Source organism: Camellia sinensis, chromosome 6 (genome assembly GCF_055761805.1).
Source record: "Camellia sinensis isolate YWXY chromosome 6, ASM5576180v1, whole genome shotgun sequence".
Lineage (NCBI taxonomy): Eukaryota > Viridiplantae > Streptophyta > Magnoliopsida > Ericales > Theaceae > Camellia > Camellia sinensis.
This window is the reverse complement of record NC_138966.1, coordinates 205,525,729-205,597,817: the sequence shown is the minus strand read 5'-3', so window position 1 is coordinate 205,597,817 and position 72,089 is coordinate 205,525,729. Positions and strand designations below refer to the sequence as shown.

The 72,089-nt window shown below is 37.3% G+C and overlaps 3 protein-coding genes across 21 annotated transcripts; all 3 read right to left on the bottom strand.

The window, feature by feature from the left end:
* Positions 1–33,242: 33,242 nt before the first annotated feature.
* LOC114287452 (DExH-box ATP-dependent RNA helicase DExH7, chloroplastic) lies at positions 33,243–51,336 on the bottom strand. 17 transcript variants are annotated; one of them, XR_014333832.1, is made up of 15 exons: positions 47,061–47,875; positions 46,784–46,883; positions 46,408–46,468; positions 46,196–46,295; positions 46,037–46,123; positions 45,764–45,940; positions 45,249–45,354; positions 44,929–45,113; positions 44,271–44,309; positions 37,932–38,085; positions 37,452–37,849; positions 36,745–36,963; positions 35,204–35,431; positions 33,802–33,984; positions 33,243–33,719 (listed from the first exon to the last, which is right to left on the bottom strand). XR_014333832.1 is itself a non-coding variant. In XM_082875903.1 (13 exons), the coding sequence occupies exons 6-13, from the start codon at positions 45,770–45,772 to the stop codon at positions 34,388–34,390; spliced, it is 1,245 nt and encodes a 414-aa protein (XP_082732029.1). In that variant the 5' UTR covers positions 45,773–45,940; positions 46,037–46,123; positions 46,196–46,295; positions 46,408–46,468; positions 46,784–46,883; positions 49,077–49,114; the 3' UTR covers positions 34,309–34,387. The 17 variants fall into 17 exon arrangements, 8 of the variants coding, with proteins under 8 accessions (XP_082732029.1, XP_082732032.1, XP_082732028.1 ...); XR_014333834.1 differs by having other exon boundaries at positions 46,408–46,471; positions 47,061–47,662; XR_014333828.1 differs by lacking the exon at positions 35,204–35,431 and having other exon boundaries at positions 47,061–48,124.
* LOC145793166 (uncharacterized) lies at positions 38,466–41,359 on the bottom strand. The gene is made up of 3 exons (XM_082875914.1): positions 39,418–41,359; positions 39,202–39,320; positions 38,466–39,109 (listed from the first exon to the last, which is right to left on the bottom strand). Exons 1-3 carry the CDS (start codon positions 40,160–40,162, stop codon positions 38,930–38,932), a joined length of 1,044 nt encoding a protein of 347 aa, XP_082732040.1. The 5' UTR covers positions 40,163–41,359; the 3' UTR covers positions 38,466–38,929.
* Positions 51,337–51,793: 457 nt separating the features above from the next.
* Positions 51,794–58,157, bottom strand: LOC145789267 (uncharacterized). Of its 3 annotated transcripts, XM_082875913.1 has the most exons (5): positions 57,994–58,133; positions 57,672–57,704; positions 53,646–54,844; positions 52,525–53,564; positions 51,794–52,401 (listed from the first exon to the last, which is right to left on the bottom strand). In XM_082875913.1, the coding sequence occupies exons 3-5, from the start codon at positions 53,925–53,927 to the stop codon at positions 51,963–51,965; spliced, it is 1,761 nt and encodes a 586-aa protein (XP_082732039.1). In that variant the 5' UTR covers positions 53,928–54,844; positions 57,672–57,704; positions 57,994–58,133; the 3' UTR covers positions 51,794–51,962. The 3 variants fall into 3 exon arrangements, with proteins under 3 accessions (XP_082732039.1, XP_082732037.1, XP_082732038.1); XM_082875911.1 differs by lacking the exon at positions 57,672–57,704 and having other exon boundaries at positions 57,705–58,157; XM_082875912.1 differs by lacking the exon at positions 57,994–58,133 and having other exon boundaries at positions 57,672–57,806.
* Positions 58,158–72,089: the final 13,932 nt, after the last annotated feature.

The window sequence follows — 72,089 nt, the reverse complement described above, 5'->3', positions numbered from 1 at the left end:
CTCTCTTTGCACCTTACATTTTCTACTTTACATCTGTGCTTTCTACTTTGTACTTTCGGCATCTGTTCATACATTGTGCTTTCTGCTTTACACTTTCTGTATCTATTCATACATTGTTGATCACATATCTCTGTATTTTCTCCACAGTTGTGGGTTTATGCTTATTTTCCGACTCTGGCCCCAGAGCCTATAGAGGAGCTCCCATTAGCAGTCCCTTACTCAAGGAGGTATGACGGCCGGCTTAAGCGCAGGACCCGCGATACCTTCACGTTCTTTCGCCAGTACTTTGACACAGTGGCTGCTCATGAAGTAACCCGAAACACAGTCATTTTTGCTTTACAACTGTTCTGATTCACATTTTAACAACTAATAGTAACTAACAATCTATTCACTCTCCGTTTACAGATCATGTGGCAACCTTGGGCCATGATGCCAGTCGGGATTCGGGGCCAATATGTAGGGGCCTGGGCCACTTCCCGTTTTCGTATTTTGCTTGAGGGCCCCGTCTATCGGGCCTGGTTTTTGAGTGAGCGGTTCGTGTGCCAGACTGTGGGCCTAGCTGACCCGATCATTCCGATGGTTCCGCCAGAGTCCATGAGATCACCAGACAGCCTATCCATTGATGATATCACTCAGTTTATGTGGGGCTTGGATGCTGACTGCTTTAGAGTAGAGGGCGACTATGCGGCCTTCATTCAGACACATCTTATGCCACCTCTGACCGATGCTCGTGGAGGCGAGGAGGCGCCTAGACTGACTAGGGCGACTAGGGCCCGTGCTTCCCGGGCGAGGCAGAGGACTGGTTGGCCAAAGCTTCCTACTACACTGACATGCTGGCAACATACTGGGGATGCCTACCAGGTCGTGATTGAGCCTGCCGCAACTGGGTACAAGTTAGTCGGAGTTCAAGGCCCGACTCAAGTATGGACCACATTTCGCGCTTTGCAACCTGCATTTCATTTCAGATATGTTTATTGCAAACACTGATCATCTAAATGCATTTGCAGGCATCGATAGAGTACACGGGGAGGGCTCTTGAGCTGATAGCCTCCTTGATAGATATGGTACAGAGGAGGGAGATGCTGCTCGGTCTCTACGGCATCACGGTAATTTCTTCAGTTTGCACTTCATGCTATCATCTTTCCACTGATACATTGGCATTTCAACTATAGTCTGTTCCAAACTATACTGATACACTGTATTCACACACCACATTCACACACTGTATCTGACTTCTACATTCACATATTGCATACTAGAGGTAAACCCGTGCTATGCACGAGACTGATTTATAGTATATAAATTTTTTAATAATGCATTAAGTTCTAAATTTTGTGATAAAATTATAATCATAATGAATAAAGATCATCTTCTCAAATTTCATAAGTAAAGGCAATAATTTAAAAAGCAGAGATGCACAAAATGTTATTATAATTCAATTGATCTATTTTTCTTGAAATAATAAACTTGATTTCTAACTAATGAAATAATACTAACAATAAATAAGATGTTTCTCAATAACCCTAATGTCTAAAACATATATACGCTAAAAAGAATTACTAATAAACTGAATGCCATAAATCTATCTATCTATATTTGTTATGGGTTTATATATATTTTTAATTTATATATATATGGTTATAAATATTTGTGGGTTTGTAGTTTTTTTATCACTTTATGCCAAATATATTTTTTATTTTTAAAAATTTTAAAATTGAAAATTTCTATTCAATGCTTGAAGCTCTTGTAAAAAAATAAAAATTCAAATGAAAAAAATCAAAATTTTAAATTAGATTTGTTTAGATAGACTTTAAAAAAAATAGAATTTGAAATTAGATATTGAGAGATAAAATAAAGATTTTAACTGAACATATAGGATCAAATTTGTTAATTACGAAAGATTTTAAAAGAAGCGAGATAGATCAAATTTGTTAACTTTATCTATTTGTATATCAATTTTTTTTTTTTTTTTACGTTTATTTAAAAAAAAATAGAAATTAGGAAAATTAGTAAAAGGGACTTGAGAGAATACCAGTAGGAAAGAAAGTGATTAAGAGTTAGTATTAAAGGTTTGGAGGCCTTTCATGTTTCATACTACATTCTTATAATATATAAGAAGATAAAAGAAAAAGAAGGGTGTAACGCCCTCAAAATAATAACATTAAACCCAACAAATAAGACGAGCGTTGATAGATAAACTAACCACCTTCTATCATTCATTAGAATTCCATTACATAAGTATTACATGTTAATCTCATAACAAAATGCCCTACGGGCTTACAGCTTTCCAAGTTAACACTTGGTTACAACAAAGAGTTCTAACTCGTTTACACATTAAGCCCTTGGCTTGCAATTACATGTAATACATCAAAAGTACAACAACAAAACTATGTCCGCCACTAGCCTCCCAGCTATGTCCTTGGAGGTGGCATGCTTCCTGCACCTGAAAATGATATTCCCATATAGGGTGAGCCACAGCCCAGTAGAAATACACTAAACCAACCATGGACAATGACTAAAACATTAGCAATTGATAGTTGGTCAACACTGATACAATCACATAAATTACATATTTATGTCAATGACTTACAAGTCCCAATTACTTTTCATTTTCCCCTTTTCAACAGATAAGCATGCTAGCTCTATCATCATTTCCACAGACATGTATAAAAACTATATCTCACATTCAGATAAGCATAAAAGCTATATCCACATTCTCAACAGATATGTATATCAACAATATCCACAGATAAGCATACAAGCTGTATCCACACTCTACAACAGATATGTATATCAACAATATCCACAGATAAGCATACAAGCTGTATCCACACTCTACAACAGATATGTATATCAACAATATCCACAGATAAGCATACAAGCTGTATCCACACTCTACAACAGATATGTATATCAACAATATCCACAGATAAGCATACAAGCTGTATCCACACTCTACAACAGATATGTATATCAACAATATCCACAGATAAGCATACAAGCTGTATCCACACTTCACTTCACAAAGATAAGCATATGAGCTCTATCTTCACTTCTCTAGACAAGCATATGAGCTCTGTCTACGGAGTACATCCCCTATCTCCTCCAAATACCTATCCGGTTTAGAGGTCCATCCCCTATCTTCCCCTAAACCGCGGAGTACATCCCCTATCTCCTCCTCTACACATAACGTATATAAACACATTGGTTCTATATACAATCACACAATACAAACAATTAATGTATTCTAGCAACTGTCAAGTTCCATAACACATTCCATTGATTAGTTTCAGTTTGCCTAATCAACATACATTGTCTACAACAATCACGACTATCCTCCACCGATAGCCCCAAGCAGTTATTTCTAAAACAGAAAATAAATGCACAAATGGATATTCAATCAACATTTCATTTCCTCATTTCTCATCAATTAATTATCCCAATTAATTAAACAATGTAATTAGGCCATTTTCCATAATTACCATTTCAACCCTTAGGTCCCATTTTCATCAATGATTCAACAATCATTCCATTTTTCTATGCCAAACATGCATCTAGGTTTATTATGAATAAAACCCCAACTTTTGTAAAATTACACAAAAGCCCCAAACTTTCACAAATTTACCAAACCAAGCCCAACATCTCAAAATACCAAAATTTAAAGACAAAACCCATAGAGAGGAGTAGGTTATCCCTACCTCAAATTCGGAGCTCCAAGGGAGAAGAAGACAAAACTCAACGTGCTCTTAAACCCGAGATTTTCAGATTAAAATGAAGCCCTCGACGATCAACAACTTTTTTGTAAAGGCCAAAGGTGAGTAAATCACTCCTACTAGATCAAAACCTAGAGAGAAGGTAGTATCTAGAGTGAGAGGCTCAACAATGGTGTTTTTGGAAAAGTAAGAGAGAGAAGAGAAAGCAAAAAGTGATTTGAAAAGTCACAATTTCGGGACTTAAACCCAGTCTTCCGCTCGAGCTTAAAACACCCCGCTCGAGCGGCCACTCACAGACTTCCGCTCGAGCGGCCAACCTCCCGCTCGAGCTCAGAATGCACTCGCCCAGCACTTTTGCAGAACCAGGCCCCCGCTCGAGCTCCCAACCCTACGCTCGAGCTCACAACACTGCACAACAAGATACTGGATGGACGTAATCTACGCTCGAGCGCCAACACCTCCGCTCGAGCGTACAGGCCAAAAATCTGGGCAACTAGTTTTGGTTTCTAAACTCAACCAACTTGAAACAAATCTGCCCAACACATCTTGTAACTCAAATACAAAGTAAGAAAGGATGTAAACAAGATAATAAACAACTACCAACATCCACGGACACATGTCCGGATCACTATACAACAAGGGTAAACCCGGGATCGCTATAACCTCCCCCCCTTAAAGAATTTCGTCCCCGAAATTAAGCACAAGTTTTTCAAAAACAAGTTTTTTTTTTTTTTTTTTTAATCAATGTTACACTTGAACATTCAACAATTCGACCCATTACCGGTCATCCCATCCCTTTAACAAGAGACATAACACAATATGAAAACCACATATGTATTATCAACATGCATCAACATTATGCACTATCTTTCCAATGTCAACAATATATTCAACACATATAGTATCACATTCAACTTCCGTATGAGGCAAGTTCCAAAACATACTTCCAATAACCAAAACATTTTCAATGTTTCACAACTTAAGACATATATAAAAGCTCTTAAGTTCAGCAAAATGTAAAATTTAGATACAAGATTACATATCAACAAACAAGTCCGGATATTTCTCACGGACTTCCAACTCACGTTCCCAAGTGGCTTCCTCCACTCCGTGATGTTTCCACAAGACTTTCACCAAAGGAATGGTCTTGCCACGCAGGACCTGATCCCGCCTATCCAAGACCCGAACCGGTCTCTCCTCATACGAGGCATCCTCATCTACCTCTAAATTAGTCCAATCCAACACATGTGATGGATCTGGTTCATACTTCCGAAGCATACTCACATGAAACACATCATGCACTCCGGACAACTGCGGCGGCAAGGCTAACCGATAAGCAACCTCACCTATCCTCTCAAGGATCTCAAAAGGACCAATAAACCGAGGGGACAACTTCCCACTCTTCCCAAACCTCATCAGGCCTCGTCTAGGTGATATCTTCAGAAAGACATGATCACCTACCTCAAACGCCAAAGGCCTCCTCCTACGGTCGGCATAACTCTTTTGTCGACTCTGGGCTGTAACAAGCCTCCTACGGATAAGCTCAACTTCCTCCGTCGTCTCCCTAACCAACTCCGGACCCAACAAAGGTGCATCACCCACCTCGGCCCAACAAACTGGAGACCTACACGGTCGGCCATACAAGGCCTCAAACGGTGCCATACCGATGCTAGACTGAAAACTGTTGTTGTAGGCAAACTCTACCAAGGGTAAGTGCCTCTCCCACGTCCCACTGAAGTCCAGGACACAACCCCGAAGCATATCCTCGAGGATCTGAATAGTACGCTCGGACTGCCCGTCAGTCTGAGGATGATAAGCCGTACTAAAGGTCAACTTAGTGCCCAAGGCACTCTGCAAACTCTGCCACAACCTGGCAGTAAAACGAGGATCTCTATCTGAGACGATCGTCACTGGGACCCCGTGCAATCTCACTACGTCCCGAATATACAAATCGGCAAGATGATCCACCGAATCTCTCACGCGCATAGGAATGAAGTGCGCTGACTTAGTCAACCGGTCTACAACCACCCAAATAGCATCACTACCCCGTTGAGTCCTCGGAAGACCTACAACGAAGTCCATAGTGACATGCTCCCACTTCCACTCGGCAATAGGCAAGGGTTGCAACAAACCCGCTGGCCTCTGATGCTCGGCCTTCACTTGCTGGCAAGTAAGGCATTTCGATACGAAAACAGCCACATCTCTCTTCATACCCCGCCACCAAAACTGGCGACCCAAATCCTGATACATCTTAGTACCTCCCGGATGCACCGCAAGGCGCGAATGGTGAAACTCTCGAAGTACTTCCTCTCGGCAAGCCTCCGGTACAAACAAACGGTCTCGGTATCTCACACTCAGGTCGGGATACACCGTCAAACCCTTCTCGACTTTCCCACTAGAGATCTTCTCTCGGAGGGATTCTACCTCAAGGTCACCTCTCTGTGCCTCAAACACTCTAATCATAAGTGTAGGCTGCACAACAACAGAAAACAAGGCCGCAGCCTCGACAGATTCGCCCAGTAGCAAATCAAACTCGCCAAGTGCTCCCAACATCACCCATTCCCGGATGGCTATACAAGCTACATCACTAATGGTCTTCCTACTAAGGGCATCGGCCACAACATTGGCCTTTCCCGGATGATAATGTAACTCAAAATCATAATCCTCGATGAACTCCATCCATCTTCTCTGCCTCAGATTCAAGTCTCTCTGTGTAAACAGATACTTCAAACTCTTGTGATCCGAGAATACCTCGAACCTCTCACCATAAAGGTAGTGCCTCCAGATTTTCAAGGCAAAGATCACAGCTGCTAACTCTAGGTCATGTGTGGGGTAATTCTTCTCGTGTATTTTCAACTGACGTGAGCCATAAGCTACCACTTTCCCCTCTTGCATCAACACACAACCCAAACCCTCTCGTGAGGCATCACAATAAACCGCATAACCCAACCCTCTCTCCGGAATAATCAACACCGGAGCGGTGGTCAATCTAATTTTCAACTCTTGGAATGACTTTTCACAAGTCTCACTCCACACAAACTTGACTCCCTTCCGAGTCAGTCTAGTCAACGGTGACGCTAACCTGGAGAAATCTTTCACAAACCGACGGTAATACCCAGCTAATCCCAGAAAACTGCGGATCTCAAACACACTCTTAGGCTGTGCCCAATCTTGCACTGCCTCAACCTTGGATGTATCAACAGACACCCCTTCCCCGGATACCACATGGCCTAAGAACTTGACTTCCCCCAGCCAGAACTCACACTTCCCAAACTTGGCATACAACCTATGGGCTCTAAGTAACTCAAGCACCACTCTCAAGTGTGCCTCGTGCTCCTCCTCAGAAGGCGAATAGACAAGGATGTCATCCACAAAGACAACCACAAATCGATCTAAAAACTCCCGGAAAATCCGGTTCATCAAGTCCATAAAGACTGCCGGTGCATTGGTAAGCCCAAATGGCATCACCAAAAACTCATAATGGCCATACCGCGTACGGAATGCCGTCTTCGGAATATCTTCCTCCCTGACCCTCAACTGATGGTAACCCGATCTCAAGTCTATCTTAGAGAAACAACGGGAACCCTTCAACTGGTCAAACAAATCATCTATTCGGGGCATAGGGTACTTATTTTTAACCGTAGCCCGATTCAACTTCCGGTAGTCTATACACAATCTCAAGGCACCATCTTTCTTTTTAACAAAGAGGGCCGGTGCTCCCCACGGTGAAACACTAGGGCGAACAAAGCCCTTATCTAGCAATTCCTGGAGCTGAACTTTCAACTCAACCAACTCTGCTGGAGCAAAACGGTAAGGTGCCATAGAAATCGGCGCCGTACCAGGCACTAAATCAATAGAGAACTCTATCTCTCGGTGAGGTGGCAAACTAACAAGATCTTCGGGAAAGACATCCGAATACTCACAAACCACCCTCGGCAATACATGCTGGGTCTCACCACTCTCACCACTCTCAAAGCTAGCAAGTAGACTACTAAGCTCACTTCGCCCTCGCGAATCATACCCCGGTGGCAAAACACTACCAACCCGGTCTCCCAAGAAATGGAACCACTCCCCGCTCAAGGTACATAATGTAACCCTCTGGCGGTAGCAATCAATAACAGCCCGGTATGACGATAACCAGTCCATACCCAAAATAACATCAAAACCCCTCATGGGCATGACAACAAACGGAAAAGGAAGCCTATAGTCGGCGACCTCTATATCACATCCTCTAACACCCTGTTTCAGAATCAACTCACCACCCAAAGGCGATACCACACAAATGGGAGATGCTAACTGTGCTAACTCCAATTCCAAAACAGATGCAAATGCAGCAGATACAAAAGAATGAGATGCACCCGTGTCTATCAACACATTAGCAACTGAGTTGCAAAACAGAAAAGTACCTCTCACTACTGATGGAGCCGGTACTAAATCCTGCGCGGTAACAGCATACACGCGCCCCGTAGGCCCCTGGTCTACCTGCTCACCTCTCGGAGCAAAAGACTGCTGCACAGACTGGGATGACGAAGCTCCCGGATTGGCCCTCGAGGCCTGCACAGACTGAGCTGGCTGAAAACCCTGCGTCTGCCTAGAACCAGACGCTCCCGAAGTGGCACTCAACTGTGGGCAAAACCTCTTCATGTGCCCAGGTTGTCCACACTGAAAACAAGTCAAGAGCTGCCCCCTGCCCAAACTCTGACTCGGCGGTCTAGCTGAAAAAGAAGCAGCTTTCTGACCCCCACCCTTCTGCGGGCAAACAGAAACCTTGTGACCCAGCTGGCCACACTTGTAACAAGTGAATTCTCCCTGACTGCCTCTCCCCGAGCCTACACTAGGCACTGGAAAGGTCGATCTAGAGACTGCACCCTGAGACTGCTGAGAGTTAGAACCCCTCTGCCTCCTGCCATCACTCTGACTATCCTGGCTCCTCTTGGAGCCTCTCTGACCCTCATCCTCCTCCTGCATCATAAGCTCCATATGAGCTGCAGCATCCACTAGGTGTCTATACTCTCGAATGTAAGACCCACCAATTCTCCACTTGAGGCCCCGCCTCAACTTCCGCTCAAACTCATAACAACGGCGTTCCTCAGACGCCACCAGTTCAGGTGCAAACCTGGACAGACTGGTAAAAGTAGCCTCAAACTCGGCCACTGACAAGCCCTGCTGATTAAGCCGGCTAAACTGATCCCTCAGCTTCTCCCTAGCTGCTGCTGATAAAAACCTCTCCTGAAAAGCATTCACAAACGCCTCCCAAGTACCACCAACACGAGCTTTCTCGTACTTCCACCATTGACCCGCATCTCCCTTCAGTTGGAAGGATGCCAAGGTCACTTTCAGTGCTCCGTCCTCGATGCCAAGCATCTCAAACGTCTTCGTTGTCTGTTCGAGCCATTCATCTGCCTTAAGCGGCTCTTTAGGATCCCCGATAAACTCGTCCGGATTACACCGAAAGAACTCCCTCTTCAAGAAGGAAGGCCCTGTCTCAGCTGCCTGATTCCCAGCTCTAAGAATACCCAAAGCTCCTGCTATCTCTCTGGCCAAGGCACCCATAGCCTGCTGACCTACTGGCTCAGCCACATTGGCCTGCCCAACTCCCTCCTGCACGGCCGGAATCTCACCCTGTAACGGTACTTCCTGCCTCGCAGGTCTACCACGCCTAGCACCTCTTCCTCGTCCTGACATCCTAATAAAGGCAACACAGAACGTTAGCACATTCATAGGTGTGCCGAAACTAATCACTCACGTCCTAATGCATGGACAACTGTAATTCACTCCACATAAGCACATAAACACATAAGCACTTACGAACTTCATTTCCGGATAATGATAGTCCCGAGACGTTACTAGAGTTCCGGTTAGAAACAGCATTGATCAAGTGCTTTTCCAACAAGACTCCCAGAAACTCAAGGATCCAATCAATATCCCAGAAATTAAATCCCATACCCACATAGTCACATAAGCATGTTATCAAATAAACACATATCATATGGTACTACATCTACGTCTCTATCAAGCGAGACAAACCCATTGTGATCCTAATCACTTCCCACGTACCCAAAGTATTCGAACCCGGTACGCTCTGATACCAAGTTGTAACGCCCTCAAAATAATAACATTAAACCCAACAAATAAGACGAGCGTTGATAGATAAACTAACCACCTTCTATCATTCATTAGAATTCCATTACATAAGTATTACATGTTAATCTCATAACAAAATGCCCTACGGGCTTACAGCTTTCCAAGTTAACACTTGGTTACAACAAAGAGTTCTAACTCGTTTACACATTAAGCCCTTGGCTTGCAATTACATGTAATACATCAAAAGTACAACAACAAAACTATGTCCGCCACTAGCCTCCCAGCTATGTCCTTGGAGGTGGCATGCTTCCTGCACCTGAAAATGATATTCCCATATAGGGTGAGCCACAGCCCAGTAGAAATACACTAAACCAACCATGGACAATGACTAAAACATTAGCAATTGATAGTTGGTCAACACTGATACAATCACATAAATTACATATTTATGTCAACGACTTACAAGTCCCAATTACTTTTCATTTTCCCTTTTTCAACAGATAAGCATGCTAGCTCTATCATCATTTCCACAGACATGTATAAAAACTATATCTCACATTCAGATAAGCATAAAAGCTATATCCACATTCTCAACAGATATGTATATCAACAATATCCACAGATAAGCATACAAGCTGTATCCACACTCTACAACAGATATGTATATCAACAATATCCACAGATAAGCATACAAGCTGTATCCACACTCTACAACAGATATGTATATCAACAATATCCACAGATAAGCATACAAGCTGTATCCACACTCTACAACAGATATGTATATCAACAATATCCACAGATAAGCATACAAGCTGTATCCACACTTCACTTCACAAAGATAAGCATATGAGCTCTATCTTCACTTCTCTAGACAAGCATATGAGCTCTGTCTACGGAGTACATCCCCTATCTCCTCCAAATACCTATCCGGTTTAGAGGTCCATCCCCTATCTTCCCCTAAACCGCGGAGTACATCCCCTATCTCCTCCTCTACACATAACGTATATAAACACATTGGTTCTATATACAATCACACAATACAAACAATTAATGTATTCTAGCAACTGTCAAGTTCCATAACACATTCCATTGATTAGTTTCAGTTTGCCTAATCAACATACATTGTCTACAACAATCACGACTATCCTCCACCGATAGCCCCAAGCAGTTATTTCTAAAACAGAAAATAAATGCACAAATGGATATTCAATCAACATTTCATTTCCTCATTTCTCATCAATTAATTATCCCAATTAATTAAACAATGTAATTAGGCCATTTTCCATAATTACCATTTCAACCCTTAGGTCCCATTTTCATCAATGATTCAACAATCATTCCATTTTTCTATGCCAAACATGCATCTAGGTTTATTATGAATAAAACCCCAACTTTTGTAAAATTACACAAAAGCCCCAAACTTTCACAAATTTACCAAACCAAGCCCAACATCTCAAAATACCAAAATTTAAAGACAAAACCCATAGAGAGGAGTAGGTTATCCCTACCTCAAATTCGGAGCTCCAAGGGAGAAGAAGACAAAACTCAACGTGCTCTAAAACCCGAGATTTTCAGATTAAAATGAAGCCCTCGACGATCAACAACTTTTTTGTAAAGGCCAAAGGTGAGTAAATCACTCCTACTAGATCAAAACCTAGAGAGAAGGTAGTATCTAGAGTGAGAGGCTCAACAATGGTGTTTTTGGAAAAGTAAGAGAGAGAAGAGAAAGCAAAAAGTGATTTGAAAAGTCACAATTTCGGGACTTAAACCCAGTCTTCCGCTCGAGCTTAAAACACCCCGCTCGAGCGGCCACTCACAGACTTCCGCTCGAGCGGCCAACCTCCCGCTCGAGCTCAGAATGCACTCGCCCAGCACTTTTGCAGAACCAGGCCCCCGCTCGAGCTCCCAACCCTACGCTCGAGCTCACAACACTGCACAACAAGATACTGGATGGACGTAATCTACGCTCGAGCGCCAACACCTCCGCTCGAGCGTACAGGCCAAAAATCTGGGCAACTAGTTTTGGTTTCTAAACTCAACCAACTTGAAACAAATCTGCCCAACACATCTTGTAACTCAAATACAAAGTAAGAAAGGATGTAAACAAGATAATAAACAACTACCAACATCCACGGACACATGTCCGGATCACTATACAACAAGGGTAAACCCGGGATCGCTATAAAGGGATTGAACATCTTATAAATATTTTATTTTTATTTTTTCATATGTACCAAAATCACACATTAATATAAGTAATTTTGTCTTTCTTATTTGGTCCTTAGTTTTTTTTTCTATTATTATTATTATTATTATTATTATTATTATTATTATTATTATTATTTATTATCTAAGATTAATGTTTTAACCATTTGTCACACATGACCTCAAGCTAAAACTTTAGCAAGAAAGGAAAAACAATGGTGTGCTCATATCTATTGGACTAAGAAAAAAATTGTGCCAAAAAAATTGAAATACAATTAACAACAGTGAGCACTCAAATGGAAAAACTCTCCATCTCATATACACCATTTTTATGATTCAATATTCTAGTTATACACACACACAAAAAAAAACAAAAACAAAAACAAAAATGGAAAGAAAGAAAAGGGTAACAAAAACAGAAGTGTCCTCTTTACATAGGAGTCTTTGATAAGTTTCTTATTGACATATTATTTTAAGACTCGTTGGCCATATGTACTTCCAAACTAAAATTTCTTCCTCATAGTAAAACTTTCTAATTCCTCTATAAAAGCCATATATTTGATCGTTCCAGTAATTCTCGATTATCCTTCTCATTTATTGTTGTTTGTTTGAACTTCAACACTATTGTAACTTGTAAAATACTAAATTTTCTCAAATATAAGAAAAAGAAAAACATATACAAAAAAAGAATTTTTTTTTTTTTTTTTTTGACAGATTGCTTTATTGATATGGAATACAAACACACAAAAATTCTATGTAAAGTAATTGTTTTGTCTATATAATAAGTGAAACATATAACTCAAAAACTTGGAAAGGGGCTTAAAAAATAAATAAAAATAAAGCAATGGCAACTCTGTTGTATCATATATACCAATCTCTAACTTTCTTACGGAATGGCTATCTAGGCAGTACCAATCTAACTTTCTTATGAAATGACCATGGAGGTGATGGTGACAAATAAGGGCAAGTTTTTGGGAGAGAGATATAGTCATATTTTTTTTTTTTTATAAGAAGCAGTGTAAGATTGAAACAAAAATGTAACTATATATAAGGAGGGAAGAGAGACATGTGAGAAAGGAAGTCATGTGAAAGGAGGTTACTTTAATTTAGATAAAGGAAAGAGCTGATAAGAGAGTTTTAAAATTTTTAATTTATCTAAAGTGATAAATATATATTTTTTCTTATATATTTCATGTGGATTTTTGTCTCTCCTCTATTTTGGCTAGAAAAAACAGGGTGAGAGAGGAAGAAGTGCCACCTCATTTTTTTAATCTCTCAAAATTATGAGAAATTAGGATTAAATAAATTATAGTCTGTGAGCTTCCACTACATTTGCTTATATAGATAGTATAGATTCTGCTTGCATCTGATACACTGTAACTGATATGTTGCCAACTGTCTTTTTAGATCCCAGCTATACCGAGTGCACCGGCAGCAGCAGCAGCACCAGCAGTACCAGCACCAGCACCAGCACCAGCAGTACCTCCTTCAGCAGCAGGGAGGAGAGGCACAGATAGGAGTGCCCGAGCCCAGAGCAGTCCTCCAGAGCCCATCTTGCATGATGATGATACTGAAAATGAGTGATCCAAAAAATCCCAAGTGTTTCCAATAACTATCCTTAAATGTTTTGTTAGTAAGGAAAAAATTTCAAATATAATGAACAAAAATCTAAGGTGAGTTAAATTTTGATACGTTGAAACATAAAAAATGGCTCATAATGCTCATAGAATTGTTTTACTGTACGATTAATTTAGAAAGTGTCTCCCTAGTGTCCAAAAAGTATCTAGTTTTAAAAAAACTGAAACATTTGGCTGAGAGTCAGTGTCTAACACGGACATGCCACATTCTTAAAAATATATGTGCTTCTTAGGTGGTGATGCAAACTACAAAATTCTCAAATGATACAATAATAGTTGGAATAAATGATCTTATCGACATCATGTGCAACCTCTATTTGTTGTGATGTCAAAAAAACACATGCTATTAGAAATTTAAGCATACATGAGATTTGAATACATAGAAGCATTGCTTGTGATTTGTAGTCGTGGAAGCCCAGTTTTCATCATTTTTTTTCTCCTTTCTCAGCAATCAAACAGATCATCCAATATGTTGTTGGTTGCTACAATATCATAAAATGAATTAGATATAAGATAAGAATACACTTTCTCTATGGAGCTTCTTGAAACTGACCATTGAAATCTAGGCAAATTAAAAATATTCACTGGAATTGTCTTATTTTGTCCAGTCCACCACAAAATACTTGAGCTTAATACCCAATATGATTGATGTCTCCACCTAAATCGATAGGGGGAGAATTGTTGGGATATATCTCCTTAGTGGAGTATGAGACCCAATTGGTTTGTTAAACGAATTTTAATTTGGTTTGGTTTGGGTATAATATATTTTATGTATTATATCTAACTTTTGGAAGCCCAATGAATATTTTATATTCAATTTGGTAGTAGCTAGGGTTTGATAAAAAAAGCCCACAAGATTCAACAATATATATATGTATATATATATTTGATATTGTTTTGTTTTTCAAAAAGAAGAACATAGCGGCTATTTCTGTGTATGTGTGCTAGGTGATCATCATTGTGGACAAGCATGGTGCTGAGGTTTTGATTCGGTGGAATAGCTTTTTTGGATAAAAACTTCAGTTCAAAAAGTGTTAGTTTTGGTTCGTTATTTTGGGTCTTCTTCAACTCTGTTTCGAACACAATTTTGTTCATCTATCTGGTGAGAACTTTTGTAACGTCCTCAAAATAATAACATTAAACCCATCAAATAAGACATATTAAAATAACCACATTCTTTTATACATCAGAGTTTCATACAAAGGTATTACATGTTAACAACAAAAGCAAAATGCCTTACAGGCTTACAGCTTTCCAAGTTAACACTTGGTTACAACAAAAGAGTTCTAACTCGTTTACACATAAAGCCCTTGGCTTGAAATTACATGTAATACATCAAAAAGATAACGACAAAAGTATGTCCGCCTCTAGCCTCCCAAGCTATGTCCTTGGAGGTGGCATGCTACTTGTACCTGAAAATGATATTCTCATATAGGGTGAGCCACAGCCCAGTAGAAATACACTAAACCAACCATGAACAATGACTAAAAGATTAGCAATTGATAGATGGCCAACACTGATACATTCACATAAATCACATATTTATGTCATACGACTTATGAGTCCAAGTTACCTTTCATTTTCCCTTTTTCAACAGATAGGCATATGAGCTCTACCCATATTCTCAACAGATATGTATAACAACAATATCCACATTCTACAACAGATATGTATAACAACAATATCCACAGATAAGCATATAAGCTATATCCACACTTCACAAAGATAAGCATATGTGCTCTATCTTCACTTCTCTAGACAAGCATATGAGCTGTATCTACGGAGTTCATCCCCTATCTTCTCCCAACACTATCCGGTTTAGAGGTACATCCCCTATCTTCCCCTAAACCGCGGAGTACATCCCCCATCTCCTCCTCTACACATAACGTATACAAACACAATGGTTCTATATACAATCACTCAATACATACAGTTAAAGTATTCTATCAATCGTCAAATCCATGACACATTCCATTGATTAGTTTTCGTTTGCCTAATCATCATGCATTGTCTACAACAATCACGACTATCCTCCACCAATAGCCCAAAGCAGTTATTTCTATACAGAAAATAAATGCACAATGGATATTCAATCAACATTTCATTTCCTCATTCCTCACAATTAATTATCCCAATTAATTAAACAATGTAATTAGGTCAATTCCCATAATTAACATTTCAACCCTTAGGTCTCATTTTCATCAATGATTTAACATTTATTCCATTTCTCTATGCCAAACATGCATCTAGGTTTATTATGAATAAAACCACAACTTTTGTAAAATTGCACAAAAGCCCCAAAATTTTACCAAATTACCAAACCAACCCCAACATCTCAAAATACTAAAATTTAAAGACAAAATCCATAGAGAGGAGTAGGATATCCCTACCTCGAAGTTTAAGCCAAAAAGGAGATGAAGACTCAAAGATCAACGTGCTCCAAATCCAAACTTTTTCAGATTAAAACAAAGCTCTCAACGCCCTCTATCTTTTTAACAAAGGCCCTAGGCTAGATTCACACTCTAGGGAGATCAATTCTTAGAGAGAGTGTAAGTTTAGAGAGAGAGTGTCTCGGATCAAGGGTTTGAAAGAAAAATAAAGTGAAAAAGTGATGTTCAAAAACGCTACTGTCCGCTGATATAAAACACGCTCGCTCGAGCGAAAACTTGGTCGCTCGAGCGACCAGACACAGAAAAATCTCGCTCGAGCCAAGAAGCTCTCGCTCGAGCCAAAAACTCAAAAGTGCGCTCGAGCGAAAGAATGCTCGCTCGAACCAACAACTCAAACCCTCAGGTCTGCAACCAGAAGCACGCTCGAGCGACAGACCTCTTGCTCGAGCGAAGAACAAACCAGACCGCTCGAGCCAAGAAAAGCTCGCTCGAGCCAAGAAATGCAACTCTCAGGTCCAGAACCAGACGCAATCGCTCGCTCGAGCGAAGCCACTCTGGCTCGATCCACCAGACACAAACTCAAATCTCGCTCGAGCGACCAACTCCTCGCTCGAGCGAAGGTCCAAAAATCTGGGCAGCAACACTAGGCTCCCAAACACAACCAACCTGAAACAAACCTGCCCAACACATCCTATAACTCAGTATACAAAGTAAAAAGGATGCAAACAAGATAATAAACAACTACCAACATCTACGGACACATGTCAGGATCACTGTACAACAAGAGTAAACCCGGGATCGCTATATCTTTCCTCTTATTTATTTGGAATTCACCTAAGGGTGGTTTGTGAGACCATTCGTGTCTCGTTTGGAAACTTTTTGATTGATAGTGGAGTCGGATTTTGATCACGTAGACATACCTCTCATTAAGGGAACCACGTAAAATTCTTGTGTTGCTATTGATTTAATTTTTCCGCATTAGTTTTTATTCTCATTAATTAATTTACTTGTGGGAAATCATTGATTTTCCCTGACATTAGTTGCATATCCTGGTTCGCTTTAGCAATAGTATGACTCACTAACATTGTTAAACTCGAGTGCATAAAACAAGTCTTATCTCCTTCATTAGTTTCAGAAAAATCTCTTCTAGTTATAATGCATTTCTTCTATGTTTGTTTGGGTTGTGGTGTGGTACTTCTTTAGTATTTTGCTTCCCTTTTATTATTTGATTTTAGAAAACAATTGGACAGAGAACCTCTTCCGCATGAACATTCATTATTTTTTATGAATTTTCTTTCAGTTGCATTTTAAATATGATATGTGATCTTTCCTTGTTCTCTTTGGGTCATTTTAAGAATCTCATATGTTATTTCACTTGACTCACCATTAAACAAAAAATTTCTGATGTCAGAGGAATTTGAGTGAGTAGAGAAGAAAAAAAGAAAAGAAAAAAGAACTGATAGAATTTATGGAATACACTTCAAATTGTCTTCGCTTCTCATTTCTTCTTAACTTAATGAAGCAACATGAACAGATTTATCTTGGGCACTGTAATAACCCGACCCTCGTCTATGATTCTGGTATACTTTCAGTTCCCTTATTCTGTATATTTATATGCTTATTGTGAAATTCCATGTGGAATTACGGTTAAGTAAGTAAATCCCATGTTTAAAGATGTCTATCTGATGAACAAGAAAAGTATCTGTTACATGTAGAATGTTTGAAGCAGAAATTGGAAGCCTTAACGGCTTAATTATCTAAAATTGATTATATATCTGTGATCAACATAATTTTTAAGTAATATTAAGCATGTTTACGAAATTTCAATTTTGGAATGATTAAACGATTAAATTTTGTCTTATATGTCATTATTTGTAAATATATACACCCAAATCTCTTGAGCTTTGATAAAAAACGTGAGGCATCTTTTGGAGAGAATAAGGGTTGAAAAGAAAAGAAAAGGAGAACAAAGACAAGGTTCAACAAGGAAGGAAATTGAGGTTAAATTAGGAGATCAAGCTTAAGGTATGTTAAATTTAGTATATATGAGAATTATCCTTTCAATTGTGAAGAAGAGTTGTTTATGATTTATGTTTGATGATCTAGGGTTGTAATGGACAATTGTTCATGATTTATGTTTGATTGAAGAGGGTGTTCTCATCATTTGGTTGTTTTACAACCTAATTTAAGTGTGCTATGGAAATTATACTTCAATCATTGGTTTTATGCCAACCCTATGAACTTATGTTTATGTCATGTGTTATGTTTTATGAACATGAGGAATTTGAATCCAAGGATGGAATTTTGAAAGGTTGTGATTTGATTAAGCTTCTAAGCATGTTATCTTGTGATACTCAAGTTTGAAGTCATGTATTGGTAATGTTAGATTAAGGTATTGCATAAGTTTAATCTTGGTTTGCATGATGTTTTAATAAACTTGAGGAACTTGAATTAAAGATAAACTTTAGAAGGTTTGTAACTTGTATAAGCTTCAACCCATGTGTATTTTATGATGTTCAAGTTATAAATTGTATTATAGTGAAGTTAGGTTCATGTATTGCCTTAAATTCATCTTGGGTTGCATGAGAAATGAAGTGGCGAGGCTTGATTTTGAGTTGAAACCGAGCTGCCCCAAAACAGGGCCACGGGTGCTCGAGTGGAGGCCACGGGCGCTCGAGTGGAGGAAGAAGAAAAATCTGCAATAGCATACTATCTACGGGCTGAAAACATGGTCTGCTTAGTTTCACGTGCTTGACTCGCTGGTATTTTTAGAATATTTTTCTAATGATTTAAGAGGATTGTAACTTCATGCAAAGTGTAATGATTCAGGAAATGATTTAAGAAAGGAAAGGTAACTCATGTGCAAGTTTTGTGTGTGTGCAGGACACACTTCGGGAGGAAATAACACGTCATCTCAACACTGTCAGTAGTAGTACAGTAGTCGTATGGTCAATTATCGATAAGGATTCTTATTGTTAACATTTTGTTCCCTCCAAGTAATGATGTTATCAATATATTAATTGGAACTAAAGGCATTAATGCGTAGTACATTTTATTTACTGTTGCCAAAGAATACTAATGTTCTTTGCAAGATGTAGTGATTCGTGACGAACCAAGGGAACGTATAAGCACTATGGAACCATGGTATTCACGTGTCTCCAATTTCATTTAATCTAATGAAAATGTGCTTACTTTTCGTTACTATTTATCAAGAATGTCCTGTTAAATTTACGTTAATTATGTCAACTCATGGGAATGATGTAACGGTTACCATTAGGACTCTGTTAATTACAAGGCAAGACAACTATGTCAACATATATGAACGATTAAACAAAGGTGTATGCTACTGGTTAATAGAACACGTGAATTAAGTCATTTACCCAAAAGAATTTATGTTCATTCTTGAAAAACAGATTCTGAGTAAATATATGAGTAGCTATGTGTATCATATGAATTTGAAATTATTTTGCTGTGTTGCTTATAAATTGGAAGTCATTCAGAATCCACGACATAAGTGCAAAGTTTAGCATTATTGTGTGACCCTCATGAGAATGTGAACTAGTCTCTCATTGTTAAGCGTACGATAATGACATGATACAACAAGAAATTCTCTAGTTATGCTATGTTACGTTTGAATTAATGAACGATTGTCCATATATGTAAGGTATTCATGATATCCTTAGCACATGGCCCTTACCCGGGGGTAATAATACCGTGGTTCAAGTATGTTACAAGTTCAAGTATGTTTCAGGTATGTTACAAGTTCAAGTATGTTTCAGGTATGTTTCAAGTATATGTTACAAGTTTAAGTATGCTACAAGGTCAAACATGTTTCAAGGGCCTTAGTGCCATATGTTTCAAGGGCCTCGTGCCACATGTTTCATGTCACGCCCCAAACCCGCCCCTATAAGTTTGGGCATGACCACTTCAGAAACGGACACTTAACCTGTTTTATATCTATATATATGGGGCCTGAACGGAAGCACTAAATATTAAAATTTGACACTGAAAACAAACTCCATCGAGCTACTACTATCATGCCAGGATCACAAACTTTTAACAAACAAATAAAATCTAAAACATACACCTGAACATCGGTTATATACATACATATGTACAGACCCAGCCCTATTATTGGGCATATACAAAAACATGAGAGCTATATACATCACTCTTAGATAGACATTCAAAAAGCAAGCCAACATCTTATCAGCTTAACAAAATCAATGACTGTGTATAGTGCCTGGACACACGAAGGTTGACAAAAGAAGGCAGCGTCATGGCTAGGACTGACCATCTGATTGGTGACCTACAGAAACAGACATAACAGAGAGTGAGCCGGACTCAGTGAATAGTAATACATAAATAAAACGATGCTTAACTTGAAACATAACACAGGGCAATGCATATAAAGATGTAGAGTTCACATAGTTAGTCTGATTCTGTGCTAAGTACAAAACGGCCTTAGGTTCAATCTTGCAACATAAACATGGTGGCTATAAGCCCTTGAAACATGGTGGCACGAGGCCCTTGAAACATGGTGGCTATAAGCCCTTGAAACATGTGGCATAAAGCCCTTATAACATATGGCACTAAGGCCCTTGAAAAGTTGGCATGAAGCCCTTGAAAAGTTGGCATTAAGCCCTTGAAAAGTTGGCATGAAGCCCTTGAAACAAAGAACTTGTAACATCCTTGAACTTGTAACAGACTTAAACTTGTAACATACATAAACTTGTAACATACATAAGCTTGTAACAACATAAACTTGTAACATACACTTGAAACATACCTAAATATACTTAAACTTGTAACATACTGGAAACATGCCTAAAACATACTTGAACATCATTCATTAATTCGAACGGAACATATCATAACTAGAGCATTTCTTGTTGTATCATGTCATTATCGTACGCTTAACAATGAGAGACTAATTCACATTCTCATGAGGGTCACACAATGATTCTAAACTTTGCACTTATAACGTAGATTCTGAATAACTTCCAATTTATAAGCATCATAGCAAAATAACTTCAATTCATATGGATGCACATAACTACTCTTATATTTACTCAGAATCCATCATTCAAGAATGAACATAAGTTCTTTTGGGTAAATGACTTACTTTGCGTGCTCTATTAATCAATAGCATACACCTTTGTTTAATCATTCTTATATGTTAACATAGTTGCCTTGCCTTGTAATTAACAGAGTCCTAATGGTAACCGTTACATCATTCCCATGATTTGACATAATTAACGTAAAGTTGACAGGACATTCCTGATAATTAGTAACGAAAAGTAAGCACATTTTCATTAGATTACAGATGACTTTATCGGTTTCACAATTTCACAGTTCGGCCCTTGGCCTGAGTGGTTCTCACATTCACAATAGCCTTTGGGTTTCATAGAGTCACAACTTATCACATCGGCCTTTGGCCCTTTGGATTCACAAGTTCACAAGTTTGGCCCTTGGCCTCATAGCTTCATAAGTCACAAGTCGGCCCTTGGCCACATAGGTTTGATCTTCACAAATGGCCCTTGGTCACATAACTTCATATTTCACAAATGGCCCTTGGCCACATAGATTCATAATTCACAAATGGCCCTTGGCCACATAACTTCATATTTCACAAATATTCATAATTTCACAAATCTTTTGATGTTCCCATAATTTCACAATGTTTCTCACATAGCATACATAACTTCACAACTTCTTTGATGTTTCCATGAGTTCACAATGTTTCTCACATAGCATACATAGCATACATGTCAACATAATTCTTACGACGAAGATCATAACGTCAATAATAATAATTATTAACAGTTAAAGGTACATCGAAGTACTACTACTCACAGCGTTCAGGTGCTTGGTCCGCCCCTGTAGCTGACCCTACACAATTCACGTAATTCAAACATCATTTATCATAGTACATCACCATTCAAGTCAGCATTATTCAACACAACATAACTTCAACAAAAGTCAACATTTAGTTCATCAACACCATTTGTAATTTAACATAATTCGAAATAAATCCTTGAATCCCATTTCAACATTCCAAAACCAAGTTCATATCATTCTTACCATTAATAGATTATTTCCCCAATTTTCCCTTCACATGCTAGCATGAATTCCAATATTCATAACAAAGTTCATTCGCAAATTTTAAACATAATTTTCAAACATTTCCAAATTCTAATTAAACTTGAACACATATAATTCAATACCTCAATTTCATTATTCTACTTTCAATTTGGGCCAAATCATTGGGTATCATCATTAATCAACCTAGGGTTTCAAGAAAAATGAGGATTTTTAACAAAAATTCACACTTCTTAAATCACCACTTTTAATTCCAATTTTCCCAATGATTCTATATCTAGGATTCACAATTCATCATTTTAACCCACCAATTTAACTTCCAACGTCTCAAACTCTAAATCCCCAAATCTCATAATATGCCCTAGATGACAAAAATGAAGATTTTTGCATTAATATAATGAAGTTACCATAAATCTATCCATAGATGTAAGTATTGAGGAGATCTAGAACCCCTACCTCGAAGAACAAACAAAGGAGCGAGCTTGGATGAGATTCCACCTCAATTTCGAAATTCAATCGGTTGGAAATGTTGACCCTTTCTTGTTCTCCATCCTTGATACAAGATCCATGGAGGATTTGTTGATAAAAGTGGAGGAAATCAAGGTTTTGGAAGCTAGGGTTTCGGACATGGAAGAGGGGATAAGAAGAGAGGAAAAGAAATTGCAAGAAATGGTCCAAAAATCCCGTTTTTAGAGCTGCTGTCCCGCACAGACCGCGCGTGCGGCGCTATTCCCCGCACGTGCGGCTCCAGATGTGAAAACTTCAAACGGGTATAACTTTCTCATCAGGACTCCATTCTAGGTCGTTCTTGTGTCCAAATCGAAGCCCCGGAAATAAGATTTCCAATGGTTCTAACCTCACATTCAAATTCCAAGTGTGGAAAAAGAAAAGGACAAATGAATGACGGCTGATCGTAGGTTAACTATTCGAATTAAATTCGTTGGTCCAATCTTACTTTACCATCATACCACCACCTCAAACAATACCCCAAAATAAGGTAAGAACATTCCAAATACACTATTAAGAATGTCAAAAATGAGCCCATGCTCGAGCGGAGGGTAAAACAATTTCAAGCCGATACAATAAAGGTCGCCATAACTCAGCAGATAATTCTTTAATTCCGATAGATATAGTTGAATTAAAACACATTAACCCCTAATTAAATAAGGATGACTTTCTATACGCTTTTTGGGGTCATTACATTTCAAGGGCCTCGTGCCATATGTTTCAAGGGCCTCGTGCCATCATGTTTCAAGGGCTTATAGCCACATGTTTATGTTACAGGATTGGGCCTAAGGCCATTATGAACTTAACACAGAATCAGACTAATGTATCGATATGTAATATGTTTCGAGTTAAGTGTCGTTTTATTTATGTATTACTATTCACTGAGCCCAGCTCACTCTCTATTATGTCTGTTTCTGTAGGTCATCAATCGGGAGGTCAGTCCTAGCCTTGACGCCGCTTTCTTTTGTCAACCTTTACATGTCCAGGCACCATACCAGGCCATTTATTTTTGTGAAACTGCTAAGATGTGGGTTTACTTTTTGAATGCCATCTAAGGTTGTTGTACATAACTTTCATGTTCTTTTTGTTTATGCCCAATTTCGGGCTGGGACTGTAAATGTGTGTGTTTGTAACCAATGCCCAGGGATATAGTTTTAAACTTTATCCGCCTTTGATGATGAATGTGATGTATGAGATCCTGGTATATTAGAAATAGCTCAATGGAGTATGCTTGCATCTATGTTATGTTTGTATTTTTATGCTTCCGATAATGCCCCGTAGGTTTGTATACCAGGTTACATGTCCATTTATGAATAGGTCATGCCCAAACTTTTAGGGGCAGGTTGGGGCGTGACAGGCACCCTTAATTTCCTAACGCTGTGTTTGGTTGGGAGACTTGGGAAGAGATTTAGAAAGGGAAAAGGAAAAGGTAGGTGAAATATGAATAAAATACACCTACATTTCACCTAGTTTCACAAACATTTCCCTTTCCCTTTCCAAATCCCTTCCCAAATCCCCCAACCAAACACAACGTAACTGAAGATGATCAATATTATTCTTATAATCTTACAATTTCGTATCGTGTTCTTTTTTACTGGATTTATTATGAAGATGCATGAGAAATGATCCATAGTATAAGGTCTCAATTCCCTTCATCTAGGTTTATTAACTGCATGGAAAATGATCCATTGTAGTAGACTCAGCGATAAAATTCATTGCCACTGTTGTCCCAAACTATTTGTTGCTTGTGTTTCCTAACTTAAGAACACACAATTTTTGACAAGATATCTTATTTAATTATTGTTAAATAATAGTATTTCATATAGACAGTGTACTTGAAAATAGAAAGATATCACAGCACATAACAAATATTAGGATCATAAAATTTGGACCTATGTTACCTGGAATGCAGATCATTTCAGTATGTGGAACGGGAGCGAGAACGTGGTACATCACATGCTCTAAAATGTGGTACGATAGGGGTAGAATTGTATATATTACACTTTATAATTTGAAGATACTTCTAGAGTAGTTTTCTTTTAATTAGGCACCTTTTTATTTTTTTGATGTTTTTATCTTGTCAAAAATTAAGTCATCTTAGATTTTAGATCATTATATTTGATTTGTTTCCTTTTAAGGTAATATTTAAGGAAATATATTGGAAAAAACTTTTAGGGTTAGTTCGGATCACTAAATTTACTGTTTTAGAATGAGAGTGTACCATGTTTCAGAACGTGCATGCCAGTATGTAATAATAGTAAGTGTACCTAAAAATAAAAGATATCACAACACATAATTAACGAACTACCTTACCTAGTGGCATATAATTGGATCATAAAATTTAAACAAGGTGATCGGCCATTAAAAAAAAAATACTAAGACCTCATTTCAATTTGAATAAGGGCAATTCTAGTGGTGTAATATATACAAGTAATAGAGCTAAAATGGCAGAGAACATCTTAAAACACACACTCCAACAATGTATCATGTGTCAAAATAACACAGTTTGGCATAGGATATATCACAATTCTACTGCACTTTTAACCATTTTATTTTTTTATTTTTTGTTTTAAAACAAAAATTGCATCTATGTCATTATAATTATAGGGTTTAATTTATTTTATTATGCCATAATTAATCTAACAACAAAGAAATTGAAATCCTCACTAATTTATTAATAACAACTGAAATTCTCACCAAAATTATTTATAACATTAACAACAATATCGATTGAAAAATTCCAAAAAACCAATAACTCATGCAACAACCCTTAATTGTAACCCTAATCTTCACCCTCTCATTTTGATGCTTTTGTTTCTCTAGACTCCAATCAAGATCCAATTGAAGTTGGTGTTGATTGTCCAATAACTAAAAGGTTTAATGGAAGAAAAGCCCAAAAAAAAAAATTGCATAAAAAGAATAAGATAACAGATGATTAAAGCTTTAAATATAAAGACGTGACCTCCATTTAATTAGGTCATCATTTTTGAAATTGATAGTCTTCAATATAACCATTGAGGCACATTTATTAAATGGGCCTCTTACAATTAATGTACCGTTTAACACATGGTTTAAACCAAAGATAAACCTCTTTGGCTTTTGCTTAACACTATATTACTTGGAACGTGGATCGTTTCAGTACGTAGAATGGGAACGAAAACGAGAATGCGGCACACCGAATTTACTGTTTGGAATGTAAGTATACCATGTTCGGAACGTGCGTTCCAAAACATAATTCGCTAAGGTATCAACATTTTCTGGTAACACTAGGTCAACAATTGATTTACCAAAAATGGTATTTTGTGATTACTATTTTAATTGGGTGGTTATAGTCATTGGTAAATTAATTTTAGAATCATATTAAATTTAATAAAGCTTAATCCTTTAATTTTAAATGTATTATTTGTATACTGTATATGAAAATTTATATTTTAACAAATATTTATTATCTCATATGCCATATCATCATCTCTTTTTACTAGTCCCTCATTGAAGATGAAATGACAACTTATCCCAACACTTCCCCACTCCCTACCCTGACAAAGTAGGGGATAAGAATGGGGGACTACAAACCCACCTCATCCTGTTGCCATTCCTAGGGGGCAGGGACAGGTTTGAATAATTAGCCCATATAATTATATGTAGTGTGTATGGGCTCTTTTTGTGGTGCTGAAGGAGAATTACTACGATTAGTCCATTCATCTTATCTTTTTTCTTTATTTATAAAAAAAAAAAATTAAAATTTATTATAGCATCACACCTTAATTAATAAAAAAATTCAAATTATTTAATATAAGAAGAGAGAATTACAAATAAATGAGAAAAGTAAAAATAATTATAAAAATACAAAAAGTAAGTATGTATTTTGGTGTAAATGAAAATAGTTATGTACTTACACAAAAACAAATACCGCACATACACATTTATATTTTAACAATTATTTCCAAAGTTGGGCTACTATTCTATCCTCTTTAAGGACTAAATTGCCTAGTCTAGGTTCATAGACCTACCACCACTACAGGAAAAAGCAGCTATTACGGTGCATATAAAACGGTGTTTAGCAAAACATCGTATTTAGTTAACATACGACAATGTTCTTGAAATGTTGCCTAAGGAAGAAATTTGAACGACGACGTTTTAAAGCTAAATGGTGTAGCTCGGCTTTTCGTGCTCCTTCTGAAACGTGAATAGCCCTTACAGTTCGGACTCCACTTGTGTGGTTCTGAATCTGATTTCATAAGTGCAATGTGAAACAGTGGAAACACAAAAAGAGTCCAAATCTGGCAATTTCTTTTGGAAAATCAATGTTTTGAATCAAATGCCAAAAATAGACTTCTTTATCAGATATCAAAATCGCCACCTAAATATTTATTTTGAAAAATTTAGGAAACTCGTGACTCGTGCCAAAGGCCATTAATCCGTCGTTACCAAAGTGTCTTGGTTCGGGAACTTAGGTATGAGAGGGGAAGGTCATTAATTGAGCACCCCACTCACCCGATCAAAGATCGGCCTCTACTAATCATGATGTGATTCTTATGTATAGTATATGTTCTTATTTTATCTTTAACATACAAGTATAGACTAATTTCACGAAAAGTTGGAACGTTTGATTTCATGTTTGTTTTGAAAACAAGTGTTTTGCATATGTACCACTTGAAAAAGTGATCTCATATATATACATTAATCAAAGTACCCCAATGTCAGTGAATATCCTTCATCCATAAGCATTCAAACAGGTATTTCAAGTAAGCATTTAGCCTCATGGTAGTATGTTTGATATGGCAGCAATCGCACTCATGCAATATGCTAAAGCAAAAATGCTTACCTTATGTCCGAAGGTGAGTCAAAAGAAAGCAAATAGTTAGAAAAAATGCATGATCCTAATTAATGCAACAAGACTAATGCAACAAATACAACGTATAAGTAATAAGCTCGGCTACTAGTATGGCATGTGAGTCAATTCAAGGCATGTGATAGCACACGTATTCAAGTAAAGAGTTTGAATTTGACATTTGAATAATATGATGTTCTCATTTCCACTCGGCTATAGGCAAGGGTTGTAACAAAACCCAGGCCTTTGATGTTCGGCCTTCACTTGCTGACAAGTAAGGCACTTTGATACAAACACGGTTACATTCTTCTTCATACATTTCCACCAGAACTGGCGACTCAGATCATGATACATCTTTGTGCCTTCCAGATGCACTGCAAGGCATGAATGGTGAAACTCTCGGAGGACTTTCTCTCAGCAAGACTTTGCCACGAACAAACGATTACAGTATCTCACACTCTGGTCGGGATACACATTCAAGCCCCTCTCCACTTTCCCACTGGAAATCTTCTCCGTAAGGGTTTCTACCTCGAGATCACCCCTCTGCACATCTAACACTTGATTCATAAGTGTAGGTTGTGCAACTACTGAAAACGAAGTCGCAGGTTCAACAGACTCGCCAAGATGCAAGTCAAACTCCCCAAGAGTACCCAACATCTCTCATTCCTAGATGGCAATACAAGCTACACTGCTAATTGATTTCCTACTCAAGGCGTCAACCACAACATTGGCCTTTCTCGGATGATAATGCAATTCAAAATCATAATCCTTTATGAATTCCTTTCTGAATTGAGAATCCCACATATATCAATAAAAGATGAGTTGCCACTGTAATAAAAAAAAATCGAGCAAAAAATCGAGAAAACCAAAGCCTGTACACCAAGTCACGTGACTTGACAATCCATCTGCATATACGGACAAAATAAGGGCATGCTCACTGTAAGGTAAATCAGTGAATTCACTATTGCCATGTGACTTTCTGAATTGAGAATCTAACATATATCAATAAAAGATGAGTTGTCACTGTAATCAAAAAATCGAGTAAAAAATCGAGAAAACCAAAGGTTGTGCACCAAGTCACGTGACTTGACAATCCATCTGCATATACGGACAAAATAAGGGCATGCTCACTGTAAGGTAAATCAGTGAATTCACTGTTGCCATGTGACTTTCTGAATTGAGAATCTCACATATATCAATAAAAGATGAGTTGTCACTGTAATAAAAAAATCGAGTAAAAAATTGAGAACACCGAAGCCTGTGCACCAAGTCACATGACTTGACAATCCATCTGCATATACGGACAAAAAAAGGGCATGCTCACTGTAAAGGTAAATCAGTGAATTCACTGTTGCCATGTGACTTTCTGAATTGAGAATCCCACATATATCAATAAAAGATGAGTTGCCACTGTAATAAAAAAAAATCGAGAAAACCAAAGCCTGTGCACCAAGTCACATGACCTGACAATCCATCTGCATATACAGATAAAATAAGGGCATGCTCACTGTAAGGTAAATCAGTGAATTCACTGTTGCCATGTGACTTTCTGAATTGAGAATCTCACATATATCAATAAAAGATGAGTTGTCACTGTAATCAAAAAATCGAGAAAATCAAAGGCTGTGCACCAAGTCACGTGACTTGACAATCCATCTGCATATACGGACAAAATAAGGGCATGCTCACTGTAAGGTAAATCAGTAAATTCACTGTTGCCATGTGACTTTCTGAATTGAGAATCTCACATATATCAATAAAAGATGAGTTGTCACTGTAATAAAAAGATCAAGTAAAAAATCGAGAACACCGAAGCCTGTGCACCAAGTCACATGACTTGACAATCCATCTGCATATACGGACAAAAAAAGGGCATGCTCACTGTAAAGGTAAATCAGTGAATTCACTGTTGCCATGTGACTTTCTGAATTGAGAATCCCACATATATCAATAAAAGATGAGTTGCCACTGTAATAAAAAAAATCGAGAAAACCAAAGCCTGTGCACCAAGTCACATGACCTGATAATCCATCTACATATACGGATAAAATAAGGGCATGCTCACTGTAAGGTAAATCAGTGAATTCACTGTTGCCATGTGACTTTCTGAATTGAGACTGTAATAGAAAAGGAAGCTTACGTAGGCAATGTTGTTTTTCACTTAGCTATGCATCATTCCTTGTTACGACCAACTATTTGTATTTCATTGAAAAGTATGCCTACTTGAATATTGGTGGTCATTTGGAATTATTTTAAAATCAACTTTTGAATATTGAATTTGTAATATTTTGCGAAATATTACAATCTCAACTTTTGAAATAAACTTTAAAATAATGGTGGATCTTGTGAGTGAAACGTGGGTTACATAGGCATACTTGACTGGACTTCCAGGAATTGGAAGGCGACTCTTTCTTCTTTCCTGATGGAGATTGAAATTATTTACGTAGAGGATCCTTATTTCACGAGCCCCAGTTAAGGGAAGCTTTTCACCGAGCTACCTGTTCTGTTTTATGTGTTGTTGAAGGCAGTAGTTCGTTTGTCTGAACTTTATTAGCCCCCAACTGGACCAACCACTTGGCTTTGAGCTTGTTTGTCCAGCCCCCCAAGTTTAGTTTTCTATCAACCCCCCATTCCTTACTAGAGTCATCATTTTGACTGGACTTCCAAGATTTGGAAGGCGACTCTTTCTTCTTTCTTGATGGAGATTGAAATTCTTTACGTAGAGGATCCCTATTTCACGGGCCCCAGTTACGGGAAGCTTTTCACCGAGCTACTTGTTCTGTTTTATGTGTTTTAAGTATTCACATAATTCAACATACATTAATCCATTCATTAATCCAGAACATTCATTAACTCATTGCAATTTAATAAAGAAAGTCATGAACTAATAAATGTGCAGTTATAAATGTAGTTATTTCACAAACTTCTGGTTCATAAAACAAGTACTTGAAACACATCCGTACGTTAGATGAACAACAACATTGTCTTACACTCCAGTAACGAAGATACGAGACAACATACAAACATATATGAAAGATAAAGGTGTTTGATTTCTCATTCCTCATCTGACATGTAGTAGTCAAAGAGATATTTTTCATTGTTTAAGACATTATTTCACTCAATCACTGTCAAATCTCTGTTGCTTGCTTCTACCATTTCGGTGGCTAGCTGAAGCATGAAATGTCGACATCTCCGCATTAACATTCTGTTGTTCTCCTTCTTAATTCTGCTAACTGCTTTTTCATAGTCACTCACATTTCGTCTAGCCATGGTCAATGAACGACGATGAGGTACCGGTGCCCCAAAGTTACGTATATCATTAAACAATCCTTCTTGCTCTGTTACCCTGAACGCCCATTCTGCTCGAATACCAACATAATAATCCTTCGGACTCGAGTACTTTTCGCTCTTGTAGTCATAAGTAAATGGAGGTAGCAGCCACACTTTCGGATTTCTTTGCCGGCGTGAACTTCCTGCACCTCTTGAAGACATTGTTCATAAAATGAACAAACAAATAATAATAGCAATTGTAGATATATTACTATTGTTATGACTTGAACAAACATCATACTGGGGGTATCGGTATTTATAGACATCATAGTGGGGGTTAACTAGAGATGATCTAGTGACGATAATGCATGCTGGGGCACTATGGAAGAAGTGATACCCGTGATATTATTTTATGTTATTCATTTCATGCAATCCTGAGTACCCGTGACGAAGTGCACCTGTCATGTAGTCACGGACGTTGTTGTCAGCTAAAATCATATGCATCAAGTGACATGCATCTATGCATCACTGCACAAAGTCACATGAATCACTATATCACTGCACAAAGTCACATGCATCACTGCATCGCTGCACAAAGTATTACGCCTGTTCAAGTCACTGGCGAGCATCACTGAGAAATGGTGGACGTATCACTGCGCCGAGTTACAATTTATTATCGTACCATACCTACTGTGTCCATGTGAATTATGCAATTCATAAAAATTTTGAGGGGGTGTCAGAACAAAATAACAATAAATTAATAAAATTGGCCGGCTCCTAAAAAGTAAAAAAATTTTGATCGTAAAATATTTCAAAATTAATAAATACATAAAAGTAAAAAATATTGTACAAAAAGTGGTTTGAACAATGGGTAGAAAAATATATTGTAGAAACATATTGTAAAAAGACAAAAAAATACACTTATTTAGATCATCCCAAACAACCTCTTAATTTTCAACTTGCCTTTGAAAGAAGGTAAACTTACATCAAATACACTAGCCAGGCTGACACCATCTGCGGCACAACAGCCAATGCTACAGGCCTTAGATTCGTTCATGGTAGCCGAATGCACTGTATAAGGCCAGTGGCATGCATGTGATCGAACAGGAAATGCTCTATTAATTTTTTGCACTCGCTCTATTAATTTTTTGAAATATTTTTTCACAAATTTTTTACTTTTTGTTTTGAAATAACAATAAATTATGCAATTCATAAAAGTCCAAGTGACAACTCCTATCAAGTTGATGCATAGTTCTTCAGGTCATAAAAGTTGACGTGACAACTCTGATGCATAGTTGTTTACAATAATTTCATACATACAGCTACCATGTATATATATGGTATAAATATCGCATCATACCACAACAAAAGTTTTACAGCTATTTCGAGCGATATCATCATGAGATATACGGTGGTTGATCTATATTCAGCAATGGGTCGCTATTGGGTTGCAAATGGAGATGAATTTCAATACCCATTAAATCCAAATTTGCGTTACTCACGTGCCACCGTCAATACCATGAGAGCTGAGTGGGAATTTCGCATAACTCGAGCAAACGTTCTCGTTGAGTTATGTCGTGAAGTTAATATTTAATTTCCTCGCCGGTTAGCCATGCATATGCCAACTGACACTCCACAGTTGTTGCAAAGGGCATTGCATCGTATCCGCGACGAAGTTAGTCGCATGACCCAACGTTTGCAAAGGTCCTCACTAATGAAGACCGCAAATGAGCGTGCCGAAGATGGGTTAATGGATGATGCACACCAGTACTTCGCCTGGAGCATGGATATTATGTATGAATCTGATATTGAGATGTCAGATGATGATGATAATGAATGAAATTGTTTGGATGAATGACCAAACCATTTATCTTGTAATGGATTTGTAATGCTTATTCTCTATGTTATCAATGAAGGGAAATATTTCAATTGTTTTTGAATAGTTCTTGGAATTCTACAAATAGTTCAATGAATGGATTTGTGTACTTATAAATGTAATGATTTCATAAACTTCAGGTTCATATAACAAATAGTTGAAATACATCCGTAAGCTAGATGAACAACAACATTGTCTTACACTCCAATAACGAAAATGTGTCTTACACTCCATCATAAACCCTAACCCTAATTTTCTCTATTCAGCCTAACAAAACTTCTTCAATCCAACACAGTTAACCCTACTAGTTCAATAAAATATAAACTACCCTTAACAACAACAACTACTCAAAACAAAAACCCTATTAAATCATACTTCAAATTACATGTGCTATATATAGCAATGTTTTCTCAAGGCTGATTTTCTCTTCCTCTTGTAATTCCTGGTGAAAATGATCCGAGAATTCAAAAAAAGTTTGAATTTGGAATTGGAAATAAGAGATCGGATTGGATTGGATTGGTCTTACAAAGATTGGATTGGATTGGTCTTACAAGGGATTTGAAAGTCACTGCTCAACATAAAAACCAGAATAAAAGAGCTCAAGATAAATAAGAGGTGCAACCATAAAGAAAGGAACAAGTCTTTATCATTATACACAAAATTGTTAATAGACAATTCTACTTCAGCAAGTTATGCTGCACAACCAATAAATTCCTCCGCTTGTTCTTTAAACGGTTGAGAATCAACAAACAGAGCATCTATAGCACAAAAAATGAAACAGGCCTCTAGGATCATAGACTCATCATCATGAAAATCCTTGACTTCAAAACATTGAGAAGATCATCCTGAAGGCACACTGCAGCCTGCTTGAATACCTCAACAATTGAATTTGTCATGGTGTTTCCTTGTAAAATTTTGGGGGAGGGCTGAGACCCGATGGCCCCGAAAGAGAAGAACCTAAAGGCTGACCAAGAGGAGTAAGCAAAGATTATTTGTTAGATTGAGCAGGTGACAGACTCAGCATTGCAATGTTTGGTGCTTCAACATCAAATGTGTCGACATCTTGAGGGACAAAAATGGGATCAAATGCAGGGACAACACCTGAGAAGAAATGCAAAATAAATTTGAAACTTGGTTGCCAGACGTGATGAAAAAGCTCACTGAAGTGTATAATCATACTTACAACAAAAGAAAGGCTTAAGAGCAGGAAATATCAGGCATTGAGATGGTAAAAACACAAGTCGTCCACACCAGCCCTTAACATTAAACCCTAAAATTTGACATATGGCCGTTCCCTTCAAACAATTATCTGTCAGGGCCAATGTGGTCGTAGGCAAGGCAAAATCATTGTGGTAGTAAGTAGAACCTACACAAGGTGAATTCATATAAGAACCACATTAACAAAATTATTTCTCAACAACCATTCATTCATTCAATTATTCATCCAAAATTATTTCTCACCTGTAACCTGTGCATATACAAAATTATTTCATTCAATTATTCATTCAATTCTTCATTCAAAATTATTTCATTCAATTATTTGTCACCTATAACCTGTGCATATACAAAATTATTTATCCATCCATTCATTCATTCATTCAATTCGCAACCATTCAATAAAAATATTTCTCCACAACCTGTAGCATTCAATTTTCAATCATATACACAACTTAACTATTAACCGCACATATCAAAGAAAATAAAAATCCATAAATATAGTATAATCTAACAAATACATATACTATCCGAACCAACAATTACAATTCAAACTAAAAAAAAAACTTAATAACAAAACATATCAGCTGTACATGTTTTCCATAAACAAATATAATGTAAATTGCGCCCATGCAAACATCATCAATTTGGCCCAAAAACATCACTGTATCCATGCCAACATTATCAATCTGCAACAAAAACCAGTGACGTAAGCAATCAAAAATGCAGAGCTTGATTTTTGTTTAAACAGAATATGGTTCAATTTATTTAACAAGTCGAGTTAGCTTATGGAGAAGGAAAAAATTAAATAACTAACTCAGATGAATTTAGATGAATAACACAACGAATATACCAATTGATATAGCAAGACTATATTAATAAAAATCAGTCAATGATTCCTTGGAAACAGTAAATGGGACAACAATGGTAGAGAATGGAAACAGTAGAGGAATAAGGGACAACGCACTGCCATAAGGGACAACGTGTGGAATAGAATGCACTGCCATAATTTCCATCCAAATTAACTATAGGTGCAACTCACGTGCCTTTTAGAGTTGTTTTTTCAGGAAAACAAAAAAATATATATATTTTACAAAATCATAGAAAAGGCCATTGTCATTTTCACCACCACCCCTACTTCCCCACCCTCACTGCTAACCCCTCCCTCCCTGCCACCTTACCTCACTTTCCCCTATTTTTGAAGGTTTTTGAAACAAGAATAAAATTCATTCCCTCGATATGGTTAATATCCTGCCCAAAAAAACTTTCTTAGGACCTATGAACCAATGGATTCAGTTCAATTGTAACCAAACCATGACAAGATCAAAAAAAAAAAGAATATATCAGAATGAAAGTAGCAGGAGGCGAACCCGAATTGAAGTTGTAGCAAAAAAGAATATATCAGACAACCATTGTCTGTATTTTATGGTTGCTTCTGTGTTTAATCTGCATTTGGTTCTGGTTCAGTTTTTTATTCAGATTTGGATAGTTCTGCCGGTGGCACTCCATTTTTCTTAACTGAAGCAGTCTTTGTGAGATGATTGTATCAGCCCTTCTCTTTAAACAGCTAAGCAAAGTGGAGCTTGCACTAGAGGAATCTGTCAAGAGCAACATAAGACGAGGTTGTCAGCCTCCGTGGGGGTGGGCCGGGAAGTAGGGGTGGCAGGGAAGGGAGGGATTTGTTTTGTTGGTTTATATACATATATTTATGTATATGGGTATAGTTCAGCAGAGAGAAAGGAGATGAAGGTATTTATGTCAATTTACAAGTATCATTAACAAAAGTTAGCAATGTGCTTTAGTTTACAAACCACAACCTTATTCACATTGATGACTCAGATAAATCTTAAACCTGTGGAGTACAGGCCACGTAAAGGATCCCACTGATCAGGACTATATTGCCAACTCTAATAAAAAATATGGTTAATTTCACTTACCTCCCATGAGGTTTGGCAAAAATACAGGGAGACCAGGGTGTTTTAAAAATAGGCAAGGACCTCCTCTATTTTCTATGGTTGTAGAGATGTTGAACCACAAGGGGTAAACAAGCCATTCTGTAATGAATAAAGAATCAAAAAGCTATTTTGATGTCTTTATAAGGGACTTTTTGTTGGCACTTGCCAGGACATTTTTTTACTTTTGCCAAAGAATGTCAATTGTTTAAAAGTAATGGATGGTTGTGACTCTCTCTTAAAAGAACCAAAATTGCAGTGGAACCTGGAGATACAGGGCTTATGTGTCAGACCATAAAATTTTGATTAGCTGGATGACATTATTGCAAAAGTTACAGAAACAGAACAAGCAGAAAATACATAAATCAACAAACAAGTCTCAGCATAAGAAACATAATACGGTCACATGGTGCATGTACCTCACAAATTGATGCATGAAAAGATGAAGCATCACAACTTTCATCATGCCTTGGTCAATGAAGTGTACCCCTAGTAGCTTCTAAAGCACTAAGCATTTTAGGACTGAATATATGCATTGTATTAGGGAAAACCAGTAGCTTTTGCAAGGTGGAAAAATACAAGGTCAAGAAGACAAGCTCAAGAAAATGGGTTCAAGGCAGAGGCAGCCACTTTCTACAAATACAGCTGAAGATTAGATCTCATACACAGGCTACCTTCCTATCACCTTGAATTGACAGGAGCCCTAGGTAGTGGGGCTTTTCTTGAAGAAAGCTGCCCGAACCAGGCCTAGAACACCAGACTACCACTTAGAGAAATAGATGATAATCTAACGAATGCAAATACATCAAAAGGTAAAGACTCTATATGATCCTGGACTTCATGCAAATTATATCTTCAGAATGATTATTACCTTCTTATTTCTTTTATGCATTGTGTGCATTCTAGTAACAGAAATGATATCAAACAGTGAATGTAAAGGCATGAGGTCAAATCTGTACCTCAGCAGATTCAGAAGTTTCATCCTGACTAGGAAGTTGAAGAGTAACTAGCCCTCCAGCTTTTCTGCTCTTGCCCCTCCCACTAGCTTTACGTAGTATGCTAATGGCATAACTAGAATTATTTTCTTTCCCAAGAACTTTATTATATTTTGGTGCTTCCCAGCCTGATTTTTGACACAACTGTTGAAGAACAGCTTTAGGAATTCTTTGTGGGTCCCCCTGTAGCCATATAGACCACATCACAAAACAAGAAATAGGTATTGTACGGTACAGTAACACAAATAAGCACGACAAGCAAACAAAAACTAAGCCAAACATGAATCGAAAAAGTTGAAGATTAAATAAGGGCTTTCCAATAAACAGAAATAAAAGGTTTGTAAACTTGTACATAAAGAATTATGAGAACATGAACAACATAATTATGCACTATATACTATTCTATCTCCTGCAGCATATGAATTGCAATTGCCAGATCCTATTTTTCTTTTTTATTGTTTTTAAGTTTCTTTTGACGAATAACATGTTCTGAACAATGAAATTGTTTTCAACAACAGAAGTAGAAGTAAAAAGCAATCACAAAAGCAACATTTTATTATGCACCACCAAATATAAAAGTCAGAATCTATTACGAATCAAGTATTGCATTTTCAAGTTTCTCTAGTACACTAAGTATCATCACAACACATTCATTGCAATGCTGATTTTACCTTCTTCCAGATGCCTTCTAGTTTCTCTAAATTCTTGCCACTGGCCAATTCTCTCATCTTCTCTTTCTTTCGTATTTCCACAACTTCAGGAGGCAAAACGTCACCCTGCAAGACATCTCCTAAAAAGAAACTCCCAAGCTCTACATCCCCAGATTCCTCTTCCAAAGCCTGGGCAGGAACACTGACAGGACTTTGTTCAGGTGAAAGGTCCAGTAATGTGAGACCCTTTCCATTTACTTTTGATTCAACTGCAGGTAGAACAGATGCCATGTCACCTTCTTCATTGCACAAAGCAACAGTTTCAGGGTGCTTGGAAGGTATGAAGCTATGAAATGCATCGTCAGACGCACTAAAGGAAGAACTATCATGCCCAGATGCCAAGATTTCATCTGATAGTCCTGTTCAGCAAATTCAAACTGCATGAAGAATGCTATTGAATAACCAAACCACAACAGAATTACTCAAAGGAATTAGTTCAACCTAGGGCAGAAATCTCATGCTTGAGCTTGCGAATAATTTGGCTTGCTTGTTGTTGGCCTTTCTTGTCACCTCTCTCTTTGGCATTTATAGCTTCTAACCGTGCATTGTGGTATTCTTTGACAAGAGAATCATTAGAAACCCTTGGTTTTGGAACCTATCAGGGGGTGGGGGAAAGGAAGGCAATATTAAAGCAATTAAGCATCAAATTGAACATTAAAAGTCACATTATTCAACTGCATTGTGTCAGAAAATAACATAAATCTTACTGGAGGAGAATATCTCATAAAACAAAGAGAGATTATGCTGTTTGTCTGGCTCAGTGTTTTTAAAGGCTCAAGGCGCACTAAGGCGCCGAAGGTCTCTTGGAGCCTAGGCGCAAGGCGAGGCGCGGGCTTTATTGAAGTAAGGCGCACAGTATTCGTAAAAAATAGAAAAATTAATATAGACTAATCATTCATAATACTAAGACAATTTTTTAAAAAATAAAAAATAATCAAGATTCAAGATTCAAGACAAAATATAGAATAATTCTCAAAGCCATGAAAGTGCATATTACATAACATTTCAATTTTCAAAGATCAAATAATCCACATTCAATAAAATAAAAACATAAACACTAAACATCTAAAACAAAAATATCCAACAAATACTAATATATGTTTTAACACTTAAAAACATCAATATCAAAAGAAAGGGTAGATTAGGTCGGTGTCAGTCAATCATCATCCTCAACATCAATGGCAAGCAAACTATCATCTTCTTCTCCATCAGTTGATTTGTATCCCTCAACATCTTCCTCCTCTGTGTCATCTGAGCCCGCTTCCTCTTCATCTATTAATTGAAGTGGAGTCAATGTTGATGATTTAGATATCCTCGGTTGTGCCTTTGAGCGTGAACTTGTTGCTCTACTTGCATGGCTACTTTCTTCTACTCCAGAAGCTCTAGCAACAATGGCCCACGTCAAGCCATCATCATCATCAAACACAGGCTCATTATCTTCATCTGATTCTCCATCCATCCCCTCCCAAGCAACCACTCATTGCTTTCATCAATATTTTGCAAAGATATGGATCAAGAGTGTTGCGCATGTCATACCTAAATCTCAATGTTCTATTGTATTTGACATACACTAAATCATTGAGACGTCGTTCCAATCTATTTCTTTTCTTGCTATGAAGCTGCAATTATTAAAAATATATTAAATTCTATATAATTAGAATAAAAAATATTTGAATTGAACAAAAAATTAGTTAGAATGTTAAATACTCACATGTTCGAATACACTCCAATTTCGTTCACAACCCGATGAACTACATGTTAGGCTAAGGACTTTTATGGCAAAAGTTTGCAAGTTTGGAGGATAAGAACCATATGATGCCCACCAATCAGCTGCGATAATCCACTAGTTAGAAATAATTCTTACCAAGTATTAAGTTTTACTAAAAGTATTACTAAAAATAAACTCTATGAGTCTATAATATATTACCTGGTGCTCTTGTATTTCTTTGCCTAATCGCGACAGACTTGCCAAAAAGACTCTCAGCCTTCATATAAATACTCATCTCATTAGTGATCAAATCTTGAACAGTGACATCCGGGACCAACCTTTGCATGCATTCATAAAACCCATTCATCACTTCATGATCTCTTTGCACCTCTAACCCTTTTGGGTAAAAGAATTCTGGGTTAAGAAAATGTGCAGCTGCATGTAAAGGTCGATGCAATTGAACATCCCATCTTTTGTCAATGATTTCGAAAATTTCATTATACTTCTCTTCTTTCTGATCAAATGAACTTGCAATGCATTCTTTTGCCCTATCCATTGCCTCATAAATGTATCCCATGGGAGGTTTCTTCTCGGTATCAACCAATCTAAGCACTTTGACAAGAGGACCCGAGACCTTAAGGGCAAACACAACAGTATTCCAAAATGAAGGCATCAACAAAGTTTGTGCCATTCTTTTTCCTTGTGGCTCCTTTGCCCATTTGCTTGAGGTCCAGTCTTCGGAGGTGACCATCTTTCTCAAATTGTTTTTTTGTTGATGCATCCTAGACAAAGTCAAAAAGGCGGTTGCAAATCCAGTTTTTGCAAGCTTGATCAAATTCTTCAAATTTGTAAAGCGCCTCATCATGTTTAGCAACGTAGGCCGATTGTAAATGTAGCCATGTACTGCAATACCCCTTTCAAATGTCTTTTTCAGTCTAGGTATCTTGAAAATGTCTTCTAACATCAAGTCCAAACAATGAGCAGCACATGGTGTCCAATACAAGTGTTCATACTTAGCATCCAAAAACCTCCCTATAATGTAACAATAATGAAGAATTATTATTTTCAAGTTTTTAAATTTTAAATACAAAACAAACTATGAGTAAACAATTTTGATGTAAGGAATGAGGAAATATTCTTACCCGCCAACACATTAGCTGCAGCACTATCAGTGATAACTTGCACCACATTCTCTTTTCCAACTTTCCCCACAAACTTGTCTAGTAATTCAAATAGCTTTTGCCCATCCTTTGAATAGCTAGAAGCATCAACCGACTCAACAAACATGGTTCCTCTTGGACAATTAACTAAAAAGTTAATCAATGTCCTTCCTCTCTTATCAGTCCAACCATCTGCCATTATGGAACACCCGTGTTTTGCACAATCCTCTTCATGATACTTCATCAAATCTTCAGTATGTTTCACTTCTTTTTTTAGTTGGGTAACCCGCACTTCATGGTATGTCGGTGGCTTCATACCAGGACCATATTGGCCAATGGCTTCAATCATTGGTCCAAAACTCTCATAATTTACTGCATTAAAAGGGATGCTAGCATCATACATCCACCTTGCAAATCTTTGTAGTGCCCGAGCTCTCATTTCTTTTTTGTAAGGGTCATTTGCATCAATTTTGGTTTGTTTCCCTTTTGCTTGGTCTTTTCAATTTTTCACCACTGATTCAAGATTGGGTGTAAAGTAAACATCCATAGGCCCTTTTCTCTTTGGCGTTTTTGATTTGGATTTGGATTTGGATGAACCTTGGCTACTACTTGTCAACTTGCGGTGTTGATTGACATTGATCTCAACGACATCATCATCTTCATCTTCATCTTCATCTTCCATGTCCATGTTCATGTCATCGAAATCAGGCAACATGTTCATTTCTTCTTTTTGTGTCCTTTTTTTGGACATGAACTCTCTAATCTCTTCTCTTACATGAGGACACTTCGGGCAAGCAGTGACATTCCTATAACCTCCCGCAAGGTGTTGTTTCACCCGATAAACACCTCCATTTGATACTTTACCACAAAAATTACACTCAAACTTGTTTAAATTATTCTCCTCCACCAAATGGGCATATTGCCACGCCGGATCTTTTCTATTACTTTCCGATGTCATTTTCTACTTAGTACTTACAACACAACACAAAAAATAAATAACAAAAAAATAATTTCAGTATAATGAATGTAATGCATGTTATGTGATGAATTAATTAATTAATGTAATGTATGAATCAATTTTCTATTTTTTTAATTAATGATGAATTAATTAATTAATGTACATTCCATTACAGTTATTCCTATGTTACATTCAATTTTCTATTAATGTATAATGTATGTAATTTAATGTATGTAATGTATGAATTAATTAATGTTATGAATCAATTTTCAATTTTTTTAATTAATGGTGAATTAATTAATTTCAGTATGATGATGAATCAATTTCGGTATAATATAATCATAATAAATGTAATATATCTATTTTTTTATTTATGTATGTATGTATGAATTAATTTATTTATTTATTTGTTTATGTAATAATCAGGGTTATGAAAGTCAAATAATTGAAAAAAAAATTTATTTATTTATTTATCATAATCAATTTATTTATTTATTTATTTATTTATGAATTAATTAATTTATGAATTAATTAATTTATCATAATCAATTAATTAAGTTATTTATGAATTTATTTATCAATTAATTAAGTTATTTATGAATTTATTTATTTATTTATCATAATCAAAAGAAAAGAAAAGAAAAAAAAATAAAAAAACAAAAATAAAAACAGATCACCTTCGACGAAGGTAAAAGAAAAGAAAAAAATAAAAATAAAAACAGAGAACCTGCGAAGCCGATCGAAGAAGAAGGAGAAGGGGAGAGAGTCGATCTGCGAAGCTGATCGAAGTCAAACTCAAGCCTGCGAAGTCGATCTCGAACCTGCGAGAAGTCGATCGAAGTCGAGTCGCAGAGGAAGAGGAAGAGACGACTTCTTTTTTTGAACACAGGTTCGTAATCGATCAATTAGGGTTATCTGAGTCCTATTTGTCTCATATGGTACATGGGTCGTAATCCTCTGTGATTACGAGCCATTCGAAAGGTTATCTGAGTCGTTAGATCAGATCTACGACTTGAACACTGAGTCGCGCCTAGGCGATCGCCTTGCGCCTCTCTCGCCTTGATCAAGTCACATCTAAGGCGAGCGCCTGGTTCAATTCGCCTCGCCTAGTACCTGTACAGGCGCAGATGCTGAGCCTCGACTCGCCTTGCGCCTAGGCGCGCCTTTGACAACACTGGTCTGGCTAACAAATGTAAGAGGACTTCCATACAAGCACAATCTCTACTGGACAACCAAAGCAGGAAGAAGAAGCTTAAGAGTTGAAAGACAAGGATACCTCATTATTTTATTGACTTCATAGCAACATTGAAGAATAATCAATGGAATTCTGATATTATGACAGTGGTACAATGACATAACCAACAAAGTACATTTGGTACCTGAAACAGAATGCCATTCCAGCTTTCCAGAATTGAGGCCAATGGGTAATTTTTTGGTGATGCTGTCTTAATATTGTGGTGTCTAGCATGGCTTTCTTTGATCAGTAATCGGCCTTTGTTTTAGACACAAAAGGCACAGGGAATGGGATAAAAAACATGTGGGGCCCACATGTTTTCCCTTGCCTCCTAGTCCCATTCTTTCCCACATTTAGTTGGCTGGATATAGGGTATTGGATGTCCTGATAGACATGCAATCCCACAAAATCATAATATAACTAATACCAGCCCCTAGTACAGATGTATAACTAATATCCCCTCTGCTCTGGATTATCTCCCTTTCTTCATCCAAAGGAAAAAATAATGTACCAAATCTTATCTCATTCTTTATTCCACTACAATGAAACATAATACAATAATTCCATGAATATATAACAAATCCACTGAATATCATATGGCATACCCAAAAAATAACATTTGGGACCGACATTATTAATCGGCCCCCTCATCCCCCTAATTCCATCCCGACAAACAAACATGGACAAGGAGTTAAAAATTGTTGTTTATTCTTTCAATAATTCTAACAATCTAAACCTAGATTAGTGACTGAGGTGCGAAAAGAATCAAAGAAAATAGAATCTAAAGTAATTTCTTTGGGAATAGCAAAAGTGTCAAATGAATATTTTCAGCTGACATGTTATAGGTCTACGATCCAATAGGAAAGCAGGACTATTAATAAATAAGCATCCCAAATTATTATGCTTAAACAAATAACCCCCTGCTAACTTAGCACGTGAACTAAGAGGTAATAAGATTATTTGAGTCCTAAAGCTAGTATGTTTTGTGACATAAGAGCTCTAAATAAAGGAAGCAACGTCAACATATGCCAACTAAAATGTACTTTTTTAGAAATTTTAGGGTTGTGCCTTACCCTCTATAGAAGGATGTGACTTCTCTCTGCTTGAGTGGAAGAACATTAAGTTTTTAGAAGTAAATAACAATCCCACAACCATGTCATTGCTTTCGTAACCAGAGTCTGCCAATCCTTCAAATTGCAAGTAGAAAGACTCCATCCATGATTTGAGAAGATAGTTGTGCGACTTCAAGATGCTATTTTGTTCATTATTCTATTCTTTTTAAAACAAATTGTAATTTTCCTTTTGGGAGCCTCCACTGAAGCTCCAGTGGAACTTTCCCCAACTTCTGGAGTGTATCTTTATCTTTTATTTCTCACAAAATACAAAAGATGGAATATGAAAAGAATTCTTTCTCTGTGATTATTTAGGCTCACGTATTGTGCCTTGCCTATCCAACAAAAGAAACTTGGCATTTGAGTTCAGCACACATGATTCAGGATTATCTACACTCGCATATAAAACAAAAGTTAAACCTCCTTGCACCCAATCAGGAAACTCTCTTACACAGAACATTTGCCTGCATGACTAATTAATAAGAGGGAGACACTAAAGTCACAAAAATGTAAACCAATGATTAATGTTCCTCCAAAAAATTCAATACACATAATTACTTTACGTACCATAAAAAAAATATAAATAAATAAATAAAAACTGAAATTACCTCATCAACTGCATCATCTTCCCAACTTTCGGAAGCATCCTGCAAATGACAGAGAACCATAACATATTCCTTCATAGTGTTGACTACTGTCAATGCAAGCTCTTTGTACTAATATATAATCAGAAATTTTCCAAGCAACAAAAACAGCATGTCTTGGCATTTCCGCACAAATACAATGAAAATCCAAAAGAATATGAAACAGTCAAGGAATAAAATAGCAACTCTGAACTTGTTAAAATTTTGGTGCTCTTATCATCTCATAACATAACAGACAAAGAAAAGGGGTCCTAACAAAGTTATTCAAAAGGAGTTTCATAAGCTTCTAGTTCTCCTGTTCATAAATAATAAATAAGTTTAGCTCACAAAACTACCCCACTCCTGATTTGAGTTGGAGTGTTCCCAACCTTGTGGTTGGATATGTAGAAATTTAAGTAATGAACTAATTAAGATAAGGGCTTGAACCTTTCTTTCTTCATCTTCAATTAAATTACAACTCAATAAAATAGATAGTATTCAGAAACTCTTATACACACTAAAATTCAACTTTAGTCATATTATTTTTTGGACAGCCAACTGAAAAGACTTGTGAAGCTGGTTTATATGATCTTGTACAAGCTGACAATGAGTGAGGTGAATTTTGCCAAAGGATTCTGGGTACCTCTTCTTGTTGTTCCACATATTGCCGGATCCAATCTGCTTGTGATCGCTGGAAAGAATTATCATCATCTGAACGTCCCTTAATTCTAACAGAAATTTTAGGTGTTTCCTCCTCAATCTTATCAGACGAATCCACCACAGGACTCCAATCATCCCGTGCAGTTGATATGATGCTAACAGCACCTCCTAGCATGATTGGATTAAGCAGGATGTTACAACTTATGTTAAAGCACAATTCTCCATGTCCCCACAATAGATTGCCATGAACTTGTAGTTATCAGTATAATAAATTTCCCATTGAAAAGAATTGCTTAAGAATACCTTCATTTGTGTAGAGAGAAGTGCCAGTAGAAAACTTCAATGGAAGCTCATTCCCGGGCAAATTCAAGCATAGCCAATCAAGGGCACCCTCAAAGGTAGTGCCCTCCTGTGCAACACAAATAGAACAAACCCATCAATTTTAAAAGTATCCTTACTAATCCTTTTCCAATAAAATTTAAAAATCACCAAAAAATGGAATAAGGCAACAAATATTGAATAGCACAACCATATAAAAATAAGAAGGTTCACAGCAATGTAATTTATTCAATGAAGATTAGAAAAACAAGAATACAATTAAATAGAACACTCAAATACTGAACAGAACACAAATGATAACATGTGCATATATGTAACAACAGTTTAATTAAAGGGCATATTGTGACCGTAGTCTTTGGTCCTCATGTCATTTTGGTCCCTCATGTCAACTCTCAACAGAAACAGAAAACTCCTTGTGTTTAAAATTTGAAAGGTGTTTATAGTGTATTTCATGGCATAGTAGTAGTGCATAAAACTACCTTGATCATCTTTTGGTGTGTAAACTCGGTCGAATTTAAAGGTCTTTTTGGTAGAACCACCACTCAGGATCCCAAGTTCCCCATCCTTGGCTGCATCGAAGTCCACAACTGTTTCATGCTCAGCTGTGACCTCTGCCTTGCTTAAAGGACGGCATCGGCAAAATACCCTGATGTTTCCTGATATTCATTCAACAACAATAATTAGAACCTTTAAGTTGTGAATGTAACATAACATATTATTGAACTATGTAGGATGATAAACACTGAACATGCCTTTTGCCTCCTGAACTTCGTTATATAGTTTCCTTCTCTTTCTTTGCTCTTCACTGTACTTGACTTTTAGATCCTCACACTGTGCAACTGCAAAGTGATTCCATTCAGATTTATAATGCATGCTTCAAATGCCAAGCCATAGAGTCATGTAAAACTTACCCAAGGACTGAACTGCGAAAACCATTTTATTCATTTCAGGAATTGAATCAGAGCATTCATGTGCTTCGTGAGAGAGTTGAGAATGCTCCTCTTTCATCACCTGTCCAACAGATAAATGACATATATCAGAACTTCATACACATAAAAATAAATTGAGAATATGAAGGTATAAAAATTATGTCCATGTTTCATATGGAGATTACATTAATTACCTTTATCTTCTCCTCTAAATTATTAACTGCTGCAACCCAAAACTTCTTATCATGCTCATACCTGCTAGAAATATTCCTCAGCTTTTCAGCTTGTTTATCCACAGTTTCATCTAAAAGAAAAAGGGGAGAAAGAAGAGGCTAGTAGCAAACATAAAGTAGGTTAACTGCAATGGTTAACTGCCCAAAGCTTTTTTCCTTTTACAGGGAAAAAAGAGGCTAGTAGCAAACATAAAATAGGAAAACAGCTACTAAACAAACCAAACTATGGCCAACTTTTTGGAAGATCTATATGCAAGCCCAAACATTGACTGAGAAAATCCTTCTTTGAAACTATTTTTCAGATACCAAAGCTATTTTAAGACCATAAAATTCATACCCAATTATCAGCTCACTGCTCGAACCCAGCAGCAGCAACACAGAGCCGGCAGCAACCAGAATGAAGAAGCAGCAAGCAACCAGCAACCAGCTACCCCTTCCTTCAAAACAGTAACAAAAATAGCAGCAGCATCAGCATCTAGAATCTTATAAAATAAGCCACAATTACAAGATAAGATAAGTCAAAAAGCAAGAACTATATAATAAGCCACAACTTAAACAATGTAGACTAATCCAAGTGAAAACACCACCTGAACATAATGTTTGAATATACTTACCAATGTTGGTTGTTCCTAATGTCCTAATTTTCCCCCTGTTCCACAACCCCTTCCATGGGTTTGTCTCCTGGGTCTCTTACTATATACTCTCAGTATATCTTGCGCTGCCGCACGTATGACTCCCTCGCCCGCTTCTGTGGAAGCTGGCTGCACATCACCAATGGCTGTAGTACAATCATTTGATACCACCTCCGGCACACCTTCACATACGGCACTAAGCTGTGAAACGCCATCATCCGCTGCATTATTGTCATGGTCTATTGCTTGGCGTCGCCGTCGCCCTCGCCCTCGCCCTCGCCCTCGCCCTCGACCTTTACCCCTACCTGTCCCTCTGGTAGGTGCATGGACCTGGCCCTCCCCCTCCCCGTCAATGTGGAAGTCACGGGTAATGAGTGGATCAACATGGTAGGTGAAGGTTATATGTGGTGTAAGAGATGATGGTGGGGTAGGAGATGAAGGTACTGTGAAAGGGTTGGGTGCGGTGAATGTCGACACAGAGGGAATCATAGTAGACAGACATGTAGTAGACAGTGGTGCTAAGGAAGTCACCGGGGTACCAACCGCTGTCCTATATGGGGGTGGTGACCAGGAGGGGTCCAATATATGGCCATGGTGTGTGGAAGTATGTTCAGACATTAGAGGATCTACCTCAGGGGCAAACTGGGATGTGTAATAGGTACATTCAGGTGGGGAAGTCTGCGGTGTATGCATTGTTGTAGATGGACCATGAGGGGACAGGCCCATGGAAGGCCCCTCACCAAAGTGTTCCATATCGAAATAGTCCGATTGATGTGCATGACGTGCAGTACGATGCGGTGGAGGCATTGATGTCGATGGCATTGATGTTGATGGCTCAGTGGATGGCATATTCGGGTGCGGCATTGATGTCACTATAATATCTACCCCCATATAAGGATCCTCGCCAAAGTGGCCGAAATCTAGTCGGTCACGTCGGTGTGCCTGTTGCAAACCATCGTACAATAACTCCCGTATCTCGGCAATGGCATCCGATTTTTCTCTAGCATCGCGTGTAATATGGGCAGCGTCTGCCATGTGATATGCCCTCGCAACTCTACGAACCTATAATGTAATGGTAGTTGTGTTACATAACCATCAATGCCAAATAACAAACATAGAAAAACTTAAGCAAATGTTGTTTTGGAGAATATAAAGAACTTACCAATCCCTCTAAACTATCCCCGACGCCTTGGTATCCGAAGGCAGCAATGTCACTCGGATTACTAAGTACTAGACGTGTATGACGGCGAAACCATAACATGTATGGGTCCGAAGATGTAAGCATTTCATTGCTCCTCTCAGCATGGACAATGGTGTTGCGTCGGTTGTTCCACTCACCAATAAATGTCTGGTATTCCTTTGCCCAATCAATGGCCATTTTGCCACGCCTATCTCTAAAATGCATAGCCAAGTGGGCGTCAAAGCGATCAGGCACACTCTGAACTCGTCCAAATTGTCTAAGCACCCGGTCGGGGAGATGCCAGTCAATGATATCGAAGCATATAAGTGGCACTCGCGCCATCCATATGTCTCGACCAACGGTACAATACGATGGGAAGCTGGTCATGATGTCATCCTCCGTCCCGTAAGGCTCCCATATGAACTGCAATAGCAATGCAATAATTTAGAGATCTATTCGTACAACGGAGGTTGAAAAACAAAAAAATGGGTAAATTCACATGAACAAATTACAAACCTCCCCCTCCACTATGTAGTCGAACTGGTCCCGGAAGATGACACCGACATTAGTCGATATCACCTCATGGCTGAAGGGAACCCTCCACCTGCAAGCTCGAGAGCCAGGTGGTAACAGCTGGTCGCCCTCCCCTATGGCACGCTCGCCAGCAGCAATGTTCGACTTCCGACTAGGGGCGATCCTGCTCAATCTCTCCCACGCCCAAACCTACAATGAATGATGCCATTATTAATTTATTATAGTAGGCACTTTAGAAAACATGGCAATTGAGTGAGATAAAACTACAAGTCATTGCAACTCACTTGTAACAACACTAGTGGGCCAGCTATCTCCTTCATATCAGCCTTAGTTGCCCGACACAACATCCTGTACAAACATGCCAATGTGGCACCACCCCAGCTGTACTCCAAAATACGGTCAAAGTCTCTAAGTAGTGGCAAAAACATCATCTTGACTATATTTTGTGACTTATCGGGGACGAGTACCCCCCCCCCAATAAGCCACAAAATATAGGCTCGAGCATAATGATGAACCGTCTCATCGAATGCATCATGTGAAAGGTGACGGAAATGCTCTGATATCCATTTCAACTTAAGCGATGAGCCTATGAAGTCTTCTGCTGTAGGTGTTGCTCCTAACAACTCCATACATAGCACTATCAAATCATCCAACTTCTTTCCTGGGTCTTTTCCAGTGACTGCGTGTCTGTCAACCGGTAGGCCAAATAGAATAGCCACATCTTGTAATGTAACTGTGGACTCTCCAACAGGAAAATAAAATGTGCGCGTCTCTATGCGCCACCTCTCCACGAGAGTTGTAACGAGATGGTGGTCCAATCGAATAGGCCCAATTCGATACACCCCGTAGAACCCCGCACGGAGTAAGCAACGTAGGACTTTATGGTCCAAGGCGGTGTCCCATATGACGGAATCAGATCGTCAGCATTTCAATTTCGGCTGATCTTTCGCCTGCACAAGACAACGTTGTGTGTAAAAGACATAATGCTTGTGCAAATGACAATTGAAATTTCATAATGAACCCATCTTCTATTAACTAAAACAGTGGGTGAGATAACCAACATTTTAATGGTGCATAGTGCGTAAGTGGTGTAAATGTACAAAGATAAATACATACAGACACAGATTTGCAGTGTCATGACATAGAAATAAAAGGCTCCATCAAAACTAATATAAGTTTTAGAATGTTTGGTATACTTGTTAACGAAGTTGGGTTGTACCCTTCACTGTAGACTGCAATGGGGGTTTATGTGGTTTTCAGTTAAATTAGAAGGGCGTAAAATATAACTAAGCCGTCATTTCATCATTGAGATAAGAATTAAATAAGTTGGGGATCAAATGAATACAATGAAAAATTACAGACTAATATAACATATAATGAATATATTTTGAAGAGTTTAAAATCCTATATTAATGCAAGTTGTTGTAGTATGAAATAAGTTAAAAGTTATTTAAGTAAACGAACAATCTAAAATACTCACTTTGTCAATAATTAATATTGTTTGTATTCTAAACTCTAAACTCTAATTGATGATTATCAACTTTCTTTGATACTCTAGTCATTAATATCATAAGCGTGAACTTAGGGTAATTGTTAAACTTGATGATTATCAACTTTTTAACCTTTTTTTTTTTTTTTTGGTTAAGCTAGCAGTCCATTTAATATAATCTTCTTCGTTCTCTCTCTATGGACTAACGTTTACAGTTGGGGAAATTTGTCTAAACCATTGAAATGTCCAAATAGGATGATCCATGGACTAACATTTACAGTTTCACATTATATTACGTAACAACTACAGTGTTTGTGTAGTATTCAAATATCGATTACAAGTAAATAATTCATACCGACTCACGTCATATCGTATCAGCTCGATGCTGATGAGTCAATAATGGGATCTCCTCTGCTAAATGAGTCATAGACCTGCACAAGTTTTCATATATGAAATCGATGTCCGATAACAAGATGTTTGACAATAGTACATACATATGCTGACAAAATTAGAATACGACCTGACAGTATATCACAGGTATACAAACTGCAACAAGTTAGGGAAAACAAAAAGAAATGGTTGCCTGGAAAAATTTCTTGATAACTAAAAAACAGTTCACCACCTAACAAAATGTGGCTACGCATTGAATATTACATGCATTTATATTGGTGATTAGTAATTCATTTCACATTATTGTGATAGGAGATAAGGTACACATGGTACTTGTGAGTTTAAAGATATTGTCAGCGCGTTGTCACGCCAAAATTATGACATGAAAACCCATGCTTTAAGTAGATTTGAAATCCACTACTCAAACTTTTTAGAACAACTAAGCATTTACCAATATGTACTAAATTTAAAACACATGATTGAATCGATAAAATGGTCTTCCCTCACGTAATGAATGTTTGGAAACTAAAAAAACAATTCATGACGTAACAAAATGTGGCAACGCATTAAATATGACATGCATTTATGTTGGTGATTAGTAATTCATTTGACATTATTGTCATAGGAGATAAGGTTCACATGGTACCTATGTGATAAAAGTTATTGTCAGTGTGTTGTCACGTCAACCTGTATGACATGAAAAAACATGCTTTCACTTTAAAGGAGCTGTCATTTGGACAGGAAAGAAGTACGAAGGTTTGAAGAGAGTTTTATGTAGATTTGAAATACATTAGTCAAACTTTTTACAAGAACTAAGCATATACGAATACGTAGTAAATGTCCGAGAAATGATTGAATTCATAAAATGGGCCTTCACCCACATAATGGATTTTGGAAAAAAGATTTAAAAAAAATTAGTTTCCCACATAACAAAATGTGGCAAAACACACATTGAATATAAACTGCATTTATATTGGTGATTATCAATTCATTCTGTGAATATTTTCATTTTTCTAACATTAGATAAACTAGTGTCCATCGAGGTCAGGACACAATCGACCATCAACGCACCAAAGTTTGCACAATCCAGTGCACAAAGGACACTTGCAACAACTAAAGCAATTGAAGAGATTTGCCACATTTGACCAAATCTATGTCATTAGTAATTGAAGTCGTAAATACATTATGAATTTACTGAATATTGATTCATTGAATATTACATTGACTCCAATTCAAAGAAAGTAGCGTGGAACTAATATATAAAGAAAACAAACAACTACTGTCGAATCGATCAGATTCTCGCTGGACATTTTCTCTTATCATGCCCTCTTTGCAAACACAAACTACAATGGTGCAATCCACTTTGTCTGGAAGTATCCATTTCGTTGTGTATGCGGCTATGTTGAGGACGACCCGTTTTAACTTGACGTTGTCGAGCTGGAATAGCAAGCAAAGTTGGGTAATCATTGTCAGGCCAATAGTGCTCGTGCGGCATGGGCCTAAACTTCTGCTCGAAGATACGCTTGTGGACTTCCAACCTATACTCTGGTGCAACGAAAGGAAAAGGGTCCTCGCCCAAATCTGCTGTCACAGCAAGCATGTGGGAACATGGCAAGTGAAATAATGTGTACTTCCCACATGAACAACTCGGTGGTCGGAGACTAACTATTTGACGAGCACTACCCCTCATCCCATGCGGTGCTGTCCTCACCTCATATTCCCCTATTCCCCTATAGGAAAAATGTATGTACATGGATTAATATGCATATATGTTTAAATATAGACTAACATCAATGATCGACGAGTGCAAAATGTTAATGTGTAGTGAATTCGGTGCATCCAATAAAAATTACCTATTAATCGGTACCAACATATGCACATTCGCTTTAGCTTGGTGCTCGTCAATCCATCGTTGAACATTAGCCGTGTACAAGTGACCCCGATGGCTCGCATTTTCAGCAATGGTCCTGCCCTCGTCAAAATATTTCACGAGCCGATAAAAAGTTATCTCAACCGATGCTGCAATGGGAACACTGCGTGCGCCTTTCAATACACCATTGAAGCCCTCTATATGGTTTGTCGTCAATATGCCCCAACGGCAACCACCATCATGGCACAATGTCCAATGAATAGGGTTCATCCGTCTAAACCACCGTTCAGCATTCTTCTCGAGCTTGTAGATATCGTCCATAATCTTGTTAAACTTCCGCACTTGCCGTGCAGAACCAGCTCTCCACACAAGATCCTTCGCTACTGTATTGCCGAATCTTTCATTGAAATTGCTACATACGTGTCGCAAGCAATACCTATGGTATCCTCTTGGTTGAACTGCTGGATTGTCCCAAATTCTTGACACAGCACTAAGCAAAGCTGTGTGTCGATCGGATATCAATGTGACCCCCTCTCGGTCACGGCACACATGTCGCCTATGTAGAGTAATGAACCAACCCCAACTCTCGATCATCTCCTTGTCAACAACAGCAAAGGCAAGAGGTACAATCTTGTCCGCAGCAGTCACTGCAGTGGCCGCAACAATCTTCCCTTCGTATTTCCCGTACAAGTGTGTGCCGTCAATGCATATCACTGGACGACAATACTTGAAGCCTTCTATTGCAGGTTTAAATGCCCAGAGCACATAGTTCATGTACATTTCAGTTCCGATTGAGGTAGCGTGCAAATTCGGAATCATGTCCCACATGACAACTGTGCCTGGATTGAATGCCTGCAATGCAGCCATATATCTAGGCAACCTTCGGTACGACTCGTCCCAGTCACCAAACACCATTGCAACTACCTTCGTCCTTGCAAGCCACGCTTTCTTATATGATATAGTGAACTGAAACTTCTCCTTCACGACCTCAATTATGGTAGCAAGAGGCAATTCTGGTGATATCTGCAAATACACATTATATTTGAATACCTTACAGTCATAATGAAATCATAAAAACAATAATGTATCCAGCATGGCACTTACCGCAATTTGTGCCTTGATGAAATGAGCAATGACCTCGAACTTGAGGTTGCAATTGTCCCTATTCATTCTAGGGTATACACACTGATGCGGCGCTTCGAACCTTCTAATTTGAAAGAAATCTTTGTCTTTCAACTTCGTTGCCCGAACTCTCCAGTTGCAGCCGTGCTTGCACTCGGCCACCCAACTGTTTCCTTTGGATTCTACGACCTTGCATTCTCGATTGCGCTTCAGGTTATACAACTGAACAGCATGCACTAGTCTTTTCTTATCAGTAAATATCATTCCTTTCTCTAAATTAGCAGTTTCGAAGTCCCACTATGGCCAACGTTCGACAACATCACGGCTAGTGATGGAACCATCATTGTCGAAATGCAAATTATGGTAGAAAGGGATATGGACATTTGTGTGTACCTCCTGCATATCATGATGCCCTCCAACCTCGTCATCACCGGAGTCATTGTCCGCACCTTCCCATGCGCCATCCAAATCTTCCACGGAATCTTCATCACTAACTCCAACCTCGTCAAACAATGGCACTGTATCATCGGAGTATGCATAATTTTGTACAGCCATCTCCGGTGTACGTTGAACATTACAAACCGGTGGACATTCTTCATTCCAGTGGGGATATGGGGTTGTAAGAACCATCAGATTATACGTTGTTGGGGCACTTGGACCTGCTCCGGCATTGTAATAACCATCTAGGTTCTGTGATGCATTTAATTGATTGTAACTCTGAGAATGATTGAATGGAGGGTAATCTTCAGGGAACATGTGTGCAGACTGTATAAGTGTATTGTCAGGGGATTGCGATTGTGTCAACATTTGAGTGAATGTCCCACCCACTGGAATTGGCATCACTGTGCCACCAAAATTGCTCTCCTTCTCCACATAGATTTCCAAAAAATAATCAGGGCCTAATTTATGTGGGAGCTCTAAAACATTACTTAAGGTCTCATTATCTTTGATTGGCAGCAACCTATACTTCCCTCGACATGGGAGTCTACATTTAAACTCTAATCGCATTATTTCCCCATGCGTACCAACCTTCGGCACCATCATAGCCTGCAACTCGGCCAATGTTATCCCCCTGTGCACATTATACAACCCCTGAGGTTCGATGTCGTAGGACACACCTTCATCGCGATTGCGCAAAATCTTTCCACCCCAATAGAACATAATGCTCACAACTTCCACACCTACACTTTGCATTCAAAGTAACTCAATTATTTCTAAATAATAAAGTAAGAACATTTGAGAGCCAACACCACATATATTACACAGGAGTGCCTTTAGGCATGGGTCTGATGGTATTACAAAATATTTAAGTGGCATATCGACATGAACATGGAAATGAAAGTTATTTGCTCCATATATAATAGCATCCTACATGACTTATATTTCTTGTATTATTTAGAAGGATTATCTATTTGTACACAGGAGTGCCTTTAGGCATGGGTCTGTTGGTATTACAAATTATTTCTTGTATTATTTCTTGTATTATTTAAAGAGGTTATCTTTGCAACTTCGTAAAGTAAATGCCAGTCAAACAGATGTCAGATCAAGTGCAAATCAATGACACATAGACCCTTTAAACTTCTTTTGACTAAAAATCAACACAAGAATTAAGACCAACAAAAAAAGATTTTTCGAGACTTTATTGTGATAACAAATTAGCTACCAATTGTGCTCGTAGTCTAGAATCCATTAACGAGCAATGCACCGATTGTTTATTTTTCCATGCCTACTGTTACAAGAATTTCGCAATTTCTTTTAATATATTTTTCTTAAAATGGGAAACCCCTTTATCCAACTAAGCATTCATAACACTCAACATGTTCAAGTAATGAACTATTGAGAATTTATTAACATCAATAAAAGTTTTTGTTTTTTTTCTTAAATATTTTCATACACTTACAAATCCTTTTGTTATTTCTCATGTTTTCAAAAAGTTTGAAAAGTTTCCAATTCTATTTTCATTTCCAACCTAACCGAAAGAACGTACGGAAACGAATTTTTGATCCTATTAGAGAAGACGGGAAAGTTATCACATTTTAATAACAGCATTTGATTTCTTTAACATCAATTTATAACCCAAGTTTGACATCACATATGCATACCCATACAGTACCATCGAACAAAGTACTAGCCAAAATTAACAACAAACAAAGAAAAAAAGAAAAAAAAAAACTTACTAAAAATAAAAATAAAAAGAAGAAAAAATGCTTATTTTTTATTTTTTAGTGAAATTTTTTTCAGACTTCTCATAAATATTAAAATTTTAAGTATATTTATATTAGGTGCATCAAAATAAATAGATTTTTAATTAAAATCTAAAAAACAATCAAAAATAGATGAAGACAAAAATAAAAGCTCTTTTTTTTAAAAAAAAAAAATCTAAACTCTATTAGAATGTGTGTATTTCTTAAATTTAAATTTATCACAATAGTACCTATAACCCTGTGCAAGGCATGGGCATTTTACCCTAGTATCTATATATCTGGCCCTAAAGGTTGGACTCTATCACAAAAATATGGTTTTACCATAAAATTGTATAACATCAGTAACAATTTGGAGATTTAAAAGGTTGAATTTGGATATTTTAAAGGTTTGGAATCACTAGGAACTCCAATGATGTGTTAAAAATACCAAGTAAAATAGATGCACTACTTGAAATTGACAAGTTCAGAGTTAGCGAGTTAGCAAAACTCTTGCATCAATTCGAAGAGAAGATCAAAAGCTTTCACGAGGAATTTGCGTTAAGGATGTGGTCATACTAGGCGGCTAATAATGTCACAACTTGGGAATTTCATCAAATATTTGAGTTACGAATTCGATTTTAGATTTATGTAAAATTTTGTAGAAATCCCTATAATTAGGTAGATAATTGTAGAATTTATTCATCATAAGGTGGTGGAAGGATGTAGATAGCTTTCATACTACTAGATCATTGAAATTTATACATATGTAGACTATTAATTAAAATATATAATAGGCAATCATTTGGTTATAAAATGGAAGAATTAGATAGTTTCCACACCATTGTATTGTTGATATTTGTATATATATGTAGACTATTAATTGAAGATTTGAAGGCCAAAGGCATCATTTGGCCAAACTAACAAAGCAATGGTAAACTCTCCGTACTTCCAATTCAAACTTTACTTCTTGTGAACTTGCTATTTTCAATTCAAACTCTCTCTACTTCCAACTCAAACTCTATACCATCCTGAAAGTCCATCAGGGTGGGTACCACATGCACACAAACCATGGAAGGCCATTGCCTCCCTGCCTAGTATATATATATATATATATGGGTTCATTTTATGAGACATGAACTACCTTATCTAATTTTCAATTTTATGCTCACAAGACATATGGCTATTCATTTACAAAAATTTGATTTTTAGGATTTTGATCTTTTAGGTGTATATATAAAATTTTGATTTTTATAAAATTTTGATTTCTAGGTGTATTACCCTAGTATATATAAAATTTTGATTTTTTAGGTGTATTAGCTTATGGCCAAACGTGGGTTGTGTATACTTGTAAAAATCTGTGTGTAGTGTGCTCAACATCTCCATTGGAGATGCCCCAAGCAAGGATCCTAATAATGAGCCAAGGCCAATAGCATTGCCCCAACTAGGAATGGTGTAGGAATAGAACACCACAAATCCAATCCCACTCTACTTCATTGCTATTCCTACTTTTGTTCTACAATTTTGCCCTATATTCCCAATACATTTCCAAACACACTATTATGTCTCAATATTTCAATATTTCAAAATTCCACTACATAATTCTATAAATTTTTAAAGCAGAATTTCCACTACATATGTCTCAAGATTAAAGCAGAATTTCCTGCATAATTCTATAAAGTGATGGCAAGAAGAAGTTAAATTGACTAAAAGAAATAGATGCAAGCACAAACATACATACATACATATAGTTGGGTTTTGAGAGCATGTAATCATATAATTTGAAGAAATAAAAATTGGAGGAAAAAAATTTAAAAAAAGCAATGACCTTCTTTTGAGTTTGAGCTACTTTTCTTGATACCTGAGTTTTGCACATAAAGATTCGATATCAGTATACAAAAACTCCTCCATCTCTGTGTTTTTGTTTTTATCACAACATAGAAAGAGAGAGAGAAAGAGAGAGGTCTTGTTGGGCTAGGGTTTTTTAGGGAACTGACGAGAGAAAGGGAGAGTGGTGTTCCTGAATCCCTAATTTTGAATCAAAAGTTTACAACCCTCATTTCGAAATTTAAAATCCGAAATCTGAATCCCTAATTTCGAAATTTAAAATCCCAAATCTAAAATGAAAACCCTCATGTATGCGATACAACCTGAGTGAGGGAGAGTGGTGTTCCTCTTCGTCGTCGGCTGAGTGAGGGAAAAGAAGATCGGCTGAGTGAGGGAGAAGAAGATGGGTGCGATATCAAATACGGCTTTCGTAAAGTTGAAAGGGAGAAGGGGGCCGTTTTGTTTGTAATGAAAAGCGTTTTTAATTAAAAAAATATTTGGTCAAAAAACGGCTTTTATAAAACCGTTTTTAATTAAAAAAAAAATTTCAAAAACCGCCTTTTCTAAAACCGTTTTTTATTAAAAATATTTTTTTGGTAAAAAATATTTATGTTGTAAATATAAATTAAAAAAAAATTTAATGTAAAAACGGTTTTACCAAAACTATTTTTAATTAATTCAAAATTAATTAAAAATTAAGTAAAATCGGCTTTTGTAAAGCCATTTTCTGGGTTCAAAATTTATTATTATTTTAATCAGAAAATACGATTTTTCAAAAACTGTTTTCTGAAAAACGGCATTAGAAAAATCGTTTTACCCTATAATGGGAATAAAGTTAAAAACACACCCTAAAGTGGGATTAAAATATTCAAAATGCCCCAATAATGGAAATTGGCCGAGATTCACCCATATATATATATATATATATATGTATGTAAGATTCATACTATTAATGATTGTGATTTAAAAATGATTGTGAGGCCTAAAAAAAAAATGATCTCAATCATTGTTGGGATTTTATATGGCCTGCGTGAATCAATTGTTGAAAATAATATTCATGGTTTGGTTTTTTTTTTTTTAATATTTTAAGTAATTTTTTTATTAGATGTACTTAAAAAAGTAATATATTTATAAAAAAATATTTTAAAAAATACAGAAGATTAAGAAAATGTATTGAATTTTTATATTTTAAGTTAATGGATTTTGTAAAGTTTTTTTTTACAAATATTATATTTTTTAGGCGTATTTATGTTAGGTGTATCTAAAAATAACTAAAAAAATATTTAAAATATTTTAAAAAAATAGTAAAAACAAAAAATATAGAAAAAAAAATTCAAATTTTTAAAAATGGATTCAAAATTCTCAAACCAAATAAGGTGATTAATTTTTTTAAAATCAAATAACTTCTTTTTTGGAAAAATTACTCATAAATCCCATTTTGATAAATGTTGCTCTAGTTAGTCCTGAGTGTTTTTTCTTAAACTATTTAGTCCTTTTTATTTTTTGTATAATATATGTTTTTGATATATTGTATATAGAGTTTACATTTTTACCCATATTGATTTCATTTTGCAGGTCTCCCAATTTCTCCAACAATGGCAGCCCCTGCGGTAGAACATCATCAACATCATCGACATCATCGAACAACATCGCAAAACATCATCACCATCATCAAAACATCATCGGCCTTTTCCCAACAAACGTTGCAAACGATTGCGAACCACGAAGGCAGTCCCAAATATCTGTATACACATGAACTATACCTTATGATGATGATGCGAATTCAATGAAAGAAAGGTCTGCAACAAGTTTTCCAAATCTCTGGCCCAAAAATCTGCTTCTCCACCATGACTGGTACTCCGCTCATCTTCAATCTCTCTCCTCTGATTCTGACTCCCTCCTCTACACCTACACCACCGCCTACCACGGCTTCGCCGCCTCTCTCGACCCACACCAAGCCGATCTACTCCGCCACTCTGATTCAGTCCTCGGAGTCTATGAAGACACCGTCTACACCCTCCACACCACTCGAACCCCTGAGTTTCTCGGTCTCGACACCCAGATGGGTTTGTGGGATGGTCACACACCACAAGAGCTGAACCACCCACCATGACTGGTACTCCGCTCATCTCCAATCTCTCTCCTCTGATTCCGACTCCCTCCTCTACACCTACACCACCGCCTATCACGGCTTCACCGCCTCTCTCGACCCACACCAAGCCGATCTACTCCACCACTCCGATTCAGTCCTCGGATTGCTGTTGTTCACGATGATGATTTGATGATGTTGCCAATTTTTGATGATGTTTTAATGATGGTAAATTTTTTTAAATGAATCTGATGTTTGAAACACCCACAAACATCAATGAATCTGATGTTTTGATGATGTTGCCGATTTTTTATGATGTTTTGATGATTCTAATTTTTTTTAAAATGAATCTGATGTTCTGATGTTGCTGTTGTTCACGATGATATTTGATGATGTTGCCGATTTTTTATGATGTTTTGATGATGGTAAATTTTTTTTAAATAAATCTGATGTTTGAAACACCCACAAACATCAAAAACATCGGATGTTTGGAAGATGAGAGAAATCTAAAAAAGGTCTATAGTAAGCTTTTTGGGCAATTCAGTAAATTATACATAAACACCAACCCAAAATTACCCCCTCAATTTCTGACCCAGACGCGTAAAAAAATGGGTACTAATGTCTTTACACATAAAATAGGACCTATTAGTCCAACAAAAAAACGTCGGGACTAAATGGGTTAACATTCCCAAATTAGGGATTTAATGGTGCTTTCTCCTTTTTTTTTCTTTGTTTTATGCAGAGTACACAACATAACTTTAACACAAAAATATTTGGACAAATCACAACCCCCAAAAAAAAAAAATTCTTATGTGCTTCATTTTGTTTTGAAATTAGTTTTGAAAGTTAATTTTGTGAAAAGAGTTTTAAAAATTCAAAACTTGTTTTATTATAAGTTTTCAAACTAGTTTTGAGTTGTGTATTTTAAAAATAGTTTTTTAGAAATTTGAAAATTCAAAATTAGTTTTTGAGTTTTTTTGGATCATGTATTTTTTTGTCTTGTAATCAAAAAAAAATTTTACAATATTATAGTAAAGTTTATTTACTTTGTTTTGTATACCTAATCTAAATTTACATTTTCATGCATCTAATATAATTTATAGGGCAAAGTTTCACTCTATTTTTTAAATTTTTTATGAATTTTTTAAAAAATTTAATACTTCTTTTTTAGTTTTATATCAACTCAATTTACATACATTTAAAACGCTTCACATTTAAATGTAACTTTTTATAAAATTATTGAAGAATAGAAAATATACACACAAAAAATTGACCTAGTTTAAAAATTAATACAGCTTTAATGTTTTATATATTTATTAAATTTGATTTAGCGTTCTTCAAATTGTACAACATAAAAAAAATATTTGGCCAATTTGTGAAAACCAAAATAATCAATTTTGTGAAAACTCTAAACCAAACAGGTTTTGGGTTTTGGATTTTGGAATAAGTTTTCAAAAACCCTAAACCAAATAAGTTTTGGGTTTTGAGTTTGGAATTTTTGAATGAGTTTTCAAAAACCCTAAACCAAACAAGTTTTGGGTTTTGGATTTTGGAATAAGTTTTCAAAAACCCTAAACCAAATAAGTTTTGGGTTTTGAGTTTGGAATTTTTGAATGAGTTTTCAAAAACCCTAAACCAAACAAGTTTTGGGTTTTGGGTTTTCAAAAACTGATTCAAAAATTGAACCAAACAAAAGTGTTTAACCCTTAAAACAAATTAAATTTTGATTTTTTAATTTTGTTAAATCTTAAATTTTTGAATTATTTTCAATCTAAACTATTTATCTATTTCTATTAGTAAGTAAAATCAACAGAAAAAAGGTATTTTAATTATTAAACTTAATAAAAAATAATATTTTATACATAAAATATTGAGTTTAATGACTAAAATATTCTTTTTTTTTTTTGTAGGTTTTACTCAATAAAAAATAGGTGAATAATTTATATTGAAAACAAATAAAAAAATTTGGATTCAAATTGACAAAATTGAAAAGCTAGGGTTTATTTTATTACAAGGTTCAAATCTTGATTTTTTTTTTTTAAATTATCTCAAAATATTTTCAAAAAAATTATTGTTCTATATAAACTCTATATAATACATTAATTAAATTTGGATCCTATAACAATTTTATGTACATACTTTTTTTTCAAGAAATTTGAGTGATGCTTGTAGCTCTTTTGATATCTAAATAATTTGAATTATTTTTTAAATAATCATCTTAATTCTAATTATATATTTCTTATAATATCATGTACATCATTTTGAGAGTGTATAACCATAAAATGACATTTTTGGGGAAATCACAAAAAAAAAAAAAAAAAAATCTCAAGCTCTGACTATTGTAATAAAATAAACTATGCGCTTTTAATTTTGTCAATTTAGACTCTGAATTTTTAATTTATTTTTAATCTAAATCATTTTCTTATTTTTTTGTTAAGTAAAATCAATGTAAAAATGAGTATTTTAATCATTTAACTCAATGCAAAATAATATTTTATATTTGTCAATATGAAATTTAATGACTAAAACATTATTTTTTCTGTTGATTTTACTTAATGAAATATGAATGATTTAAATTAAAAATAAATCAAAATATTAAGATTTAAATTAATATAATGAAAAATTAAAAAATTATTTTATTAAAAGACTTAAACTGTGAGATTTTTTTTATATAATTGTCCCAACTCGCAAAAAGATTTGATAGTCTTGAAATAATATTTTTCTCTTAATCCCCCGTCCTTTTAGCCTATCCAATTACGGACAAAACACAACCATAAAATGAAAGGTCCACCTTGGCACATTAATGTATTGTGGAGATTTGTGAATGGGAAAAACAATAAAAAGACAAAAATTAAAATTTTACTTGGTTTGATTTTATAAAAATTGTTATTGAATGGGTTTTTATTTATCTTTGTTGAAATTTTGTACATTTTAATTTATTTATTTATTTAGATTCACTTAATCTATATGTCTTTTAAAAAAATTTAAAAATAACTAAAATATGAAAAAAATTGGAAAACTTACCCAAAAATCCCATTTGGGAAAATGTTGCTCTATTTAGTCTTGAAAGTTTTCTTTCAAACCAATTAGTCCTTTTGTTTATGGTATATTATTTTTGTTTAATTTGGGAGTTGTAGAGTTTACTTGTTTATCCTTGGGTGTGATTTTGGTTTTGGTTTTGGTTTTTTCTTGATGTTTGAGTGGGTTAGTTATGGTATTGGTGTTATTTTTCAAATTTTTTGTAGGGGATTGTGTGGAGTAATTTGTGGGGCTTGTGACGTTTAGCCATTTGATATGGAGGTTGCTGATGTGGAAGCATGGTGTTGTTGATGGTTGTGATTTTATTTTTATTTTTTTTTTATTTTGCTACTGATGTTTGGGTGGTTTTATTAAGGTATGATTTTTAGATTACGATAGGTGCAGTTGACATAGCAACTGGTTCAGAATATCAGGGGATGCCTGTATTATTTAGAATATTCTCAATAGGTACTTCATTTTCACTTGATCAAATCCATCAAAAACATGAAATGAATGTAGACTCGACTTCCTTCGCGCTCCCTTCTTTCGGAGAAGGCGCAAATTTGGTCTTACTACGGTTTGGACTCCTGTCACGGTTTTGAATATAATCTTACAAAGTACAATGTGAGACTGATAAACACCAAAGAGTCCAAAGCGCCAAATATGAACTGCTTTGCCAGATTACAAAGTCGCCACCTAAATATTTTATTTTGGGAAATTTAGGAAATCCTGACTCGTGTCAAAGGCCACGTGTCCGTCATCACCAAAGTTGCCTCGGCTCGGGAACTTGGGTACGAGAGAGGAAAGTCATGCAATAAGCACTCACGCTCGCCCGATCAAGGGATCGGCCTCTACTAAGCATGATATGTTGTTTTATAAACACACGTGTTCTTATTCCGGTTATTAGCTAACTTCACTATGTGATGCGCACAGCATACAAGTATAGACTAAAAATGCGAGAATTGGAACAAATCAACTCATGTTTGCTTTTGAAAATGGTTTGAAAGTGCTACTCGCAAGTAGGCTAAAGCGCGGATTTGTCACCCTCAAGTGGGCTTTAAAACATGATTTTGCCACTTCGCAAAGTGGGCTTAAAACATACAATCATCGAGTTGTTCCAATTCAGGCAATCAAGCCTCCACTCACAGGAATTCATGCAATTAAGCATATAAGCAAATAGCTTCATGGCAAGCATGTTATCATGGCAACACTCACACTCATGCAAGAATGTTAAAGCGTAACTGTAGACACCCCATTTTTGACCGACCTTAAGACTCAGACGTCATCGATTGAGCGCTCGGTAATGGTGCATGTTGTGCTCGTTCTGAAGTTTCCGAGTTTTAGCTGAGGGCCTTACCCTCTAAGCCTTGGAACTTTTTGTGCTTTGCCTCGGTTTGCGGATCAGGTCTTGCTTTCTCTTCCTGGAGGGAGGGAGAGGTCTTGTAGACCATCTCTCAGTGGCCGTAGGCTACTTTTCGTGGTCGCAGGCCACTGTTCCCGTTTGGACACCAGTTTTCGGTTTTCGGAGCCGTCGGCCGCGTACCTCGGTTCGGGACAGCTTAACATTCTCCGTTTGGCACGATTTTTGGCAAACACCTTGTTTTCTCTGTCTAGAGGGACACTGTAGCCCGGGAGAACACCTTTGTGATACCCCTGTTCTGTATTATGCTAAATTGGTCCTTAATTTGTTTATGGTTATGTGTTTAGCGGGATTTTGTGTGCCATTATGTGATAATATGTGATTTTGAATTCGTATCTGTTCACCGTAGGATTATCTGTTTGAACAATCCGCTTCGGGAATTAAATTGAGGGCCTTATCGACCATAGAACCCGAAATTGTTTACGCCACTGTGATTGGCATAATTTTTAGAGCCTACGGTGAAATTTAATTGAAAATTGATCCTGGTCAATTTAAACGAATTAAATTGATAAATTAAGTGCCCAATTGTTATATAATAAAATAATGTGTTGAGTGGGGCTAAATAAGGGCCTCATTATGATCAATTCCTCACCCTTATATCATTTTGGCTGAAGTTTAACTCTATAGAAAAGAGAGAGAGACGACTTTGAGAGAGAGGGGAGGCACCTTTGGGCATTTTGATTCAAAATTGTGAATTGGGAAGGCTAGGTGCAAGACTTGGCCATAATTGTGAAGATTGAGCCTCTAGGTAAGCATTGATTCTTGAATTCATAAGTTTGAATCTGTGATCTTGTAAGTTCAAGGGTTGTTTGTGATCAAGAGCATGTAATGAGTTGATTTTGTTGAGTTTGAAGTCTTAGAACTCATGCATGTAAGGAACTACTTTGAAATTGCATGTTTGAGCTTGAAACACATGATTCATGTAGAGTTTTGGTTAAAGCTCATGTGGTAATCACCATTTGTACCATTTAAGTTGAGAATGATGAGCATCTCCCACATGCATGCACAAATCATGGGAGTATAAGTCTTGAATGTTTGAATTTGAGCATATTGGTGATGGGTTTGAGATATTTTGAGACATGCATGTAGATAAATTATGAAATTGAGCTTTAATATGTTGTAATTCTATGTTTGTACCATGTTAGTACATGATTATGTGAAGTTTGGACCGAAATCATGCCTTTAGAGCTTTTGAATGTCGAGATGAAGCTCAAGAACTCAATCTGGAAAACCCAGATTTTCGATGTCCACTCGAGCGGGTGAAGTGCCGCTCGAGCGGAGAAAATGAGCTCCCAGCATTTTCTGCAGACATGGTTCCCGCTCGAGCGGGAAAGTTGACGCTCGAGCGGGGAGCTATGTAGACAGGCGCTCGAACAGCCGAGTTCACGCTCGAGCTAGAATTGAAGGCAACCAGTACTTTCGCAGACCTAAGGGTCCGCTCGAGCGGGGAAGTCCACGCTCGAGCGGGGACCCTATTTTCTGAAATCCTGTTTTTGCATTTGGTGTTCTGTTTTCCGTTCTCTTTCACTCGCAAGCACTCTTAGGCATATGTTAAGCATTGTAAATGAGTTAATGAGATAATAATAAAGCCTAAAGAGGAATATGTGAATTAAAGAACGGATTAAACTATTAATGACCCTTTTGTGTTCATGAAATGTGTAGGGTCAAGCTCCAGGGCAAATCCACAAGCCGATCACTGTGAGTAATATCGATATTTGAATGATTGTGAATGACCAATTATTACTCCCTTATATGCTTTGTAAGTTGCTAATTGGGATTGTGGACAAAAGTCTGACAGGAATAAACATAAATGGACCGAAGGTCGTTTTGATAGAAATAAATGGACCTAAGGTCATTTTGACATGAATGAGTGGGCCGAAGGCCGTTTTGACACGAATGTATGGGCCGAAGGCCGTTTTGACATAAACGAGTAGACCGAAGGTCGTTTCGATATGAATAAATGGACCGAAGGTTGTTTGATGTAAATGAATGGACCAAAGGTCGTTTTGATATAATTGAATGGACCGAAGGTCGTTTTGATGTAAATGAATGGACCAAAGGTCGTTTTGATATAATTGAATGGACCGAAGGTCGTTTTGATGTAAATGAATGGACCAAAGGTCGTTTTGATATAAATGAAGGGACCGAAGGTCGTTTCGATGTAAACGAATGGACCAAAGGTCGTTTTGACATATGTGAGTGGGCGGAAGGCCGTTTTGACATGAACGAGTGGGCCAAAGGCCGTTTTGACATAAATGAATGGGCCGAAGGCCATTTTGACAGAAATGAATGGGCCGAAGGCCGTTTCGACATAAGTGAATGGGCCGAAGGCCGTTTTGCCATGAATGGAAACCCGAATGGGCCAAGGGCCAGAATGTTTGGAACTACAGTTACTTGATTTGCATTTCGTATAGTTATATATACCTGTTAAATAGAAGTATGAATTGGGCCCAAGGCCGTTTGGAACATGTTGTTCTACATTGTTATGTAACTTCTGTATTTGATTTGATATTATTCACTGGGCTATCGCTCACGCTCATTCATGTGTTTGTAGGTGAGCCAAGAGAAGTCCAGACCCAGTCTCAGTGAAGTCTGTATGGAACAACTAAGGTTTTGAGAGAGTCAGCCCTTGTGTCTCACGCATGAGACCCGTCTTCGCCCTTTTGTTATGTATTTACAATTTGTCAGGTTGGCGAAGTTTTGTATATGTCTACTTATGGTTTTATGGGTTAACTTAGTTTTGGATGATCCTGTCTGTACAGAACCTATGTCGCTATGTTTCTGTTGTGAGTTATTAACGGACATATGTATGGTTTGTTTTGATGTGCCATGTAAGCACAGCTCTATGGACAAAGTTTTTAAATTTTGCTTCCCTTTTGGCCCCTTTACTCTGATGTGTTAAGTCTGTTTTGGTTTGAGGCCGTAGGTAATCTTAGGATCACTGGCCGGTTACGTCCTTAACCCATGGGGGCGGGTTCGGGTCGTGACAACCTTTGTGGTCGCACGCCACTTTTGGTGCTTAACAGCCTATTTTCGGGGCACCCGGCTGCACGTTTTGCCCCCCCGAACCCTCGTTTTGCATCGGTGCTGGTTCAGTTTTGGTATGAACCTTGTTTTCATTGTTTGGAAGGTGGTACAAGGGTGGGAGACCACCTTTTCTCTTGGAAACCACTTCTCTCTCCGCCAGTCGATTTTCTTGTCGGGAAACTGGTCTCCCTGATTTTTGGGCCACATTTGCTGGTCTCCCACCACACCATTGGCTTGCTTTCAGTGTGGAGACCACCAAATGCACCTGCCGACCACTTTTTTTTTCTGGGAGACCACTTGCCCTGGTCGGCCGACCAGGGAAAGTGGTCAGCCAACCACCTTAACTAGTCAGCCAGCGTTCTCCTATTTTGTCTGACTGAGTGGATGCCAGCTGTGCCAGCTGGAAGGCACAGACTGTATCCTCCATACACGTGTATGGAGGATACACGTGTATGGAGGATTTGCACCCTTGCTTTAGCTTCTTGAGGAAGCTTGAACCCTTGCTCTAGCTTCTTGAGGAAGCTTGAACCTTTGCTCCTCTATAAGAGAGGGCCTCCCTCTCCTTATACCTGGTTCCAAAAAATTTGTTTAAGGCAAAATATATATCCCTCTCTATATCTCTACATCTTGGGTTCAAAAGTGCATTGTTCTTGGCCTACTGCACCACATCTTATAGCCACACACCTCCACCATTGATCTGTAGAGGGTATTTTCAGAGGTTAAAGAGTTGGTTTTGGGCTGGAGAAGTTGCTGGTTTTGCTGAGCTTCAAGGGTAATCTTTTTTCCCTCTTTTAAAGCTTTGTCTTGATCACTCTCTTAGCCAAACTTGCATGCTTATTTGAGCTTTGTTGTCAACTGAAAAAAGTCTTGTTTTGAGGTCCTTTTGATTTTTTTTAAGACCATTTTGGTGTTGAAGGTCATCTACCCTTTTGCATGCTTTAAATAGCCTTATTTTGTGCCATGCCATAAAGCCTTTGATTTAATCTTTGCTTGGCCTTCCTACCACTGAAATCCAGTGGATTTTTAGTGGTGAATTTGTGGTTTTGAGGGTCAAAATTAGAGAGGGGTGACCCTCTCTCTTGTTGTCTTGTTTACTAGCATTTTTGGCCTACCAAAGGAGCATATGTTTATACCATTTGGAGGCCTGGTTCAGGCACTTTTTCGTGATTTCTAGGACCTGCCTAGGCTCTGACCATGGCTGATTTGGTCCCTTTTTGCTTGCTTCTTGCATGTGTAGAGTAATCCCTTTCATAGCTTATCAAAGGAGCATGTCATTCTTGCATATATTGGTCACGTTTCAGTGGATTTTTGGCCATCTTTTGGTATGCCATGACTCTATTTTTGCTTGGTTTGCTAGCCTCTCATATGCTTCACATGCTTGTAGTGTAAATCATGTTCACTAGCTTATAATGCATGTTGTTTTGGCCCTTGAGTTTTGGAGCCCCTTACATGCTTAACTTGAGGTGTTTCCATGTTTTGGCATCATTAAGCATGTTATTTCAGAGCCTATACTTGTGCCATGTTCCTATGTTTTCCACTCTTTAAATGCGTTTAAGAGTTGGGCTTGTATACCTCATTTGTGGGCCATTGTATGAGCTTTAGTTTTGTGCATTTCAAGCCATCATCTTAGTCCATTTTGCCACTGTTTTGGGCCTACATAGCGACTGTTTGGGGTTGGTTTGTTCATTTGGGCATTGCTTTGCATACCTCTAGTGTAATGCACTTCACTAGTTTCGGTATTTGAGCCATTCAACATGCATAACATGAGTTGTTTGCATGATTCGAGACCATTTTGTATATCATTTCAGAGCTGGAACATGTGTTGTTGTATGCCATATTTCATTCTTTCCATGCTTTCATACAGTTGTATCTTGTGCCCTAGGCTTTGGGCCCTTGCATCTTGCATGTTTGCATGTGTTTTGTTGCCTCATTTTCATCATGTATGGCCACTGATTTGGGTGTGGCTGAGGCCCATTCATTTTGGTTTAAGTCCATTTTGCATCGAGTATGCCATTGTAGTTCATAGCATTGAGTATGCCGCGTTGTCGCATGTTTGATCATTGTATTGCGCATGCCCTGTTCACTTCATTGTGTATTATAGTCTTCGCATGTGCATTGTGTATGGCATATAGTATCATGTGCATTGAGTATGCCATTGTTAGTTCATAGTATTGTGCATGCTAGTTTGCATGTTTACACGTCATCCTTTGCATGTTTGCATGACTTGGTTGCATCGTCTTAGGATTGCATGCTTGAGGTCGCATTGTGCATGCCATTCTACTTGTTGCATTGTGTTTGGAATAGGAATTAGTCTAAATACAGGAAACGATGGACGTTTCATACTCCAAGTGATGAAACGTGCCTCGATTCTCGGTCGTCGACACTCTTGACTAACACGTGATGGAGTTTAGGCATTTATGTGTTTATATGTGCATTCATTTCACATTGAGTCGTGCAATCCGACTCCTCGACCATCATGCATCGAGATGCGTGATTAATGGCCCGAGGATCAAGGACTACACTCCCTAGAGCTTATGCAATGATGGGGAGAGTGGTCGTGCACACATGTGTTGCAAATACCTTGCTTTCTCTCTCTCTTGCCTTTGTTCTAGAAAATGCAGAAACCAGGAGAAGAAGCTAGTTGGCCGACCAGGTTTTCTGGCTGGCCGACCACCTTTTCTGGTTTTCACCACCAAGGGTGGTCGGTAGGTGATCTCCAATGCCTATAGCTGGTCGGCATCCTTCCCCTAGATTCCCAGGGTAAAGTTTCATCTCCTTGAAGCTTTGTGCAAGTTTCTGAAATCAATTGCAAATAAAGGCGAGCCGAGGCATCGCGATGGATTTCCGCGCAAGGCGACTCGAGCATGCATGCATCCTTTATCATTCAAAGCAGAGCTGAAGCAGCCCATTTTACATAGTTTGCATGCTAGTTTAGTTAATTTGTTAATTAGCTAGTATTGTGTAATAATTAGTTAATTCGATTCTGTATTATTTATTCGAACCCTCCGAGAGAGGGCAATGTTGTAATAAGTGTGCATGTGTGTGATGTATGTCTTCCAACTCCACGTCTTTCTCCCTTTTATTTACCAGCTTATGATGGTTAGTTTTAGGGCACGTTTTAATTAGCATTTTTATGCTCGTATATTTGCATCCATTCATCTGTTTTGCATGCACCGGGCTCGGCGCATCATATTAACTGCATCGTATTTCAATTCCAAGTTGAATACATGTTACCTGTAGCATCTCATATGCCATCTTAGAATAGTCGAGCCTATCTTAGTTGCATTCTTGCATGTGTTACATTAGGCATCTCAGCATAGTTAGGATTCATGTATGTTTTCTAATTAGCTTCTTTCTTTGGCTCGGAGTACTCGGTAAGTGTTTATGCTTTAGCATCCTTGCATGCGTGTGAGTAACTGCCATGATAGCATGCTTACCGTGAGGCTATGTGCTTATGTGATATAACTGCCTGAATGCCTGTGGGTGAAGGTTGGGTTGCTTGAATTGGAATAATTCGTCGAAACCCGTGTTTTAGCCTACTTGCGAGTAGCAAACTTCAATCCATTTTCAAAACAAACGAATATGCGATGCTTTGCTCCAACTTAGGCAATCTAGTCTATACTTGTATGCTATGCACATCACATAGTAATTCTAGGTTAATAACCAAAATAAGAGCACATGTGTTTTCAAAAACAAGATATCATGCTTAGTAGTGGCCGATCTTTGATCGGGCGAGCGGTGGTGCTCATGAAATGACCTTCCCCAATCGTACCCAAGTTCCCGAGCCGACGCAACTTTGGTGATAACGGACACGTGGCCTTAGGCACGAGTCAGGGTTTCCTAAATTCCCCCAAAATAAAATATTTAGGTGGCGACTCTGTATCTGGCAAAGCAGTCCATGTTTGACACTTCTTTCTAAAATCAGTTTTTCAAAACGATTTGTCGGATTTGGACTCTTTGGTGATTTATCGATCTTGCATTGCACCTTGCGAGATTAGATTCAGAACCGTGACATCAAGTCCGAACTGTAGTGAGCCCAATGAACAAAACAGGATTTTCCCGGGACGTTCGGGCACGTCTACAGTAACACTTACAGTGTACTCCAAGCCAAAACAAAAGCTAGTTAGAAATATACATGATCCTAACTATACAAGATGCCTAATTCAACATATGCAACATGACATTAATAGGCTCGGCTATCTAAGATGGCATATGAATGCAACAATTGATACACGTATTCAAGTAGGTATTGAAATATGATGCAGTTTGAATGATGCGTCGAGCCCGGTACATGCAAGACAAATGAATGATGCAGACATGCAAGCATAAGGTATGCTAATTGAAAAATGACCCTAAAACTAACCATCAAAAGCGGTAAGTAAAAGGAAGAAAGAAATGGGGTTGGAAGACATGCACACACACACGCACCCTTATTATAACATTGCGCCCTCTTGACGGAGGGTCCGAATAAATAAGCTAACTAGTTACGCTAAGCTAAGCTAACTATTACAAACCAACTAATTAACTATTCTAAGTTAATAAATTACAAACCGAATTAAAACTAGTTATGCTAAGCTAATTAGAATATTACAGATATGAATTAAATTAGCAAAGCACATTAACTAATTAATTACAAAACCGGTAAATTAACTAGCTAAGCAAAGCAGTAAAATGGCCTCGAGGGGGAGGGAGACATGCATGCTCGGTTTGCTTTGCCCGAAAATGCATTACCTTGCCATGAGTTGCCTCTGTTTGCACTCGCGGTGATCTCAGAACATCATATGAACTTCCAGATTGCATCTGCCCCAACACAGGAACACTTTGGACAATTTTCCCTGCAGGTGGCCAGATTGCATCTGCCCCAA

Bases quoted from the DNA above. Each gene is read 5' to 3' on its own strand.
- LOC114287452 (XM_082875903.1), bottom strand. The intron at 45,114-45,248 runs GTATTCTTAAGC...CAATCATGCTAG, and splicing joins TTCTCTCTACACAAATGAAG to GAGGTGCTGTTAGCATCATA. The intron at 37,850-37,931 runs GTTGAACTAATT...TTTGCTGAACAG, and splicing joins GCATGAGATTTCTGCCCTAG to GACTATCAGATGAAATCTTG.
- LOC145789267 (XM_082875911.1), bottom strand. From the start codon at position 53,927: ATGATATTTACTGATAAGAAAAGACTAGTGCATGCTGTTCAGTTGTAT. The intron at 53,565-53,645 runs GTAAGTGCCATG...GTGTATTTGCAG, and splicing joins TCATCAAGGCACAAATTGCG to ATATCACCAGAATTGCCTCT. The intron at 52,402-52,524 runs GTAATTTTTATT...TTTTTCCTATAG, and splicing joins ATGTTGGTACCGATTAATAG to GGGAATAGGGGAATATGAGG.
- LOC145793166 (XM_082875914.1), bottom strand. From the start codon at position 40,162: ATGTTAGAAGACATTTTCAAGATACCTAGACTGAAAAAGACATTTGAA. The intron at 39,321-39,417 runs GTAATATATTAT...GGATTATCGCAG, and splicing joins AAGAAATACAAGAGCACCAG to CTGATTGGTGGGCATCATAT. The intron at 39,110-39,201 runs GTGAGTATTTAA...TAATAATTGCAG, and splicing joins ATTGGAGTGTATTCGAACAT to CTTCATAGCAAGAAAAGAAA.